At 45.7% G+C, this 72089-nt stretch overlaps 2 protein-coding genes across 17 annotated transcripts in view; both read right to left on the reverse strand.

The window, feature by feature from the left end:
* Positions 1-15347: 15347 nt before the first annotated feature.
* On the reverse strand, positions 15348-46285 carry LOC119466290 (ras-related protein Rab-2A). Its single transcript, XM_037726773.2, has 7 exons — positions 46140-46285; positions 45471-45542; positions 45324-45391; positions 34627-34709; positions 34462-34554; positions 29221-29401; positions 15348-16478 (listed from the first exon to the last, which is right to left on the reverse strand). The coding sequence occupies exons 1-7, from the start codon at positions 46183-46185 to the stop codon at positions 16383-16385; spliced, it is 639 nt and encodes a 212-aa protein (XP_037582701.1). The 5' UTR covers positions 46186-46285; the 3' UTR covers positions 15348-16382.
* A 2076-nt stretch (positions 46286-48361) lies between these two features.
* The window catches only part of LOC119466299 (chromodomain-helicase-DNA-binding protein 7-like), a 554757-nt gene continuing 531029 nt past the window's right edge, over positions 48362-72089 (reverse strand). For all 16 annotated transcript variants that reach the window (XM_049669824.1, XM_049669819.1, XM_049669863.1 and 13 more), the window contains 2 exons: positions 69025-69102; positions 48362-51708 (listed from right to left, as the gene is read on the reverse strand). In XM_049669824.1, the coding sequence (XP_049525781.1) occupies positions 50719-51708; positions 69025-69102 (1068 nt within the window). In that variant the 3' untranslated portion in view covers positions 48362-50718. The remainder of the gene's footprint in view (positions 51709-69024; positions 69103-72089) is intronic.

A 72089-nucleotide genomic window follows, 5' to 3' on the forward strand; every position in this document is an offset into this window, starting at 1 on the left:
TTTTCGTGACATTGCGCCGTGCATGGTCTTCGCGCCGACGACGAACGGCTGACAGCCGTGACAGAGTGTCATTCCACGCATCACCTTTCTCATGTGGAGTAGCATGTTAGGCGTGCCGCCATGACAAAAATCTCCAGCACCTATTAAAGAAAGTATTTCTCTCTGTTGTCTTCTTTCTTCCTCAAATGACCCCTGTGCTGATGTGGTGAGCGGCAACCACAAGATGGCCAGTAGAAATCATCGCCTCGAGGGCACAGACGGGAGTGTGCACTCTGATCATTAATTTATGGAAAAACTAAGCCATATCTCTGTGTGCACATAAAAAAAGTGTCTTGCGCACATAAAAAGTTTCCAGAAGAACAGACATATTTTGTATTAAATATCTACAAAAGAAATACGATACAGATTTCGTTCAAATCGGTGGTCGTAAAAAAAAAAAAAATCGCGTAGCTATCACCACATGCGTATTCTCACATAATGAATCACCTCTCACCAGGATTCATTTTTCGAATAGGTATGAAAAACTGAAATGCTCTGATCGCACAGCCACTCAACCGATTCTCATTGTATTTGTTTGCATTCAAGAGAAAAAGCTACACTTCACCGACTGTTGGAAACAATATTTTTTTATTACTAATTAGCTCTGGGAACCAGCCCGCAAGGTGGCAGAAAGGAAAATCCGTGTGGGTTTCCCCCTTCATATTTTTTTTTACGTTCTCAAAACTTGCAGAAAATATGTAAAAATTTCACGGTGACTGTCGATGGTAATGCGATTAGCATTCGAGCAATATATCGACACACCATATTTCTAAAGTCAAGTTTATTTAACCTCTGTAGTGGTGATTCTCACACTTCCGTTGTTTAGGATATACGCGATTTACTTAGGTATCGTCCCACTTGGCAATGGCACTCGCTTGCCGTTATTTAAAAGACACCGGACTCAGTGACAAATTGTGACTCCACACTGTGTGACGTAGGATCGGACGTAGACACTACGCAATACTAGAACGCCTTCGCAGACTGCGTGACAGTGCCCACAGCAAGAGTTCTGTTTTCTCTCTCTCTCTCTCTCTCTCTCTCTCTGTGTGTGTGTGTGTGTGTGTGTTTCTTTCCTTTCTTTAATTCTTTTTTTATCTCTCACCTATCGCATCCCTTTATCTCCGGTTGCCAGAGTAGCCAACCGGGGATATTCTCTTGGTTAACCTCCCTGTCTTTCCTTTGCCTTTCTCTCTCTCTCTTGCCAAAGTCGCCCATGAAAATGACTGCATGACGACGACTGTATGATGGTGAAGCAGTGACGATAGAATGACGAAGAAAGAATGACGTCGAAGAAACTTCAAAGGTGGTATGACGTCGACGATGGCATGACAACATTATTTCTAAATGATTGCAATGCTATAACAATCACAGCGTGACGACGACGACCTGAGGACAACGGGAAGACGAGTGTATAACGGCGATGGCGTCACGACGACTCTATGACGACGACATGGCATGACAACGGTATCAGGACAATGGAATGACGACGGGAATATGACGACAATGACGTGACTATCACGAAGCCTGTATGACGACGATGACAAAACGACTGCGGCATGACGAGATTCGAATCACGAAGCTGGAGTAACGACGATGGAACGACCATAACGGCATCACGTCCCTGAGCCATACGTTATGGCTCAAGCTATTGGACAAGTGAAGTTAACTGGGTCGGAATAGACGGCGTGACGACGATGGCATGACGAAGAGTCCGACCACGAAGCAGGAATGACGATGATGGAACGACCACAACGGTATCACGTCCCTGAGCCATACGTTATGGCTCAAGCTATTGGACAAGTGTAGTTAACTGGGTCGGCATAGACGGCGAGACGACGATGGCATGACGAAGCGTCCGACCACGAAGCTGGAATGACGATGATGGAACGACCACAACGGCATCACGTCCCTGAGCCATACGTTATGGCTCAAGCTATTGGACAAGTGTAGTTAACTGGGTCGGCATAGAAGGCGTGACGACGATGGCATGACGAAGAGTCCTACCACGAAGCTGGAATGACGATGATAGAACGACGACAACGGCATCACGTCCCTGAGTCATACGTTATGGCTCAAGCTATTGGACAAGTGTAGTTAACTGGGTCGGCATAGAAGGCGTGACGACGATGGCATGACGAAGAGTCCGACCACGAAGCTGGAATGACGATGATGGAACGACCACAACGGCATCACGTCCCTGAGCCATACGTTATGGCTCAAGCTATGGACAAGTGGAGTTAACTGGGTCGGCATAGACGGCGAGACGACGATGACATGACGAAGAGTCCGACCACGAAGCTGGAATGACGATGATGGAACGACCACAACGGTATCACGTCTCTGAGTCATACGTTATGGCTCAAGCTATTGGACAAGCGGAGTTAACTGGGTCGGCATAGAAGGCGTGACGACGGTGGCATGACGAAGAGTCCGACCACGAAGCTGGAATGACGATGATGGAACGACCACAACGGTATCACGTCCCTGAGTCATACGTTATAGCTCAAGCTATTGGACAAGCGGAGTTAACTGGGTCGGCATAGAAGGCGTGACGACGATGGCATGACGAAGAGTCCGACCACGAAGCTGGAATGACGATGATGGAACGACCACAACGGCATCACGTCCCTGAGCCATACGTTATGGCTCAAGCTATTGGACAAGTGGAGTTAACTGGGCCGGCATAGAAGGCGTGACGACGGTGGCATGACGAAGAGTCCGACCACGAAGCTGGAATGACGATGATGGAACGACCACAACGGTATCACGTCCCTGAGTCATACGTTATGGCTCAAGCTATTGGACAAGTGGAGTTAACTGGGTCGGCATAGAAGGCGTGACGACGATGGCATGACGAAGAGTCCGACCACGAAGCTGGAATGACGATGATGGAACGACCACAACGGCATCACGTCCCTGAGCCATACGTTATGGCTCAAGCTATTGGACAAGTGGAGTTAACTGGGTCGGCATAGAAGGCGTGACGACGGTGGCATGACGAAGAGTCCGACCACGAAGATGGAATGACGATGATGGAACGACCACAACTGTATCACGTCCCTGAGTCATACGTTGTGGCTCAAGCTATTGGACAAGTGGAGTTAACTGGGTCGGCATAGAAGGCGTGACGACGATGGCATGACGAAGAGTCCGACCACGAAGCTGGAATGACGATGATGGAACGACCACAACGGCATCACGTCCCTGAGCCATACGTTATGGCTCATGCTATTGGACAAGTGGAGTTAACTGGGTCGGCATAAACAGCGTGACGACGATGGCATGACGAAGAGTCAGACCACGAAGCTGGAATGACAATGATGGAACGACCACAACGGTATCACGTCCCTGAGCCATACGTTATGGCTCAAGCTATTGGACAAGTGGAGTTAACTGGGTCGGCATAGAAGGCGTGACGACGATGGCATGACGAAGAGTCCGACCACGAAGCTGGAATGACGATGATGGAACGACCACAACGGCATCACGTCCCTGAGCCATACGTTATGGCTCAAGCTATTGGACAAGTGGAGTTAACTGGGTCGGCATAGAAGGCGTGACGACGGTGGCATGACGAAGAGTCCGACCACGAAGCTGGAATGACGATGATGGAACGACCACAACGGTATCACGTCCCTGAGTCATACGTTATGGCTCAAGCTATTGGACAAGTGGAGTTAACTGGGTCGGCATAGAAGGCGTGACGACGATGGCATGACGAAGAGTCCGACCACGAAGCTGGAATGACGATGATGGAACGACCACAACGGCATCACGTCCCTGAGCCATACGTTATGGCTCAAGCTATTGGACAAGTGGAGTTAACTGGGTCGGCATAGAAGGCGTGACGACGGTGGCATGACGAAGAGTCCGACCACGAAGATGGAATGACGATGATGGAACGACCACAACTGTATCACGTCCCTGAGTCATACGTTATGGCTCAAGCTATTGGACAAGTGGAGTTAACTGGGTCGGCATAGAAGGCGTGACGACGATGGCATGACGAAGAGTCCGACCACGAAGCTGGAATGACGATGATGGAACGACCACAACGGCATCACGTCCCTGAGCCATACGTTATGGCTCATGCTATTGGACAAGTGGAGTTAACTGGGTCGGCATAAACAGCGTGACGACGATGGCATGACGAAGAGTCAGACCACGAAGCTGGAATGACGATGATGGAACGACCACAACGGTATCACGTCCCTGAGTCATACGTTATGGCTCAAGCTATTGGACAAGTGGAGTTAACTGGGTCGGCATAGAAGGCGTAACAACGATGGCATGACGAAGAGTCCGACCACGAAGCTGGAGTAACGACGATGGAACGACCACAACGGCATCACGTCCCTGAGCCATACGTTATGGCTCAAGCTATTGGACAAGTGGAGTTAACTGGGTCGGCATAAACAGCGTGACGACGATGGCATGACGAAGAGTCCGACCACGAAGCTGGAATGACGATGATGGAACGACCACAACGGCATCACGTCCCTGAGTCATGCGTTATGGCTCAAGCTATTGGACAAGTGCAGTTAACAGGGTCGGCATAGACAGCGTGACGACGATGGCATGACGAAGAGTCCGACCACGAAGCTGGAGTAACGACGATGGAACGACCACAACGGCATCACGTCCCTGAGCCATACGTTATGGCTCAAGCTATTGGAAAAGTGGAGTTAACTGGGTGGGCATAGAACGCGTGACGACGATGGCATGACGAAGAGTCCGACCACGAAGCTGGAATGACGATGATGGAACGACCACAACGGTATCACGTCCCTGAGTCATATGTTATGGCTCAAGCTATTGGACAAGTGGAGTTAACTGGGTGGACATAGAAGGCGTAACGACGATGGAACGACTACGACGACATCACGAGCACAAACGTCGCGGCTCAAGCTGGTAGACATCTTTGGCCGCTGGGCCAGCGTAAGAGGATAGACAGACTCAAAACGGTCGAAACAGGCAAGGAATGCTAATCGCATTAAAATACTTGAAGCAAGAACTCTGTAAACCTACTAAGAAAACACATCAAATTCTGTAAAATGCATATATTAGTACAAAAAAAGGATAAATACGTGTGCTTTTACCGCTTACGCGAAATCGTTAAAATATTTACGCAAGTTTTGCAGAAATGTCATTCACAAATGGTGCAATTCATAGCGGTGTATAATACAACTTTGATCCGCTTTCAATGTCGTACCGTATATATAAGCCGAGGAATATAGGCCGCGATGCCCCTTCTAGCTGCCCCCCCCCCCCCCCCCCCGCCCAGGTAGAACGATGGATGTATAGAGTTACGGATGCGAAAAAAAAATTGCGGTACAATTTTTAACTTGGCGGTTTTCGGCAATTTCTGTAACGACTATGATGCCATAAATCAAGATCTAACAGAGAATTTCGGCATTTTACATGTGTTTCAATAGAAAACATCATGAGCCATTCCATTCTGTGAAGGTGGATGACCAGCGAAGCTGTGTGGCACACGACACAGGGGTGACAGAGAATTTTGAACAAAGGTACGAGCACATTTATTGTCTTTCTCGGTGGTCGTTGTGACGATAGGTACGCACACACATTCTTGTATCATCTCTGTTGTTATATTAATTCCATCACATTCGCTTATAGTCCGGATACGCGAGGAGCAATCAACGCGCCTATGAAGAGCGACGGCAGGATCAGAGACGAGAATGCAACCGCCGCCCCGAGGAGCCGGAGGAAACTGGACACGCGTGAAGTTTCGACGGCACCGCCACCACCGAAGAAAAGGAAACTAGATACGCAAGCGCTTGGAACGCCGACAAGTAATATATCGAAGCCACAACTCTTCTCCTGGAGGAGTATATGCTTCTGCAGAAGAAGCGACCATTGAATGTGTAAGCACCTGGCACAATTTGTAGCGATAAAGAGGTTCATGACGGTGACGATCAAGTGGGTACTTGCCGTATGTTGAAGGCGGCGTCTGCTCCTGACCTGGATAGCGTGCAGCTTCTCAATTTAAACGAATTGTGTGAGCTAGAGAAAACAAAAATTGTTCATGAAGCTCCTGAGCCACAGGCGCTGGTGGATACGCTCTGTTAAAACATCATTGAAACTGGTGCGCCACATTGCTCCGCTGAGCTTCCAACACGCGGTAAAACAGGAAAGCGCCTATTTCGACGGCGCTTGCTGTTACGTCACGTTGCTCCGCCCACATCGCGCCGATCGCTGCGACTCAGCGACGGAAATTCCAACATGTTGGAATCCCGTCGCGGAGAGCCCGCGACGTCGCGGCGGTCGCTGAGCGACGGAATTCGCTGTGTCGCTGTGTGAAAATCGCGCCATGTGAAACGGCCTAAAGAGAGCGCGGTGCGAACGTAGACATGGCCGACGCGGGTCGGCGTTTTGGGCTAAGATCCAACAATATTCAACAAACACGAAACGAACACGCACCTTCATTCCTGCTCAAAAACTAACACCAAAAACTCTAGTGTCATTTATTAACAGCTCTTTTTGAAAAAAAATCTAAGCAACATTTTTCTGAAAACTTCTTACCCTTGTGCCTGGGACCAAGACCTTTGGGTCCCAGGTGTGACAAGGGTAATTCAATGGCGCGTTACAGGTCCCGGAGCCCACCACTCGGAGCCCACGGAGGTATGTTGCATTGCGCTTGGACCCTTTCTACAATATCACCAGGATCAGCCCACATTTTTGCCCTTACGCACATGACAAATCCACGGAACCCTAGCCACAAACAGCTTCGCTATAAAATCGGAGTTGGCCTCGAGCAATTGTAGTCCTCGCCCAAAAATCAGCATCTTCCATAATCTGGGGGGAGGGTATCTGGAGTGTCAAAACCATAATACGGCTCATTCAGTTTCCCGGATTTTTTTTTAACTCGCCTGTGTCAGATAGCATGAGTCTTGTCTTTCAGGTGGATTATTCGAAGAGGCACATATTACTAGCACGAAAAATCGAAACACATATTCAACTAATTAACTTAATTTCTCGGAATTCATGGAATAGAAGCAGGTTGGAATAGCTTTGCGTTGATTCGCGATGACGCTTCGGAACCCTCATCGCGAGGTAAGGGTTGCGCTCGAACGCGGCAGCACAAGCATTACAAAGCTTGGGCTTTGGAACTGGGCGAAGCTCCAGGTTTAACAGACTAGCGTAAATAAATACCGTAATATCGCGAGTCATCGCCCCCCCCCCCCCCCGCCACCTGAAATTCATAGAAAAAAGTTGGGTGGGCCACCGTCTCGGGTACCAAAGAAACAAAAAGAAAAAGAAAAAAATGTGGTTGATCCCTCTTATATAGGAATCGGTATAGAACACGAAAGTGAAACGTGTCTTCACAGAAGTAGTGTAATGTTTATTGCACATTGATATATAATGTCTATTGGTGTTTTGTGGCTAAAGCGCCCTTAGGCGTTGATGCACCCACGCTGACGCCTGGTGGCACGTCTCCTCCATCACGACTACCAACGTCGATGACCATGAGCAACCGTCGTGCATATGGAAGCTGCACTACGCTGCACACGCTAGCACAACGCGAAAGACGAAGCACGTAACTGACACACTAATACAACGCGCAAGACAAAGCACGTAACTGAATCGTCACCGAGTCAAATCAGCGCGTACAGCGCGTCGTAATTGCAGCCTCCGCGATCAACTTCAGAAACATTTTCAGAGCTAATTGCGGAGGCCACGCTCCGCTGTGCTGAGTACGGTGAACGCCACCTAGGTGGCGTTGGTAGTGCTTCTTGATGCCAGCGTCCCTTCGAATGCTGGCATCGAGGCGTCGTAGTGCTGAGACCACCGAAGCGTTCACTGTCGGTGCGCGTTAGTGTCATAATGCAGTACTTCTCTTTTCTGCTCGTAGGCGGCGGCACCGCCCCGAGCAAGAGCGCGGGTACACGGAGGAGTGTTAGATATATAAGGCGCGTCTGTGTAGCTCTCTGCAAATGCGTTTGTGGCGCAATGGGTTAAACGCTCGGCGATCTATCGTCGCGGACCGAGAGGTCGTGGGTTCGATTTCCAAATTTTGCATGTTTGTGGAACTTTTTCTTCTGGTTTCTTTCTTTGTATTATGTTCTATGACGTATTTCCGTGACGGAAATACGTCAGTGAAGTCTTGGTGGACCCCGGCATAAAACACTTTCGTGTTAAAATGAGCGCAGCTTGCACTAGTGGTGCAAGGCTGGAGCAAACAGCGGAGCTCGTGATCGACCAAGCTACAGCCAGGGTCACTATCCCGACGACGCTGGATACTCAAACGCAGACTCTCGCGTTCTCGAAACTCGGGATCTTCGACTCAACGACGCCTCTTGCTTCATCGGCACGGTATTCCCGATCGGCTCGCCGCCGACGCGCAGCTTCTCGCTTGGCCGCACGACGCGCTTCAAGACGCGGCCTGGCGAAGCGTTGACATGCCTAGGCGAAGCTAGGCACATGTGGTTGCTAGGCGACGCGAAGTGACGTCATGTCTAGAAGGAGCAGGTGCGCGGTCGTAGCAGCTCGGCGCGGCTGTATGCGGCGGTGCGGAGCGGCGGCGAAGCAAGGCGCAGCTGTGCTAAGTGGTTGCTAGGCAACGCGCGGTGAGGTCGTCGCCAGGCGCAGTTTCTGGTCTACGCTATACGGGCCAACCTCCTAACTCTTTCTGTACCGCGCCCATTGGGCATGGTTAGCCTTCTATCGATAGTTAGAAACTCCGCTTTCGAGACCTTCCGCCCCGCTCACGGAGACACTGCGCCATCGGACGTGAAAGAGGAGAAACTATAGTTTTGTTTTCTAAGCAGTTCCCTTTTTTCCCGCCAAGCGGTGATTTTTAAACGCGCTCCGAAGTTTCGCAATTGTCAAAGCAGAACGCAAAAATATCCGGCTCCGGAAGCGGCGCGCGCGCTTCGGGAGATCGCAGGTATCGCGACTCCGCTGCCCCCCCCCCCCCCCCCCGAGGCCGACCTAACCCCCCCCCCCCTTTTGTTTAACCCCTTCTCTTTCCTTGCGCATTTGAGTACTGCAACGAAGTTGTAAGACGCGCAATCATCTGCACACTCGCAATAAGCGCATTTTTTGACAATTTTCCGTGAAGAAATTGAAATTAGTGCTGTTTAGATGGTATTCAGTGATGCTACTGCGGACTTATGATTTGGAGCAATTTTTGGAGCATCAGAAATTTCATTTTGGAGCACTTTGGAGCAGGCAATTTGGCATTTTTGAGCAGCTTGGAGCAGCTGATTTTTCACATCCTGAAGTATTTCGAAAAAGCGAGTTACAATTTACATTCAATTACCTGAATAATTCTTATGTTCTCACGAGAAGCTTCGTAAACATTTCCATCTATTGCAGATCTCGTGGAGAAAAAAATGCACTTGTGTGCATGCGACACACACAGACACAAATTGATATCATTTCGTATATTGCTAGTTTTCCCAGATGTCATCGGTAATATCCAGAAACAGAAATGATGGACACATTGGCGGCACGCGGTTATTATAACCACGTCATGCTGCGCTTCAAACTAGCTGTGTTTCCGGAGCAGATAACGTCCGCCGATGAATCGCCAATTAACCTTGAAACCGCGAGCCTCGGCAGAAACCGCACTTTGCCGTCGAGCCGCCTTGCAAGGCAGACGCCACGTCGGCGCCGTGCGTGGCACTGCTGAAGTCACTGGAACCTGGAACTTGGAAAGTACCGCAACCGCCGGAGCGAGAGGCAACACTGCGCAGGCAACACTGCGCGGAAAAGACGAGCAGCTCTTCCTAGGGTTTTCTAGGCTTGCTACAGTGAAGAACAGCACGATGGCTGCCGCAGTGGGCCCTGTGAAATCCACAAACAAAACCGCATCTCGTTTGGCTAGATACGATGTAAATTACAAGTACAGTAGCCGACCGATTTTTCGGACTACAAAAATTCAGACTTACTGGATATTCCGGACTTCATAGATGTACCGGCAGGATTCCCATAGAGCTAATGCATTTTCGCGAGCGATTTTTCGGACAAATCTAGGTGCCAATGTTCGATTTTCCGGACTAAATCGCTCGCTCCGAGCCACGCTACTCGATCGCAACACTCCAATTGCTAGTAGATACAGCGTTCGACCGCTGGAGCCACGCTGTGCCGCTCGCGCGTACCGCGTTTCTAGATAGTTTCTTTCGCCGAGGGCGCTTGAACGCAATCATATGGTTCGCATGAATGCGCGCCTCGGAAGCATTGCTATATGGCCGAGTAGTTACTGCGCTCTCTTCGGGTTCATACGAATGCGGGTTCGAATCCCGTCCTGGCTAGAAATTTTTTTCTTAATATCACGCTTTTCCTTTTTTTCCTCTCTGTTTGCCAGCGCGGTCGTTTGAACCCCGATGCCGGGCGCCGACGCGAAGCGGCGGTCGTTGGGGTGTTGCGGAGCGCAGCGTAGCAACACCCCAAATAAAAAAAATACTGCTCCAGTCAGGTAGACTGCTCCCTCCCTGATAGTGAAATTATATTTGGATCATCAAAATCCTCCCCCGCTCGTGCCAGTGGAGCCCTGGACTAGGGGCCCCAACCACGGGACCTCAAATTTCATTTTATCCATTAATGTTTCTCTCTCTTGCAGTTAAATTTTTGTAGCGGAATACCGGTTAAATGAAAAATCTGCACTTTTTCGGAGAAAGCGCCTAATAGACGGAAATACATTTTGTATCTCATAATTTTAGTAACTTTTTTTTCTTATTAGATACCAAGCGTGTCTTTACAAGCTTTGTTCAATTTCATCGCACAATCTTCATTTTAACAATTTACATTTTTTATGACTTAAATCTCGTTAATAAATTCTTATTGCGTGAAAAGTGCATTCATTTTGCTTTCTGTTTGTGTATTACAATAAATATTGAGTGCAGTAGTACCTTCAGGAAAAAAAAAAAACGTGCTGTAACATACAAAAGAACACCTATTTTCCTCATGGTAGGGAAAGAGTTAAACAGCTCCGCTGTTTAAAAGGAAAAAGCTAGAATATATATATATATATATATATATATATATATATATTCTTTGCATCTAGCGTGGCTTTATAAGACTCGATAAACCTTTATCACGGGCCTCCCTTTGCTTCTTGACAGTGTAGCTGTTCCTTATCGCGTATAAAAGGAAAGCAACGCCACTGGCAGCGACAGAGATAGTGGGAATACGGACCGCAAAACTGGAGCTAAATAGACCCCTTTCGAAAGCAAGCACCACCTGTTGCGCACAAATACAACTACCTAGGGGCGTGAACAAAACGGTTTGATTCTATAATTTCCCGCAAATTGCGAAACCCGCGGTTTCCGTCAATTAGGGGTGGGCGATGACTCGGTGGTTTTGACATAATCGATTTTTGCGTAAGGGGGGGGGGGGGGGGGGCGATGACTCGGGATATTACGGTAAATTAAAAAGAGCGCCGCCATTACCGCTTGCTGGAAGTGGCTCTTCGACACGACTGCCGAGATTAGGCGGTGCCCGCGGATAAATCTCGGACACCATGTGCTGGGATTTGCATCAATCAGCTAATCACCAGGTGCACGTGTTGCCCTGCTTAGAAGCTATTGAAGCACTGCTAATGAGAAAACCAGCCCTGCAACTTTTATAACCAATTTAGCTAAGGTGAAATTTCGTTGCAGTTGGCCCTAAAGTCACAGGCTTCACGGGGTATGACCGACTGCATACACAGGTGTGTGCAGCGGCAACAATGGCAGTTAACGACTAGACAGTAAACCAAGGATATAGAGGACTTTCGCCAGGGGGCAGAAATCATAGTAGTGGGGGATTTTAAGGCCCATGTGGAGAACCTGGACAGCCGCACAGATGCTAATGGTAGGCTGCTCCTGGAGCTGGCGGACTCGGATCACTAGTTTGACGGAGAAGTGCTGTGGGGCAACGACCTGGTCCTCGCGAGATCGCCGGTACTGCATAGATTACTGCCTCATGACCGAACCAATGTACGAAGGCCTCAACAGGATGGTGGTAGATGAAGATGGAGCAAGCAATCTGGGAAGCGACCACAAACGGTTACGCCTGGCTTTCCAAACCGGTTTTCAGCGCAAGCGACAGCAACTCTCTGTGGCGGTAACTCGCCCAAATGAATAGGCCCTACTTGAGAGGGCAGCCAAGCTGGAAGCGAAAGCGGATATGCTGGAATCCTACGATCACCTGGTATTAGAAATGAAAGAGGCCATGGGGCAGTGGGCTCAGCAGGCACGAAGTCGGCACAGGCTTAAGCCATGGTGGAGCAGAGAAGTGGCAGAAGCTATACAGTGCAGGCAAGAAGCGAGCCGTGTCCACAGACAGCTGAGCAAATACGGGGATACAGAAGCGGTCCTGGTTGCCTGGGAGACCTACAGGAGGCTGAAACAGGATGCAGCTGTGCTGGTGCAGGGACGTGTTGGGGGCATGAACAGGAAGTTCATGGAGGATTTGAAGGAGGCAGGGAGGCAGGGCACCACAGTGCTTCTGGCGATACAAACAGAAGTCGAACCAGCAGATATTCCAAGTGACACTGCGGGGGTTGCCGGACGGGGAGGAAGTGATAGGGGAAGAGTGGCTCCGGCCACTGCAACGGCAAGATGCCCGGACACCCTGTCTGAAGACATGGCTGGCTCGTATGTGCTGCTTACACCTGAGGAACCAGCCGATGCCGACCTACGGTTGGCACCAACTGAGAGAGAATTTAAGAGCGCGGTGAGCAGAGTGGATGCAGGGACAGCAGTAGGGTGTGATGGGTTACCGATGAGCCTGATCAAGACGCTGGGGCCCAAAGCACAGGTGAGGGTCGAGGAGTTTGTGGCAAAGGCACTGGGATCGGCGGAGGTACCGGGGGATTGGAAGAGAAGCAAGCCGAGACCTCTGTACAAAGGCTCAGGTGATAAGCGAGACCTCACAAACTACAGACCGATCCCCACAACCCCGGTCCTGTATCAAGTGACCATGCAAGCGGTGAAGGCACGACTCCAATGGTGGGTGGAGGCCACGGGAATCCTTGGAGAGCTTTAGATGGGTTTCCGGCAGGGATGTCGCATAGAGGACAGCCTCTTTGTCATCACACAAAGCACTGAGCTGGCGGTCCAGGCCGGGGTCCCATCGTATGTGGCTTTCCTGGACATAGCTAAGGCCTATGATATTGTGGACCGAGAGATCCTCTGGAAGATACTGGCAGAGATGGGCCTGGCTGACGAGGATCGCGTACTGCTTCAGGCAATCTACAGTGATGTGGCGGCAAAGGTGGAGTGGGATGGCCATAAGACTGCACAGGTAGAAATGCCTCGAGGCCTCCGGCAGGGTTGTCCGCTGTCCCCACTCCTGTTTATGGTATATGTTGCAAGGGTGGTCCAACTTCTCGAGGACTTGGATTGTGGCTTTATTTTCAGGCATAGGGAGAGCGGGCAGCTGATGCAGAGACAGATCCCAGCGCTGGAGTATGCTGATGATTTTGCACTCCTTGCAGGCTCTCCAGAGGAGCTGCAGAAGTTGTTAAACTTACGTGGCAAGTAGGTGACGCGACTGCGTTTCAGCACCACAAAGTGCGTGGTGTTGGTTTGAGGGGAAAAGACGCCCGGCCCGACACAACACGGAGCCTACAGGGCAACGCAATCCTCAGGACCACCAGCACAAAGCATCTAGGCATCAGACTGACAACCAGCTCACTACCTCTTGGCATGAGAGAGAGATGAGAGGCAAAGCAGCCAGGCAAAAAGGAGTGCTGTGCCAGAGGTCCTTGTGGTTGTATAGTAGATACGAGGTGATGCGAGCGCTGTGGAAGATGGTAGCAGTGCCGGGGCTTACCTACGCTAAACGCCGTACTATGCCTCTCCTCAGGAGTGCGGGAATTCCTGGAGAGGCGTCAGAGAGAGGCAGGCTGGTGCTGGGAGTGCACAGGCACACACCCGTGGAGGCGATACAGGGGGAGATGGGATGGTCCTCCTTCACCGCAAGAGAGGCGGTGGCAAAGGCGACATATGAGAATCGGCTACTGAGGCTTCCGGAGGAGAATGTCGCACGACAGGTGATGGTTTACACCATTTTCGCCGACAAGTCGACGAAATGGACGAGAAGAACAGCTGCACTGCAGCGGCGTTTTGGGTTACCGACGATCTGTCTGGAGGAGGCGGTGCAGAAACCGAGGGACCCAATGGGCAGGGGAACACGGCTCCAGGTGCGACAGAAAGAGGCAGCTGCGTGGCGGAAAGCCAAAGAAGAAAAGTCGTCCCTCAAGTGGTATCGGAGTGAAAAGCTCGAAATCCACACCAAGTGCTGCTACGACAACTCGAAGGGAAGCGCACTGCTGGCGGAGGAAAGCGGGTGTGCTGCGCACACACATTTGGAGAGCGCGCTTCACCGAGGGGGTTTCCACAACGTGCGCCCTCTGTGGAAAGTCGGACGAGACACTGTGTCACGTGGTCCTGGAGTGTGGTGGCATCTTTCCACCAGCCCGCACACAGGCACTGCCCACCGCACTTGGTTTCAGGACGGAGGAGGTCGGGGCCGCGGAGGTTACCAAGAAATGCCTCGAGTTTTGGTGGCAGCATGGAGCGCTGCGCCGATGACTGTGCGAATTTATATTTTTTTTTCTGAAGTTCACGAAAAGATGTTTCCATGATTTTTTTTTCTTTTTTATGTGGTCACGCCGGTTTAGACAGGGCCAACTACGGCAACCCGATGCAAAGGGCAGGACCACCATCACCATCACGGGTACCAGGTGCATAATGTGCACGAGCAAGAAAATGCATTACGAAAACAAGTTTTCTCTTTGGGTACACAGGGATCACATGGATTACATACAGCTGAAACGGCCTGCCCCCGCGAAGGGCCACACCTTGTCAAGATCACAAGTGCAGAGTGCACGCGGCAAAATGATGCCTCCAACGTTGAGTCGGTAGAATTGAGCTTTCTCTCACAAAATGAACAAATTTCATTCAACTCAATTAATTCGTTGCCTACTAAGTTTGTTTCCGCATTTCACATGTATCCGAATAAGGGAATTGAAGTTGGCCCTAAGCTCGTAAATATACTCCCTGATCTCGTAATAGCGAGATACTGGTGTTAGTTATATGAAGCAGGATCTCAAGTCTTCCCCATAAAACGAAAGCACAAGCTTCATGATGCTGCACAAGAACACAGTGCACAGAAGTTTCCACAAATAATCCAAAATTTTAAAATTCCAGTACACAAATACAGGATATCACGCAACTCTTCAATTCCATTGCCATAATGTATTCCAGAAATTGCTGTCACATGTACTTCAAATGCCAAATGGTCATCAAGATTCTGAAGTGTAGGCTTGAATGGTAATACAACATAAACAGGTAAGGTCTTAGGTTAAAACCAATTTATTCCAAACAGACAAGTATGCCAGCTAACAGGGTTAAGCACAGGATAGAATGTCAGTACCGATACATCACTCACTTCTCATAAAAACTTGCTTTTCCAACTCACAGCCACAATCGCCCAAGCTACCTTGAAAGAGCTCACTTGTAGCACAGTCACACAAGCCTTTATCGAATTTTTTGCAAATGAAAAACAATATGTACACTTGGCAAGCATAAAGTATAAATAGCAAAGACAACAAATTTTTGTGCTTCAAACATCAGCTCACAAGAAGTTCATGGCCTGCACGCTGAACACTAAGCAGTTTTTGTCCCAATTCGATGCCACACAACAAACTAGTACAGAGTGGGGAATGTTTATGACTAGTACTGCATCACAAAAAAATAGTGACTCAGATCAAACAACACAGAAGTGTTTCAAGAGAAGGAAAAATAATGTCAGTGCGAGGCACTAGCAAGGCAGCATACGAGAAGAAAAGGCTGAGCATTTTCTATTAGGAAGCGCACCCTGGAAAAGCAAGGCATAAGTGTACACAGAATGAGCCATTTTGCACGTGCCCCTTTGAAACTTTGGCTTTTTTTTTGCAGCATTTCACATTTTTCTTGCAGACAAGAAAATGAGATACTCCAACTGCAGATACTTTTTTCGCAGAGACTGCACGTTCATACAGGAGCTCGCAGGTGACAATTTTCATAGAATAAAAGTAGGTGCAAAGTTAGAGCACAAACCAACCAGGCAAGAAAAAAGTGCTGGGAGCTGCAAGAAAAACAGAGAAAAACAAAACATTCTCCCCCCCCCCCCTACTTTTCACTTCCCTTTTCCAAGCTTCCCAATGTTTTCTTCAGCATGCTGTGTATACACCCATGGAGACTGAATAGTACATGTACATAGATATCTTTTGTGTATTTACACACACATGCACACATGTACTATTACATTATATATATGTACGTGTGTATCGGTGTTGCCAAATAAAAAACGCCCACTGTGAGGTGTTTTTCATTAATGGTGCATGCAGCTCAGCAGCAGCCACCACCGGCACTTGCTCCACCACCACTTGACGGCATGCTGGGACTGGTTGGCGAATGCTGGGGACCAATCTTGATGCCATTGGCCTGAAACACAAGGGAAAAGGCTATCTCCATACATCACCAATGCACTTGACAGCACTAAAACTGATGCAGAACTGCAGCTGGACAAAGTGACAGCATGGCATCCAACTAAATTTATTTACCGTTTGAGTATCTAGTTTTTTCCAATGTGCACAATTCAATTTTTAAGTAACACATTAGAAAGCTCTAATTTAAATTTTTAATTTGAAAACTCAAACAAAATTTAAGACATGCGAATTAATGTTAATTGAGATAATTAGTGTTCCTAAGGCAACATGGCCTTTTTATTGCTGTCATTGTCCCTTGAAGAAACCTCATAATTAATTTCAAAGCCCCCTGAATCAAAGTGCATTTTTTAAGAAATGCGTTGGCTTTTTACGCTAGTTTGCCACGCTGGAAAACAAATTATGCAAACAACACCAACAGTCAATAAATTTTGCAATGCTATCTGTCATGTAAAAACATAGCCAACCATAAAATTTTAAGTTTAACCAACTTCCGGAAGAGTAGATGACATAACAGGTCTACAGATGTTTCCGGTTATCAAATTATCTTGGGCATGACCAGGGGTGGGCATTAAGGCCCAACATTTTGGACGGATTTTCGGCGTCGGCCAGCGGCACACAGCGGCGACACTCAACGAGGTTTATTGACAACGCTTAATAACAAGATACTCTAGGTTTCGACGTATTTCAAGCGTGGCGCAATGCGGCCTGATCTTCCCTTCTTAATGGCCCCGAATTTAGCAGGCCAGTTTTCAAAAATGTTGCGCTAACAGAACAGTTTTTTACTTCATAAGGACTTCTTATAGCTTCATAAAAACTGTCTGTCACTCTCGCGCAAATATATACAGTATTTTGCTTGTTGCCTGTACTGAAACACGTGCACCAGTGACATAGCATCACCAGCAGCAACCGTGCTCACTAGTGTGCACTTCGGCATTCTTTGCATGTCCCTGTCTGGAAATGAGTACATCATTATCTATGGTACCGTACAAAGCTGCACCATTTGCCATGACCGGAGCACGTGCGAGCGATCGGGTGCTTCGGACGCGGACGTAGCACTTGCGGACGACGGCATTGCCAGAAGCTCGCTTTGTAAATGGCCTCCGAGCTCGCTCACATGACGCGGCGCGCAGTCTCGGAGGCCATAGTTTGTTGCTTCTTGCTTCTACCGCCACTTCCGCCGTTGGCGCTGCAGTCTGACATGCTTGGTCTTGGGGCGCTGAGCGAGCGTGAACTGGCGGCGCATTGTTCTCAATGCCGCCAGCCTTCGCTACATGGTGCCGACGCTGAAAATCTGTCACAGATTTCTTCCTTGCGGTTGAGCCTTTAGCTACTAGACGAGTATACTTGGGCACGGCACTTATACACCATAGATATAAGGTCCAAAAATGAAAAATGACACCCCTGAAAAATGAAATATCAGCAGCCACACGCCGATATGCGACATGAAAAAGTCTACATGCAAGAGTATCACTGTTAAACATTACGTTTAAAAACATTACCAAAACAGATTCAGATGGCAATTGTGATACAAAATGGACACGACAATCTGTGACCAACTCTAATGTGCCTTGGCTATTTCTCTGTGAATGGCACTTGCAAATGGTGCCACAAGCGCAATAGTGCCATATTCATGCCTAGGTCATCTCGGATCGTGTGTGCTTCCGATGTGCATGAGCGGCACTTATCAGTGCACTAGGTTGGCATCCAGTGCCTGCCTGTGCTTTAAACCTGCAGCACATTTTCTATTCCAGTTCCTGAAACTATGTCAACATTGATAGCCAGCAGACATGGGAACCAAGGGGTTGTAACCTCCTGAAGACATCACAAGTTCATTTCCCTCAAGCAATAAGGTGAGGGAATGCAACGAAGGTTATGTGTGGGCAAAGGAGCAAGTAGTGCATTGTGCTGCTGAGGCTATCTATGGTTGTGCGTTGCTGTAAATGGCAACATAGAAAATGCCCCAACTTGCCTTTATGGAACATCTGAGTAGAAGGATCAAAAAAGAGCACTAGTGCTCTCGTACATTTGTACTGCCATAAACAGGGAGTGTTTATTGGTAAAGTACCATGTTCTCGGCTATATAGTGCTGTACAAGGTCTTGCAAGTAGTATACCATTAACGCTTAACCGGAACATACATAGACCCTTTTCTTTACCTTGAAGTAAAAAAATCCCCAATAAACAATATGTGTTTAATATTACAAAAGCACTGTCACCGGTAGCAAGCAAGCACTAAGTCCGCAAGTGCATCCTCAAGCTGTGGATTAACAGTACAATGCCAACGAAATGAGATGTTTTACGTGGGTTGCGTGTCAACAGATTTCATTTTTGTGCCCGCCAATACCACACGCATTATTTCGGAAACTCCAACTGGCGTTGAGCCGCCATGTTGCCATTTGCTTCGGCAAAGTGAACAACTTTTATCATGAACGCCCCTGAAACCTGTCTCTTCGTGCAGCAACCCATCCCTCAGCAGATGAAAAAACAGGAAAAACAAATCACACATGAGGTCGATTGGAAGAGCGCACACAAGAAGACAACAACATTTGGATCTGGCTACGGCTTTGCTCGTGCATTTGCCAACATGCATGCGGTAGGCTGTCAGATGACCAACACACATTCTTCTAAAGACAGTCACTATACAGTTGACTCCCTTTAGGACGAACTCGAAGGGATGGTGAAAGCTTGTTCTGTCTTACCAGAAGTGCCCCCCCCCCCCGATAAAATGTAAAATTAAAAAATAATAATGTGGCAACATGTCACATACTGCACGGAGACTGCCAGAAAGTCCAAATAATCTGGAATATTGGATTTGCCAGAAAGTAAGTGATTTTCTTCCACAAGTGGCAAAAAAAAAAAGGTGTGCTGTATTCTCAGATTGTCATTGTAGGGATACCTTCAATTTAGCTTGACAAGTGCAAAATGCATCGACATCTACGAGCGACGACATTCTTGGCACAGCGATGGGCATGCTATCTTATCGCAGTGCGGAAGCACTGCCGCCTGTTGACGCGTCCAGGAATAGTCACGCCAAATATCATGAAAGTTAACGTATCTTCGAAAGTGATCGTCCAAGAATATGACCTAACTTTGCCAACATCGTGCTACACACACATGTATTCATTCGAATCAAGGCTGATAGTTTTTTTTTTTTTCAAATATTCATATACGAAACTCTAGGGTCGGCTTAGATTCGAGGATTTTAAAAAATGCACCAGCTTTTAGCTGAAACTGATAAATATGGTGCATAGTTAACGCCATCTAGAAAAGTCAGTATCGCAGCCGCTACTAGCCGCGCCAGCAGTCAACTGAAGTACACGGGGGACGTCGCCATTCTGACCCGTGTCGTATCGGTATGGTGTAGCATCGGCACGCGGCATGGCATTTTTGTAATTTTCGTAATGGCACCAAACAGGTGATGCCACTATAGTGTCGCTTTCTAACGAATACCCTATTTACTCGAATCTAACGCATACTTTTAACACGACCCTACATCTGCATTACTATATAGCTGACGGCCTTTCAAAATGGCCGCCCTGCACGCACTCGAGCCTAGCTACCGTAGCTTCCTCCGTTGTGCTGCAGTATACGTGCTTAGGCAATAGTCTACCGTTTGTCTTCACGTTCTTTGCGTCTGCTCTATCAGCATGAAGTACCGAGTTCATCACGATGCCGCATTTAAAAGTTATGTGTGCGGAGACAGACGGAAATCGGGCCGCATCACGGGCGTTCGGAGAATCCAAAACTTGCGTGCGGGACGGCGTAAACTTGAGGAGAGGATTTTCGCCAGCAAGGCAATGCGGAACGGTTTCAGTGGACCGAAGCCTGCGACGATCCACTACGGCGATACGATCGCCTTGGCACTATCTTTAAAGCAATCTGCGACGGGAAAAGTCCACGGCGCGCCGTGTTTTCGCCGCTTATAGGTTGCGTTGAAGCGAGAGGCATGCTAGCACGAAGGTCAATTTGCTTGCTGCGCTTCGTCACTCAAGCGTTTTGACAGTTCGTTTCCGGGGTCAACGAGCGAGATGTGTTCATGTTTGCTTGTGCGCGCGTGACACTGTGCTTGTTAATTTATTTAGTAAGCGAATGTTTGCAAGTTTATACGGCCGATAAAACTGCTATCCTTACTTCATATAGCGGTCTACTAATTTGCTATCACATTCAATGAAACTGCGACTTTTTTTATTCAACGCAACTTCAGTGCATCGGGAGGAAAGCTGTTTTTCCAAATGACAGTTGTTTTTCTGTTCGAAAGCATGAGGTGCGCGGTACTGTAAAGGATTTTTCTGTCATCACGGAAAACGGATGCACATTACAATCGAGAACGCATTAGAATCGAGTAAATATGGTAGTTGTGCGAGCCGTAGAGGCATCATCAAGCGTTCAAGCCGGGCGGGACTTCGACATCGATAAGAAAAATTTCCGTCGTTGGAGGGGGCCACGGGAGATGCTTTTTGCGTGCGCCGCAACGAGGATGGCAAACATTGATTGTGCGCTCCTTAAAAAAGTGCAGCATCTCTAATGCACTTGATGGTACTGAAAATAGTGCACTGTTTGAAGATGGAAGATAGCAACGAGGCTAGCAGCGATGGTGATGTAGAATGAGCTCGGCACGTTCATATTTAATAAATGCTGTTTCATTTTGCGAATGCTGTGCTCACTTTTTTGTTCGGCCTACATTCGAGGAAAGTTTTTTTTTTTTTTTTTTTTCGGGCTGCGAACTTTTAGGTGGTTGACTTAGAATCGGAGTCGGCCTAGATTCAACTAAATACGGTTTGCTTGTCTTTGTTCTAGACAGTCTGTGGCCACAATTTATGAGTGATGCCTTTATGTTATTCCTTTTCACGCTTTCTGCTCTACTTTTAGTTCTACTCCGATGGCGGCTGTGTATGGCACGGTCCCTATCTTGAAAGCAATCTGCGATGGGGACAGAGTCTGGGTGCGACGAGGGCTGATGGCTTCGTGTGCACTGTGTTCTCACTGCTGGTTTGCGTTGAAGCGAGAGGCAGCATGAGCGTAAATTTACTCACTGCTGCTGCCGCACTTTCTCACGCCAGTGTTTTGACAGCGAGTGTCCGTGGTCATCGAGCGAGATGTGTTCATGTTTGCCTGTGCGCACGTGACACCGCGCTTCTTTAGTTAGTAAGCGAATGTTTACAAGTTTATATGGCAGACAAAAATGCTATCCTTATTTTGTAAAGCTGTCTAATAACTTGCTATTGCAATCGATGTTCTGCCTCTTGGGAGAAATGTTATTAAATGCAAAAGTTAATAAGACTCTAAAACATGCATATTCGCTGCTAATTGTAGTGGTTTCGCTTGTCAACGCATCCGTGGCATTATGGTTTTAATATTGCGCTTCTGTTCTTACAGGTCTTGTGTTCAAATCCTACTGTTAGACAATTTTAATAATGTTTAATCCTTTATAACGCAGTACCTTCTTAAATATGATGACTTTGCAAAAACACGAAGCCGTTAAAAGCCAGAAGGAAGAAGTTTAGGCAAATCCACGTACTGCCCATCATTCCCATGCTGCTGAGCCAGCCTGCTTGCAGCTCCCGTAGACACTAGTGCCACAGTTCCCTCTAGTATTATTAACATGCTGCACAAGATGCACAATGAAAGAAAAAAAAGGACAGGACAGAGCTTGTGGGGATGCGAGACTGTCACGCGTCCCCAGATGTTGCCTTCCTCGCATGGCTCCCGTCTCCTGTAATCTGGCTTCGCCACGTGACTGTGGTCGGTGTGGTTGCGGAGTATTACGGGAGATGGTGGTGGTGTCTAGCATGGGGCAAACATATTCGCTCGCTATCCGGTCGCGGTGAGTCGGACTTCCTCGATTGGTCGCGCGCCCATCGGCTTAGTAATTCGGCTAGCGTGCATTAGTGTATGAAAGGTGCAATAAATGCCCTTTTGATTGTCTACACTACTGTGTTGTCATTCCTTTGTCCGAAGAGCACGTGTGAGAGTCCACAAGCTCTGTCCTCTTTCTTTTGACGCTCCGCCTACGTTATCAACGAAGTCAGCCGAACATGAATGGTGAATAGGAGCCCAACGGAACTCGTACGACAAATAGCTCAAACGCAGCCTTTACAGCTTAGTGGCTTGGCTTATCTCGCGGTTTAAGCGCGGCCAGTGAGTGCTACTGAATGACTAGTACTCGCTAGTTTCGATTTTGAATATTTTCCTCCGTGGCAAGCCTCGCCTTTGATGCCATCCAAGATGCCATCCAGCATCTTGGATGGCTGTACCTGGCATTAAAAAAAAGGCCTGCTTCATTTGCACTGAAAATGTTCGTAATCCTTGATAATGGAAATGATGGTCTCTTTCCAGGTGTCAAAGAATGCCGTGTTGACGCTTGCAGCCTCTCCTTTTACTGTTCGGCAGCATATCCCACGCCCGTTATTTAAAGCGGTCAATCCACTCGTGCGACACGCAAGACTGTGGCCCTCACCTGCTTAAACCATTTGAAAATGGCCTCATCAAGCTGCATGTGCTCCAAAAGCCGGGCTTGCTAGCATCTGACATCGAAGGTTGGAGAGTCTTCAATTTAGCTCCTTTTTTGACAATAAAATTCAGGCTAGAAGGCGTTAGTTCTAGTTCTTTCGCTATGCAAACCCTTTTCCGCATCAGGTTTTCTTATACTGTGCAGAAAGTACTCAACTTCTTTTGCAGCGAAAATGATTTCCGCTTTCTTGATACAGTCAAACCTCGTTAATACGTAGTCGGCCGGGAACAACGTTTAGGTACGCACTAAACGATGTACGGATTAATCGCCAATGTCAGTTTAGCAGCTACTGACCGACCGGAAAAGAACTACGTCACAATGCTCTCAAACACACACTCTCAGGCCCGCTTTATTTGCAGGTAGGCAGGAAAAAAATCGGTTATCTTCACTTTCCGCGAAGATGGCATCTTCGAACAGAACACGACAACAACACGACCGCAAGCACACTGTCGGAATGAAGAAAAAAAAAAAAAAAAAGAATGTCGCAGTTTCACCCCATAGGCAAAGCATCGATTGCGATTGCAAATTAGTAGACAACTATACGAACTAAGGATAGTAGTTTTATCGGTCATATGAAATTGTAAACATATGCTTACTAAGTTAACAAGCATGGTGTAAAGCGTGCACAAGTAAATATGAACACATCTCTCTCAATGACAGCGGAAACTCTATGTCACAACGCTGGAGTGAAGAGGTGCGGCAAGAGCAGCGAGTGAATTGACCTTCATGCCATCAACGCGAAGAACTAAACATCGAAAGCACAGTGCACATGAAGCTACCGGCACTAGTCGCAGTTTGTTCACATGGCAGATCACTTTGAAGTCGAGGCCCGCGCAGACGCGCACTTTCTCCACGTCGTAGATTGCTTTTAAGATAGGCGCCCGGGCAGCCGCCGCATAACACCCCCCACTTTCTCACTCCCCCGTCGTGCCTTGCGCGCGACAGAAGCACGCTTCCGCCCCGCCTTTCTCCCGCATGCGCGAGATTGGATTGGGCCGCAATTGTCGGCTGACCCTCGCAAGCTTTCACTCGCACATACAGCGTACGGCGCGCGGCGACAGTGTTACCGGGTTTAGACTTTATACGGAACCTCAAAGCGACGACCACGACCATGGCAGAAATGCGCCTGGAGCGTCCGTGAGGTTGCTATTACAATAAAATGTGTTTCTGCATGGTTACTACTTGAATTGGATTTGACGGCGACAGTGAATTCGCACCTCCTACCAGCACCTTCTTCGCGTTACCGGAAGCCAAATCTCGAAGGCCATGCTCTTGTGCGCTGCATTTGGCAACAGCTGTATGAGCAGGAAATGCATCACGGTGGCCATGTTTTAAGGTCCCTATCGCTGGCGGCTGTCGTCCGGGCGTCGCAACTCGAGAATCGAACGTCTCTGCACATGAGATTTTGTCGACTTTGGGCCTATGTGTGTATAACTAGAAAGAAAATAGTATGCACTAGCCATTTGGTGGCAAATGAGCGACTACAGCTTAAGCGGTCAAGCAATACATGGGGTTCAATGGGGGCTGGGTGGGGGAATCTTCGCCACTACGTTTAAACTGCAATTACATATTAAGCGGGTACGTATTGTATTAAAGAGGCTTGACTGTATAACCCTGGTAGAAGACTACGCTTCTATGTTACACAAAGCTGCCACACACTGGAGCCAACGAAAAAACAGGTTTCTGCATGTCCACGTGGCTTACACACTGTAAGGGATGATGGGCGATGAAGCAAGAAAGCTACAACACACAGTCAGCCGCAATGACATGCAAAAGCAGTTGGCACAGTGCCAGGAAGGCAACTTGATGCATTGGAGGTGTGAAAGGATGTTGAAGCGAAGGATGAAGCACACGCAGCAAGCTTGCACGACGAGTCAGCAGCACAAAGGCAGCGCGAGAAAACTGCAGAAAGCATGGACACCACCCACAATAAAGATGACAAGTCCATGCCACTGCAACGGCTCTCTGGGCAACAGAAACAGATATCGAAGGCTCTACTTTTGCTAACTGCGTGCACCGTAACCGGTTACAGGGCCAAAGCACGGCATAGACACCGTCTCTGGATAGCAAATACAGATCTCTCGAAGGACATGTTTTTGCTGGTGGGAGCCAGAAACACGTTATGGGTGTCGCCCCCACCATTTCGTGAGGCTAATCCTATAGTCAGGCCCGGTCAAGCTGCATGAAAAGTAAACATGGCTGTTGGCACTCTCCGCTCGGGCCGGCTCAGAGTGCCAGTACGCGACGTAACAGCGGGGTTCCCAATAGATTGAATCCTATGGGAGCTATGCCGGGAGTGGCCAAAAACAATGTAGCAGCCAGGAATGTAATGCAGTTAACACCTAGATATAACGAAATTGACAAATTTCTGAAAAACTTCATTATAAAGAGGATTTCGTTATATGCAGGTTTGGCACGAAAATTCGAAAAAGAAACGCTTACCGTATTTACTCGATTCTAACGTGCCCTCAATTGTAACGCGCACCTGTTTTCCGTTTTCGTCGAAGCACTCATCCTTGGAATGTCACACCAGGTACCGGATGCGTGGACGCGTGTCGTTTCGCACAAGCGCGAGGCATCGGAAACGAAGAGCGAGCGTCACGATGGCGTTGTAGCGTCGTATAGTGTTACAGTAGAACCCCGCTGTTACGTTCCCGGGGGCCGCGTTTTCCAGGCTGTTCGTTTTAGGCCGGTCCCGGCACAGCTCCCATAGAACCCAATGCATTGGTAACCCCGCTGTTGCGTCGCAAATGTGGGACCGTTCCCGCATCATACGTTGCGAACTGCCACCCCACGCCGGCCCGAGCGGCCATTTTGACTTTTCATGTCGCTTGGCTTGGTGGCTTGACGATGGCATTGGCCGCCCAAAGTGCCAGGGGCGACAACTATGACGTATTTTCGGTTTCCGCCAAAAAAAGTATGGCCCTTGAGATCCGTATTTGCTACATAAAGATGGTGTCTATGACGCGTTGTGGCCCTAAAATTGGTTTTGGCTTATAGATATCCCGTATAAACTCCCAAGGGCGATAACGCAGTCGCCGCGCGCCGTATGCTGTATGTGCGAGTGAAATCGTGCGAGGGGAGCCGACGACCGTGTCTAATCTCGCGCGCGCAAGAAAAGCAGGGAGGAAGCGCACCTTCTTCCGTTGCGCTCAAGGCACCAGCGAGCGAGCGAGGGGGGAGGGATAGCGGGGCGGCGTTGTACTGTACTCTGACATCAACTGCGTACTGCGTGGCGGCACGCGGGCCGTATCTTGAAAGCGATCTGCATTGGGGCAGAGTCTAGCAGTGTAGGTGCGTCGGCGGCTCGTAGCTTTGTGCGTGCTGTGTGTTCTCGGCGCTCAGTTTGCGTTGAAGCGATAGACAACAGCACGAAGGTCACTTCGTTCGCTTCTCCAGCGGCGCTTCCACACGCCGCCAGCGTTTGACAGCGCGTGCCCGCGCTCGAGTGTGATGTGTCACAGCGTGTACCAGCGCGTCGGCAACATCAACTGGAAAAGGAGAGAGTGCCGGCTTGGCGGGCTAGGCCAGCTGCATCAAGCGGCAGGATCAGGTTTGAATGAAGGGAGGGGGAAAGGTCACGCCCGCGGCGGCAAGATCACCAGGTCGAGGGATGCAGGCCCGCCACGCACACGTGCGCTCGCTTCGCATTCCGTCGCGGTGGACAAGGTGCTTCCGGTTGCCGCTCGAGCAAAAATGACAATATTTGGGGCGAAATCTCTAGGTTGTCGGAGGGGGAAATTAGTTATATCGAGATCTCCTGCTGCCACTTCGTTATGTAGAGGTCTCAATTACATGTGCTTCTATGGAGTAATGGCAGGGGAGTAATGGCAGGGAATAGAAAAACTTCGTTACATCCAGGAATTCGTTATAAGCAGGTTTAACTGGAGCGGGGTTCTACTGTAAAGACGCAACCGCATGCATGCGATTTTCAAGCGACAGCGACAGGTTGTGCCATCGCGGAGGGTGATCCGTCGCTGTCGCTGGTCGTGTCCGCCAAAAAATATCGCTTGTCGCCCGGAAGTCAGCGCGACGACATCCGCTAGGGACAGCGATTGCTCAACGCCACGGCAGCAATCAGTCTGGACGCTTCGATCTGAATTCGCTCTTGCAACTTGCTCTCTGCTGTGACAGCAAAAAATAAATAGTACAATCAGTCATCGCTTCGTCTCATCGCTAGCTAAGTATCGGCGCTCTCTTGTCGTTATTATTGAGATCGGTTGTTTGTTTTGACGCTGTTAGGCCTGAGACGCCACCATCAGCTGAGAAATTGTTTACTCAACAGTTTTACTCAACAGATGGCGCCACGGCATTTTACGCTGGCGGCATGGGACGGATTTCCACTGGGGATGATAGCATATTTTAGCTAGATCTAGATCTAGATAAAACGTTGCCCTTTTGATAAAATTGAGATTTCTTTACGCGCGCACGATAAAATTTATTCGCACAACAATGCAAATCCGTTGCTACTCTTTTTCGCGATGTCACGTCATGTGGTTGCTCCATGCCGCGACACGACAGCGCGACAGGGTGTGCCTCTCGCGTCGCTTGAATATCGCGCGCATGCGGTTGGGCATCTACAGGAAGCTTAATAGCACTTGCACTACATATGTAAACCAAGGCACCTATCAACGAAATGATGTTGTGGGACCCGACAGTTTGTCATTGGAAAAGCATGGCAGTTTTTGTGTTTCTGCCCCTCGACTTCCGTCAAAACTGATTTCTCACTTCGCTCTATGGTGGCTGACACGGCGGTAGTTTGGGAGTATTCCCACTTCTCATAGTTCATTGCAGCATGCTCACTTTCACTCTTCATAATCGGCATTCTTGCACGTGTAGTTTCAAGTTATGGGCATCGGGAAAAATGATTTCTATCGTGTTTCTTATCACTTGAAGTGTTCACTCGAAGTGTTACGGCAAGACGCTCACTGGAACAGCTTCTTTGCAGGCATGCAATTACTTCCTTTATCGGCAGGCGCTCGCAAACCATCGATACTGCCACATGTGCGTTTCCTTCTGCAAGACGTGCGAGAACTGATATAATCTCTTCTAGCCATTTATCAATTGATCACTGCAAGTTTCTCCTCTTCATTTTACTGACGGGTGTGCACCACTAAGATTGTTGGCGGGCGCTCACATGGCATGCCTTTCTTTTGCTTTCTTGATGCCATTCTGGTTGAAGACTACGCTTCCAAGGTAGACAAAGATGCTCCAGACTGGAGCCAAGGAAAAAAACTGGTTTCAGCTCGTCTGCGCAGCCCGCGCAATGAAGGAGATGACAGGAGATGAAGCAAGGAAGCCACAACACACCGTCAGCCACATTGACACGTAAAAGTGGTTGGCACAACACCAGACAGGCAACTTGGCACATTGGAGGTGTGAAAGGATGTCGAAGCGGGAAGCAAGGAAGAAGTGGATTGTTAGAGAATACGGCCATAGGAAATGCAGTTTCCTAGGGCAGTATTCTCCAACGATCCACTTCAGTTTATATTCTTATGACTGTGACCCTTCATGATTGCTTTGAATGCGGCTCAGAGGGCGCCAAACCGCCATCTTTACTGCAATCGCACCCTTGATGAAACATACGGTAAACGTCGAAAATGAACTGGATGGTTTCAAAATATGGGGTTAAGCTCATTACAAAAAATGTGTAATACCAAATGCAATGAGTAAAGTGGAGGAAGACCTGTCTAACAGTGACGACCAAGATCAGGTATGAATAAATTTACTATGAAGCTAAACTCCACAGGTTTAATCTTTTTCTGGTGGTGAAAGTCAGAAGCATGCTACTTTCTTATTCAAAATTAGATGCACATAAAAAATTGGATCAATATGGCAACTCAATACTGCAAACAATATGTTGTTGGTCACGTTCACCTATGACGTGGCACTTTTTTCGTGCAAGTTGTGGAGACATCAAGCGTGTTGTACCAGAGGACAGCAAAATCTCAATTTCTTTATAACTTCCACTTCCTCTGCAAGAGGGCACTTTTTTTGCACTTCAATATTAAATGCACTTAGCACATACACAGTTTACTTGTCATCACTACAGTAGCTGTCTCTGATTGAAATACCATTATTATGAGGCATTATACACAGTTAAGTGTTTAAAAATGTGCCAACATAAAAACTGCATGTTGCACCATTGATGTTTCCTTTGTCAACACATTCCTGTGCAAAGCGTTAGCAGTACCTGAAAATGGTGGCTGAACATAGCCTTACATTACCTCATTATTTATGTCAAAGACACCTTCCTGGATTTTTTCATAGATCTCCTTGGCTGTGTTGATGAAAGCCTCCTCTACGTTGGCTGCAGTCTTAGCTGAAGTCTCCATGAAGATAAGGCCATGCTCACGAGCAAAGGCCTCACCCTCTTCTTTCTTCACTTCCCTTCGAGTTTCCAAGTCACTGCATTTCATGCGACCACATCACATGCTATAGGCACTTTCACCATAATGCACAACACACACGTCCAAATATAATGGCCACTATTGACGACAGCAAACAAACATTTGCTTAAAATGAACATTGCAAAAGACCTGTGAAAGCCCATGCACATAAGACAGCATGTATACAGCTCAGCAACGGTAATTAAATACACGCAAAACTTATTCACTAAAACAAATATAGAATTCCCTGACCCCAGGAAAAAGCTGGAGAAATGACCATAAATCAGGCCTTTGACTTTCAACACACATTCCTAACTACTTCTTACATGTTTCCCCAAAGAGTAGATGGCCCTGTACTCTACATTTCCCAGCAGATACCTCTTTTCAGGACGAAGGACCACAGTGACCCAAGTGAGATGCAAGCCACTGAAGCTGGCAGTGCAATAAACAAATTTTTCCATGTATAACTAGCAGGCCAAAGCATATGCTGTATTTTGAATCCATCACTCCAAGGCAAGGTTCTCTGCTGACAAAGTTATAGACCTAGCATTGTGGAAGCCAGAAGTGCCCTGGGCTCAAGCAGTTGACTACAATGGGTCACAGCTTTTGGGTAACAAACTCAGAATGGGGTGATCTTTTCAATTTTTACCAGTTTAGAATTTACAATTACCAGATTTCCAACATGGACCAAAAAGAAGATCCAATTTGATCTAGCTTCACGATTCACATTGTAAGCCTGGTTCTCAAGACTGCATTGTCTAGGGTTTCATTCAATGTTTACATAATTATACTATCAATGAATATCTTTAATGTATAATAACTATCCAAGGAGAAAATGAAGCAAGACATTGGCAAGTTACAAATTTGCATAGCATGCGGTCTACACAATACTACTAGCCCCCGTTAAGTGCAAGATACACACCTGTGAATGATTGCGCCTCAGATGCAGCCCAAACAAGCTTTTCTTTTCTTTCTTTTTAGTGTCTAATAGTAACATTGGGTACAAGATATTGCAGTTACGAATTATTAAATAGAAAATATCACAGCTACCTCTTTAATGGGATTAATTTTAGCATGTTTAAGAGTCAACTACGTGACTGCCTTTGTGAAAATTAAGTTATTTTAAAGGAGTAGTGACACGAAAACTATGTGTCCCACTTTTCTTCCTTTCTTAGGTAGCGGTCGACTTCACAATTACTTCACAAAGCCTTAATTCCTAAATAGCGCTGCGCCACAAATGATTAATTACAGCACCTTTTATACGACCTTTTCAAAGTGTGCGTCAAGCACAGTAGGACTTCATACTTCACGTGAAAATGGAGACTTGTGAAAATGGATACTCGTCATGCAACTGAGAGCAGAGGATAAGAACCCGCCAGTCAGCCTGGTAGGGTGGTTCAAGGCCGTACAGTGATTTGGCCCTTCCAATTGTTCGCTTTTCTTGGAAACGCAGGGGGACACTCTCTCCCCTCTTGTCCTGTCAAGTGCTAAATGAACTCTGGTGGTTTTGTCAGGCCATGGGCATAAGCGTGCATATGTCAGTGGTATCTGGTACCAAGAGGTTTCGATGATATCCCGAGCTTTTTTTTTTTCGTTTTACATCAGAAGCCGCACTGCACTTGGCGCGCATTTTGAACAGGTCGCATTAAAAGGAAATGTAATTATTTGTTGCGCTCTCAGGGAATTGAGGATCCACAGTGTAATCACGGGGTTGATTGCTATCCAATAAAGAAATAAAATTGAGACAAACTTTATGTCAATACTCCGTTAATGCAAGCATTGAAAAATGCTAAATATGTTAAAATAAATGTTAATGTGTGCTGGCCCTTGTTCACCTGAATTTGGCTCTGCAGTCAAACGTTCATTCAGATGTTCTCGAAGAAGCAAGAATGTAATAATTTACATTCTTGGTTCTTCAGGAACATCTAAAAGTTTAAAATAAATGCTTATATGTGTTTAAATGCACTCTCTATTAGACTAAAATTTTGATTCTGCTTTTCTCAAGAATCAACTCAATCAAATCTGTGAAGCGCTATATGCATAAACTTCTTACTAGATAGGCCAAGTAAACATGGCTGACTGACCAAGTTGCAACTGTCAAGTCGTAAATCTGTAACACAGTGTGCCACTGCAAAGGTACAATTAGTTTGCCAACCAAGTGGGCCCACAAGCACTCACACTAATAGGCTGACAATGAGAAGTAATGAATGTAGTTATTTTTTAAAACTTTGAATACCTTTTCAGTTTCAAATCTTATAAAAAAAAAAGATCTACAAGGCCACAGGTGCCAACCACACCAAGGGAATTAAGCATTTTGTAATGATTATTTTTACTTTCCATTTCTTTTTGTCCATTATTGGCTGTCAGCAAGCCACCCCAGTTATTGCCAGGTTGGCCACTCAATGCAATGGATGGTCAGAAGTTTTTTGAGAAAAAAAATTGCAACCAATATACAGTCCCTTGCTTTCATTTCAGCATATGGCTGTGCTAGCTGAGCTGTCAAAAGTACACAGAAATCAACAATTCTGAAATATGGAATGTCCTTAAAGGGAAACTGAACAGGTTTAAAAAACAAAAATCAAGTTATAAGCAACATTTGATACTTTTGAACACCCTGAACACGAAAATCGACAAGAAATTTGACATGGCGCAACCAAAAACACGTTATTAGCAAAAAACTCTAAGCTGCGGCTGGGCGGCATGCGGCGAATCCGGCTCGCATCGATGATTGGTGGAGCGCACCGTGATGTCAATCCATGGGTCTACGAGAGCCCGCCGCAACGTGACAGCTTCTGACCAGGTACGGCGACTACCTCGCAGACGATTTCGCGCAGTTTAGTCGCTGCTATGGATAATTTTGATCACTTAGGGATGATTTGCGTGACACCATGCGCGTTTGAACCAGTGGCCCGACAACGAGAAACACCTATGCCAAGCGCGAGTGCGATAGCCAGCGCGGAAGTTGGAATGGAGCACGCCGGATCCGAGGACCTAATTGTGACATTTACCCGCGTTGGAAGTTTTTCTGAAGCTGTACCATTCTATATAGCCTAAGAAGTCGGAGTGAGATTGTATTATCTTCATACCAGGCGTCCTTATAACAAAGAACACGGAAAGAGAGACTCGTTTTGTACACAGTACATTCTACTGTTGCTGGTTTGCAAGTAATAAAGTGCAACTGCCGAAGTGCCCTGAAAGTACACATCACATGGAAATTATTGTATTTGCGATATAATTTAATTCAGTGTAGATATTAGGTACAAAGATGCCTTCTGCTGTGCTCTGAGCGCAACACACAATGCGTGCAATCATTGCGTTGTTCGGTCTTGCCACGAATGCAGAGACGCACTGTCAGCACAGTGAATTTTGCAGTTACGAAGTTACTAAGATAACAATACAAGGTGCAGAAGTGCCAGAAAAAGATACACCGCACAGAAGTGAATTTTTCTTATTTTTGCAGTATAGTTGTGTTGTTTTGTGACCCACGGTGCTAGAAGCAGCGTTCGACACCCCGACGGCGTGCTAGGGCTGCTTGCAATATCATGCGGGAATTTGACAAAAAAAAAAAAAAAATGTGCCACTGCACGTTGTTATGCATATCTATACGGTTTACTGTAGTTCTATTTTATGCTTTTTAGCCCTACATTTCCGGTTGTGTTGAAACGATCAGAGGTAAAAGCCCACTCCTGTCGCCTCACGCCTTTGAACAATCCACCGCTTTCCTTAAAGCAAGTGATGTAAGCAATCATTAGGCGCATGGGAACTTAGGTATTCGAGTGCGGCTGGATGCCTGGCGTGACATTGAAACTTCATTTTAGGTGTCTTTTCTAGCTGGCGTATATTTCTGCTGCGACAGGTGCAATGGAAATAGAAGAAGAATGTTTGTGCTGCCAGGTTCTTGCACACGGTCTTGCCTACGGAGGTGTCACACGACCACTTTTGATCGCGATCAAGCCCGATCTGGATTGAAATTCTCGACTGCAATTGGCTCCCTCGTCCAGTTTACGCTAAGAATCACAACCGAGAAATTCGACCCAGATCGGGCATGATCGAGATCAAAAGTAGGCCATGTGACGCCTGTATTATACTGGCAACGCCCATTCTGAGGCCATAGTCACAATTTTGGGTGACACATTCGCATGGCGAGTCCCGCGTCTGGGCCGCATTCACGAAACTTGTCTTAGGTGGTCCGTCACAGCCTTGGTTGTCGTCTCCACAACCTCAAATAGCATGCGACGAACCGCCGACCATTGAGGACACGTTCTTTATTATAGAAATCAGAGACGTTCCACAAAATACAGGCCCAGATTCGGAACTCTTCGGGGAAAGCATCGCCAACGACAGAAGCGAGAAACGGAGATTTAAGTGACAGAATGAGAAACAGATGGCGATTACCCAGAAAAACAACGTGCATTTTTTCTACATTCAGCATAAGCTCCTACATTCGACATCTCTGATGGTAATCGTACACTGTCCCGAAAATGTTTTGAACAGAGAAGAGTGGTTCTTGAAGGCTTGAAATTACTTCGTTTCACCGCTGCGATCCACTGAGCAGCTTGTTTTTTCTGCCGTGGGAAATTGTGAAAGATAACGTCGTCTCGGCCGCCGGTGCTCGTACAGCCGTAGGCAGCGTAAAAGGATGGCATGGTGACACTGTATGTTTCTTAGACGGAGTTCTCCTTGCGGTAACAGTCCTTTGAAGCGTAAGCCGGAAACATAGGGTGGAGATCTTGATCATTTGCGGTAAAGGCCATGGATACAACATGACTGACGCGCAAAACTTGCACACGATTTCTGCGCGGGCGCCCGGGACCCCTATATTGACGTCATTTCCGCTAGCTTTCTCCTTCCGCCGCCGCCGCCGCGACTCCGCGAGCCGCTGTGGGCAGAGCATAGCTACGAATTTAATTCTTAATTACGCCACCGCTACTTGTATGATCAAAAAACAAAACTTCGGGGATTTCAAGTGTCTGCGCTTCAGAAAAACGTCACTTTTTAGAAATCTAAAACCTGTTAAGTTTCCCTTTAATATAGTTAAATTTAAGTTACTACAGAAGCTATACAAGCACTGAAATTTACCTTTTGTTCCCAATGAGCATGATCACCATGTTGGAGTTTGAGTGCTGGCGAGCATCCTCCAACCAGGTTGTCAGATGGTTGAAGGTGTCCCTTCTAAGAATTGAAACGAGATATAAGTGCATGCACTGGTGAAACATACACTATGGGCAAGAAAGTGGGGCATACCGTGTGATGTCGTACACAAGGAGAGCTCCAGCTGCTCCCCTGTAGTAGGATCGAGTGATTGAACGGAATGCTTCTTGGCCAGCCTAAAACCAGCAAAAACCTGTCATTGGTCATCTAGGCAGCAAGTTGCAAAATTTCTAGTTAGGGGCACTGAATGCAAAATCCTTTAATGCTACACAAACAAGACATTTAGATATAACACCTCAAAAAGACTGGACATAAAGAAAATTTTAAAATATTGCTGTGAAAACACAATTAAAGGTTTGTAAAGGTTCTCCATAAACCAGCAGGTACAATGGGCTCAGACAAGCGAGGCCAAGTAAAAAAAATCTTTTCGGGCAGCTGCTCAGTGCTGCCACGGCTGTGGACTCCCCTCACCCGTCCCCCATTTTCTATTATTATGCGACTTGGTTTCAGCGTGTTCTTGAGAAGGAACAGCAATCCTAAAGAAAGTAAAAGGTTATAAAAACATTCCAGTATAAACAATCTTCAAAACGTTCATGAAAACATTGGAATGGCATAGCCATGACACTGATATGGAGAATCTCTACAAGTTGCTTTCATGCATACAATGGCTTTTCTTTTACAGACAACCTCCTCATTGAGTTTTGAAATATGGCAACTACAGTAGCCCTGCTTGCATAAAGTGCCCATTAGAGCACATGCAGTGTGGAGGCACTGCATGTGCGGGGCAAAGCCTGTGAAACACATCCTTTATGCATCCAGTAGTTGTACATCAAAACATGCCTCTAATTGGCAGCAGCCCCAGTGGTACACAAAACAAAGTGATGGAATTACCACATAGCATTGCCCGGGAGGTGCTAGAACTACAGATGTGTTTAGCGTCACAAATGAATAACTAAGCTACAAGAAGTGAAGTGAGGGAAGGAGACCACCTGGGGTTTTTAAAGGGGCTATGACAACCCATTTTCGAGGTTGAATTATGCATTTCATGTTAAACAGTACATATCTCACACCAAGCTGCCAAATGTTGAGCATATTAGGTGCAGTAGAAAATTTGTATTTGCATTTTTTATACTGCAGTTCAACCTTATAGCAGTCTGACAACACTAACTGGTGATGAAATGCCTTGCACCCTCAGCTATGGCTTCCTCGGAGTAAAAGCCAATCTTGAAGACCATGCTTATGCACACTGCAAACACCAGAAATGATTGTAGGAGCCAGAAATATGTCATGGCCATCATGTGTTATTTTATTTTCACATTTGCATCTCAGCAGTAAGCTTGAGACAGTTTATTCAGACGTCTGGTTTGTGCTGTACACAAATGTACACCCTTGCTATACATTTGAGTGCCAAACACGTAAAGCAAGACACCTAATGTGGTTTCAGACTGTTTCGAAGTAGTTGACACAGCGGTAGCTCCACAGTTCCTGACATCACACTACACATGCCAAAATGGTGGTTGCTGTTGGTGGGAGGGGCTTAAAGGCAGCGATTTCAATTTGAATTTTCCAGTTAAAATGTGTGCCCTTCAGCACATACACCCAGCAAATATTTCATTGTTATAAGCAAGAACGCGACATGGGAGCACTGTAGTAAGAAATTTATTTTACCACAGAACACACGCAAAAGTTAACCGTGCACTAGCTGCTCAAAGTTATATCTGATATATTGTTAAAACCAGTATCGTTATAAGTGTTGTTAAAACCAGTATCGTTATATCGTTATAAGCCTGTAGCAAACGAGAAGTCCCAGAAAGCGGCGGATTTCACCCTTATTCACAGGCGTCGAGTGAGGGGCAACAGTTGCCGTTTTCTCTGGGTCGGGTCGAACACCAGCGTTACAACATGGCCAAGAAGTTTGTTGTAGGCGAAATGGCATTTTTCAGGTTTAAGAAAGAGACCAGCTGTATGAAAGGCCTAAAGGATGGCATCAAGTCATTCATGGTGACACAAGGGGTGGGGCAGTGGTTGTGAGGGTCTGGCACTCATACTGCAACACCTTCTGCCGAAGCATTCATTAATTAAATTCTGGGGTTTTAAATGTCAAAACCACGATCTGGTGCGGTGCATGAAACCTTACACATCAAGTTCCGATGAGAGGTGAAGTCCCTTTGGAGGCTCTCTCTTGCCTCGTCTTAGGACATGATGCGAGATTATACCACATGTATTTTGTGTTTAGTATCTTAATTTTTACTGCAACCTACCACAAAGATGCTAATCAGATTTGATAAGCTCGACTTTTGGTTTGCATAAATGTGGTCACATACGCATACAAAATACACTAAGCTTAGCCGAAAGCAAAATTAAATGATTTTTAAGCACTCCATAAACCCAAGAACTTTCGAGGCCTTGGAAATCGTAGTTTCACATTCAAGAATTTTGAAGGACCACTATGGACCCCTGGACTCAAAATGCGACTGCTTTTGTTCTGACATGCAACATTGCAAAGTATCATTAAAAATGACCAAATGATCGTGACCGGTTGCAAATGGCTGTCGTAAACTGTAAACCACTGCTTTTGCCTACTGGCCTTACATGGCTGTGTTTAGCCTGCAACTTCTATTTGCTGAAACTATCCCTCTTAAACCTCTTGAATTCAAAATTAAGCACATATTTTAATTTGGTTTGTAATTATGTTGATGTTCCACTACATCAGTAGCAAGGAGCTTTTATTTTGCAACTTAGTTGCACAATTAAAAAATCTATTTCTTCTGGTGGACAGCATGCAACACACAGCAGGCACCTAGGTGGTGCCTGCTGTGTCAGATAAGAGGTCATGCTGAGAAGCTGTGCTGGTAGTAGACTTTCTTGGTTCTGCATCGTTTCGGACAAGCAGAAATAGCTTTCCTCGCTATGAGATCCTCACTATGCAATAACGAGAAGGGAAACCAAGAAGCCGATTTTCGTTAGCCACACCCATGTGAAGTCAATAGTTAATAAAGCCAAAGAAAGGATACAGGAAACTATTTGTAGTTTTTAATTGAATTGTAGAAATGATAAGGCAAAGAGAAATGAAAGTGGACAAAAAAATTCGTGCAGGAAACATCAATGATTATTATCAAAATATATGCGAATAGCCGAAAGCTTCTAGAAAGGCATTCACTTAATTAAACGAACAATGCGTTTGATGTATATTAATTAAAACAACGGACATTTACCGTATAAACCAGATTATAGGTCGAGTGGGAATATAGGTCGACCCTCAAGTTCATGTGAAAAAAAAAAAAGAAGAAAAAATGAAACAAACAAAAATCACCAACATGCATTTATTTTCGAAATGGCACCGCTCACCCACCACTGGGGCTGTAGTCTCATTCGTCAGAAGTAGCAGAACTTTTTTTAAGAAGGCGACCGCTTGTCCATGATACGATTATGAGGTCCGCCGTAGTGGGAGACTCCGGATTAATTTCAACCCGTGGGGTTCTTAACGTGCATCCAATGCACAGTACATGGGCATTTTCACATTTGCCCCCATTGAAATGCAGCCACTATGGCTGTGTTTTGAACCAGTGCACTCTCAAGCTTAGCAGTGCGACGCCCTAGCCACCACAGCAGGTGAAGCATTCATTTCATAGTAGTGGCCTTATGAAGGAACTCCTGTACTATAGCAGGTGGATTACCCACAAGGCTGGCACAGTTTCTCTTTGGCTCGGTGCATGAAGAGCCATACCTTCTTGTCCTTTGATATGGCTGGATCCTATTTGATGAAACACTCGAGAAATTTCTATGACAAACATAGCAACACTCTCGTTTGGTCTCTAGTTCACTGATGCAAGGACTTGCTCCCTCGCACTCTTTCCTTTCAATGCTGGTATAGTTGTTGTGAAGCTGTCACCGAAATTCTTTCAAGCTTAGAGATGCATGGTCTTCAAACATGGTTAATGTACATCGAGCCCTTGAGAGCAAGGTAGACATTCCTGATCTTCCAATTGTCATTCCAATCGTTGAAGGTGGCGACTCGTTGGAAGTAGTCCAACCGATCTTCAACATCTTTGAATGCATCAGTGTGGAAAGATGGTAGTGTGCAAGGCTTACAGACAATCCATGGTGGAGGAGCAGAGGAGAGTTTGTACCTCCTGCGTTCGCCCCTGCCAGAGTTGTGGACATTCTACTTGATAGGCTAGGCAGCAGATGGAACTTGGATGGCAGTCCTTGCATGCAACAGCTTCTTTGGGTGCCTTGGGCGTGTTCACAAAGATGGTGGTGTCTACAGTTCAAGTCCAGACTGTAGAGACCCAGCACCTCCACCAATAAGTCACAAGAGGAAAAGCCAGAGTCGACTGGCAGCGAACGTTACTTTACTGCAGCTGCACACTAACTCACTTAGTCTGTTACCCAATCATTTTCAAAACAGGTGCACATCACGATGATGCTGATTATTGGTCAAACATATGCAAATAATGAACATCGATACACGCGTGGCAATACGTTCTTCACAACAGAATCAGTGATTACCTATGTATACTGCAAAATCCCGCAACACCTATTCGAAACTTTGTGCCAGTACTCCTTTAGGATATGTAATGTGTACATTCATTAACAAACAGTACTGGTAAACATGGCGGCACTTGTGGCTCACACTTTAGTGAATTACCGTGATGACTGCACTCTTGCCATTGCTTGTCAGCAATAACTGGTGAAATAAACTTTAATTTCCTCTTAACTCATCTGAATCAACTTATAAGTGGCAAGCCCACCCAATTTGCAAGATGGTTTGACAATTCTGGCATCCATAAGCCTGATGAGGTGCATCAGTATAGAAATGACATGATGGGTGCTACTGGATTGTTTTGGCTTAGACAGGTTTGACATGAGTTACCAGAGTGCGTCGGCTTAAGTTTTACATTTGTGCTCCCATATGGTAAAGTTATTAATGGTACGTGTGCCCTTAGGTTTCACAAAGTGCTTGCGTTTAAAGGGCCCCTAAGCCCTTCTGAACTTGCACACTCGTCTTCGTTACCCTACCCAAGGGCACTTCTTGCCACATACTTCTCTAGAAAGCATGTGAACACCGCAGTACTAAATGACACACTGACGCTTTTTTATGGTTTGATGACACTGTCCACTTCAGTTTACCACGACTCTGTGCTACACGTAGTTGTCATTAGACATACAGTGCAAAACATGCTACACAAGGTGAAATCAACAGTCAAGTGAGACAATGAGAATAGTGGGCATGCAACTGCATGGAACAGGTGTGCTAGCCAGATGGACCAATTGACAGCTTTTATACTGGTGACATCACAAACTTGACACTGTTGGTGTCACTATGTGTGAAACAGCAACTGAAAAAGCCTGGAGAGGTGGCACACAACTGTTTTTTGAATTTGCAAGCTGGCTCCCCCACAGCACTGCCATATTTGCAAAAAATTAGCATTACAGCATTCAGTGTGCAATGCGAGTGTTTATTTAAAATGTGTCCTTCAATGTACCCAAGATCCCTCATACCTTATTCTAAAACTGTCTACAACCTCATCACTGATAGGGTAGTGGCACTACCCTGGTGGAAGGCCACAATACCACAGAACCGATACCAAAGCTTTGAGCAATGATGGACAGAGCACCACAGGCATCACTATTACATTGGCACAGTGCACAGCTTCCAGCGCAGTAAGACTGGCAGAGGCAGACAGGGAAGTGGTGTAGCTATGAAGACCTGGCACGGGCAACATTTGCTTGCTAGTAACTCAACTTATACATGAGCATTCAAAGCAATTTTGTTGGAGAAGGTTAGGGAGGTGATATCCTTTGATGTCGATATATTATGAACCTTTCTTAAAAGGTGTTGAAGTGCCTAAGAGGACACCTAAATATACACAAAACAGCATGTGCAAGCAGGCAGCTTATGATGCATGTGAAGAGTTTCACAAGTTAAATTGCAGGTTTTAACGACGCTGCTTGATTATACATTAATTTTGACCACCTGGTGTTCTTAATAAAATTGAAAGCAATCTTCGCTGCTTGATTCAACACTAAGCCTGACTGCCTGGGCAGCGCCCCAGCAAACTGGCAGACGTGCTGAAGGCAGGTGCACCTTGATATGTCCTCCAAGGTCACAAATGTGCCAGTCTATTATAGAAAGCAAAATTTCACAGGAATGTTTATCGTGTGATATATATATTCAGCATGTCCAGGAGATATTCAATAACTCCATGTCTGCACTTAGTTCTCTTAATCCAAAGGGCTCAGCTTAAGAATTTTCATTCACAAGTTGAACATGTCAGTTCCAGAATATAAATGGTGGTGCAGATAATTTCCTTTAATATTTGTTTACATATTTATATCTTTCATAAATGTGGTTGAACATATATCAAGAATAAGAAAAAACATTGCCTAAAAGAATAAAGCATTTTTCTTTGCGAGGACGGGCGAATGTCATGCGTCCCCTGATGTTTCCCCCACATGGCTCTCGCCATTTCCTGTAATCAGGCTTCTCTGAGTAGCAAAGCGTCAGTGGCAGTCGGTGTGGTTGCAGATTAGTATGAGAAATGGCGCGCTACTAACGCCTTCCAACGGCAGGGTTACTCAGGCGCAAAAGGGAGTAGGCTGTTTCTCTTTTGGCTTGGGGTCGGGCAGCTGCATGGACGCATCGCGCATTCGCCAGCCGTTTGCGGGACTGTCCTGCAAAAGGCTTAGGAGCAGGACATGGGAATGGATGAACACGATTGTTTGAATGGGCCACCATCAGCATGAACATACATGCCAACGATTAGGCATTGGTGTCCAGCATGGGGGCGAACATATTTGCTCACTATCCTGTCGCGGTGAGTCGAACTCCCTCGATTTGTAAGCACATGCTGGGATTTGTGTATAAAAGGTGCAATAAATGCCCTTGTGATTGTCTACACTACTATGTTGTCGTTCCTTTGTCCTAAGAGTACATTTGAGACCCCCCCCCCCCCCCATCTTATAGAACCAAACCATGCAAGTAAAATTTTATAAATGCAACTTATTTTGCACACGTAGAAATGCACAGTGACGCAACTGCACAGCATTTGTTAGCCAACTATAAATATGAAAGTTTCAATTGACATTAACAGCTTGTTTAAGGTAGCCCCCTGTGACAACTGGTAGGGTCATGCAAAAATGCAGCCCTCGTAACAGAAATTCCTATGTGCCATCCAGCTTGTCAATAGAAAATCTGAGCCACAAACAGTGACAATTTAGATGGTGCTATGTCAATAGTATCCTTTACAATAGAAATATAGAGGTAATCGACTTCAAATAAAGAACCAACAAAGCTGTTTCAGTTATTACTGAAGATAACATATACAATAGGGTTCAGCATCCAAGAGAAGCACCTGCCATGTGAGACGTGCTATGGTTGAGGACAGTGGATTAAAACCTAGAGACGCTTGTATGAAACAGTTTAGATAAACTATGCATAAGTAACAGTAAGCGGCTGCACACACTAAGTTGCTGAGACGCACAGTAATGATGCTTGTGTGGAGATTTTTAGCTGTGTGACTCGACAACTTACTGCGCGACAATAAAATGTCCCTTTCAAGAAGCTCTTCGCCAATGAATAAATTTAACCATAAGTAAAATGCACCAATCAAGTGGCCCCGATTCTCAAACATGCCGAGATCTCACAATATGGCCATTTATAGGCAATCTGTACCTCAACCTCAACAGCAACCTGGTCCTACTTTTTGTGATTAGTTTATATATTTAAAATTGTGGGGCTTAATGTCCTGGAATTGCACAGTGGGTTATGAGGAAAGTCTTAGTTAAAATAAACTGTGCGTTTTCCCTTTGCTGCTATGACTACTCAGCATGCATGGTAAAACAACTATCAATTGATGACTGAATACCAGTTAACTACTGATTAAGTATGAAGATATACCAAGCAATATAAGCCAAGTAGCAAAGCCTCCAAGCTACTTCTCTCATCTGACAATGTCAATTTGCTCCAAAAAAAGCCTTTCACTCAAAATTATGAAATAAGCTTTACACTCCCAAGCTTTTGCAGAAAGCAGCCCCGAGACCACACCAAATGCTACACCACCACAGCACAGCACCAATTGCAGTTGAGCATAGGCCACAGCTTTCACAAAACTTTTTCTTGCCTCAAGGAGTAACACACGAGTAAAACAACGGCAAAAAATGTCATACCACTGAGAAAAAGCTTTAATAAAATTCTAGGGTTTCTGATGGCAAAAGCCCAGTCTGATTATGAGGCATGCCATAGTGGTGTACACCGGATTAATTTTGGCTTGTCTAGGGGTACTGACATGATATTTTCAACTAACTTTTTTGCGTTCAATGAAGGTCCTACACCTTTAAACTCTCGAAAAATGAGTGACAAGCCTAAGAGCACCGTAAATAATTGAATATAATAGGTTTTTTTTACAGCCAGTATTGGTTTCGTTTCCCAGGAGGATACCGTGTCATTACATCACTACACAGTATGCAGGAGCAGAACATTGCGACACTTTGACACTCGCTCGGTCGCCTCGTACGCTGCTACTCGTAGCAAGGGCAGATGAGGCAGCATAGCGGACTGAGCCAGCCGAAGCAAGTGTCAAATAGTCACAATCTTCTGGACCATATACTGCGTCGTGACGTCCCATCACAGTATCTTCCTGGGAAACAGAACCACAACTGGGTGTAGAAATGCTATTTATGAAATTATTAACGGTACTCTGAGGCTTCTCGTTATCTTTTTTACTAGGGTTTCAAGGTCTAGGACCTGCATTTATTGCAAAAAATTAATAGTCCAAAATATTGTGTCCAGGCCTCTTTAATGTGAACCCAAGTCACGGTACACAAGTGGTTTTACATTCTGCCCCCATCAGAATGCAGCTGCTGGGGCCAGGATCGAACCTGCAACCTTGTGCTCAGCAACACAACGTCATAGCTACTAAGCCACCGCATGGAGTTGCTGAGAAAAAGTTGGGTAAGCTGGTTTAGATTCATGGCTAGGCACAATACAAAGGACAGGATCAAAGAAAGCAAGTTTAGGCTCTTAACAGCACTTTTTCTTCTGGGGGTACTACACGAAAACAGCATTCCAATAGATTTCCAATGCAACTAAAATACTTTATGTTTGCAGACCTTACTTGCCTAGGGACAGCTAGCTCCCATAATTTGTGCAAAACATATTTTGCAAATATAAAGCCGCTCACAGTTGAGTGGAGGTTGAAGTGCCCTTACATATTTGCATGCTACACGTAGCACGCACACGAAAACAAAACATATATGCCTGAGATTAAAATCAAGGTTTATACAGAACATTCGACTGAAAATCCAAAGGCAACTCAAGGATAGGGTAACAAACTTGTTTCATGAACATAATCTAACAAATATCAAATCTTCTTGGCTGCAATGTTTTGGTGCTAAGCAGCTGCTGAATTGGACACTAAAAGCTTCAAGCCCTTCAGGTGGTTCTTCAAAGCTGACTTGCCCATTGTAGTGATGCCAACCACCTTCAGACACATCTTACATTTTGCTCAATAAAAGTTGCCCATTTCCCACCGACTTGCCATTGTAGTGACGTCGATCCAGCTTCACCCAGTGATGATACTTGTCACATTCATGCATTTCAAAAGCACACGGCACAAAAACGGAGCTACAATGACCATGATGTGATGCAACAAGCAAAACAATAAAAATGGTGGTACAGCTTGGTCTGGCTTCGCCTAGCTCCACAAAGGCAATGGAGATGCAGCCACACCTTCTGAACAATTTAAACACGCCTGTCGTTGCTGGCTGTGGACACACCACACTGCAATGTCGCAGCGAAACTCTTGAAACAGAATACATTATGGTTTTCCCGATAAACCATGTCCATAGCATTGCATAGATGTAGTGTTCATTTAAATGTTTTGGTATGCAGAAGTCATTCCAATCCACAGTTTCCAAGAAGCACATTTACTTAAAGTTAAGTGCCCTAGAGTTTTCTTGTTTTCAAGTTCAAACGTTTTCCAAGAATTTCAAGGTGTATAAACCCTGTCAAATTCTGAAAGGCTGCTTGGCATTGTATTTCACTACTGTTGAAGATGCAGGTATTTTAAATCAACAAGCTGTGTACCTTTCCAGAGCCCCAAAGAGGGCCAGCAAGAAGGCTTGATCACCACCTTTGTGTCCAAAAAAAAAATCCAAGCTCGACACATGGAGCTGAAGGCTAAAACACCCAAGGAGCAAAATGATGCTGGATAGTAAATACTACATGGGCCGTATTCTGAAAAGTTCCCCCAGGCGAAATTTCTTTTTTTGCTTTCAGGCGTGCGCTGATTGGGTGGTTGAGCCCGACGTCATTCAATTTTGCTCAACCAGCCAATTGAGCCCGACGTCATTCAATTTTGCTCAACCAGCCAATCAGCGCGCACACCTGAAAGCGAAAAAAAATTTCGCCTAGGGAAACGTTTCAGAATACAGCCCCATTATCACCTATGATAACGGGACACAACAGCATACCTAATTTGACAATTTCAAGATTACAGTGGAGTTATTCACTCTCATTCAGTTTGTGCGACAATATTTAGTATCTTCCTGCAGTAGCCAAGGTTTGAAGATGTTCGACTTAAGAAATGTTTTCTGAACAACTCAGAAAGCACTTCTCACGTGCAAACAAGTAGCAACTTTGTCCCACAGTACCTATAGCCATCACCCTTTTAAGACGCTTATTACATAATAGAATGACAGAAAGTAAAAAAATAATAATAACACCCCAGTTGGCGCACTCATTTCAATCGCCGACATGCATTATATTATGCATAGAAGATATTTACCGTATCCCAAATTTGCAGCTTGATCTGCTTTCCATCAATTGTGATCATGCGGGCACCAAACTCAACCCCTACAAGATAGGAAGAAATCGTGTAAAAAAATACAACGTAAATGAACACCGCAGATCCATGAATCAGAACAAAACATACCAATCGTAAGGTCATGTACAGGCTGGAAGCGCTTATCTGTGAATTGCAGCAGAAGGCAGGATTTTCCCACTCCTGCGTAAAGGCGAAGCAAACATTAAACCACAACAACGCTCCTCAATACACTATCGGAAACGCACTAACACACCAACGTGATGCGCAACAGCTGTTACTGAAAAGGGAAAGCAGGAGTCGAATACACCCAGCATGCCCATTCAAACGGCTTGGAGCGCGTTCATTATCAATGCAAAAGCTGGAGCAATATACAAACGAGAAATGTAAAAAGCAAATCGCTACTCATAGACGATCACTACAAAGTATGTACATACACTAGGAGGTAAGGTGCACACAAGAAAAGCATAGCCCCTTGTCGGGTCTTTCGCACGCGATTGCTCGGCCGAACCTATCTCTGGCTTCCGTAAATCAGTGAAAAATCTAGACCAGTGATATCAACTAACGATCTGAACTATCGTGAGTCAGGCAAAGAGGCATTCTAAGTCTGGACACCCCCAATGGCAAAACAGAATAAAGAGGTGTTCAAAGTAATAGCGAGTCGCCATTTTGGCATTACGAACCTTGCATGTTACAAAACGCGTCACTCACTACCAAGGCACAACGGCCTGTAGGGAAGGCAATCATGTATGTAAATTTATAACATCACTCAGATCTTACCTGTATCTCCAATTATAATGTATTTGAATAGGTACGCGTATGACATCCTCAAAAATACTGCCGCTTCGCCAGACCACAACACAAGACACAGAACACTAGCTGTTCACTCAACGAGCGATTCTGGTACTGACGTCACACAATGCCACTACGCTATCCCTAGAGGGCACTACCAACGAGATGATCATGAACTCGTAGTTTTATAGTGTGAAACTATGCATGAACTATTGCTTTTTACGTAAGGCATCGTTACGATAGCGCTCTATCGCAATGTAGTTGCTTAATTTTTTAGATTTACATTCCGTGTGAACACACATCTGCTCAAGCCAAAAATTAACACCTTGTGCTCTTGCTTTTTAGCTCCCGGGCGCGTGTTTTTATTTGCGCCCAAGCCCAGTGCTCGACCGCTGGCGCCGCCGTGCGCCGCTCGGGCGTACCGCGTTTCTAGGTGGTTCTTCGCCGAGGGCGCTCGAACGCAATCATATCAATCACGTGAATGCAAGCTTTGTAAGCGTGGCTGTATGGCGCAGTGGTTACGACCCTCGCTTTAAGATCAGGCGTATGCGCGTTCGAATTTCTTTTTGGCTAAAAATTTTTTTTCTTAGCATCACGCTTTTTCTTTTTTTCCCTCTCCGTTTGCCAGCGCGGTCGGTTGAACCCCGGTGCCACGGCGGAAGCCGTGGTGCCGGGCGCCGACGCGAAGCGGCGGTCGTTGGGGTGTTGCTCCCCAAATAAAAAAAAAAAAAATACTGCTCTAGTCAGGCAGACTGCTCCCTCCCTGTTGGTGAGATTATATTTGGATCATCAAAACAGTGATGCATTTATTTAGGAATACCATCGATGCCCTAACAGCAGCCAGTCATGCCTAGTCACCAGCAGCCCGGCGTGTTCTCCGTCAACGCCTCCTCCGTTCCAACGGCGGCGGCTAGAAACATGGTACGCGCGAGCGGCGCACGGCGGCGCCAGCGGTCGAGCACTGGGCTTAGGCGCAAATAGAAATCCGCGGCCCGGCAAGGTAACTTAACGACCTCGTTATGCCATAAATAAAGTTGTTTCTCTCTCTCCCTTTTCACTACCACACCCTACCTCTCTCGGCAGTGAAGCGTGCGAAGGCCCGTAGCGATAGCGTCCTTAGCGCTAGCAGCAATTAACAGCAAGCTCTAATCCCTGGGGTCACACTAGTACTACAGTGTACTAGAATAGTGTACAATTCTAGTACACTGTACTAGTACTGACTAGTTTCGCAGTTCCAGCGATAGATGCGCTCACTTCAGCAATAGCGCACCGCAATGCAACGAGTCAGCGGTTACTGCGGTGCTAGAAATGCTAACCAACCCCGAGACCCACGTGAATTTTATTGTTTGCAGTCTACAAGACACATTTAAAGTTAAATATTAAATTCAGGATCGCCAGTCAACCGCTAGAGGCTGTAAAGGAGTGCGTTTATCAGTTACTCACAGGGAACCCTGATCACGAGGTACATACGGCAGGCATTCCCAAATCCCGACTGGGAGCTTACAAACCTGTCGTTGAAAAGAAAAGTGTACACTCATTGCATTCTGCCGGTGCTAACATATGGGGCAGAAACTTGGAGGTTAACAAAGAAGCTCGAGAACAAGTTAAGGACCGCACAAAGAGCGATGGAACGAAAAATCTTAGGACTAACGTTAAGAGACAGGAAGAAAGCGGCGTGGATCAGAGCAAACGGGGATAGCCGATATACTAGTTTGACATTAACAGGAAAAAAATTGAGCTGGGCAGGCCATGCAATGCGTAGGATGTATAACCGGTGGACCATTAGAGTGACAGAATGGATACCAAGGGAAGTGCAGTCGAGGACGGCAGAAAACTAGGTGGGTGAAGTAGGAAATCTGCAGGCGCAAGTTGGAATCAGCTAGCGCAAGACAGGGGTAATTGGAGATCGCAGGGAGAGGCCTTCGTCCAGCAGTAGACATAAATATAGGCCTGAAGATGATGTTAGAGCAACAGCAAAAAAATATGTATATATATATATATATATTGTAGATGCACAGAGGATGCAAAATATCCATCGTTGTTAGCCCATAGTGCCAGACAGGGATAGGTAGTCTCTATTGGCAGCTAACTAGCCAGTTTACTGCAACAAAACAAATACTTAGCCAATACGGTTACCTTGATATTAAACTTACCCATGAGCCATCACAATTTTGTGTTAAATATTCTTAAAGAAAACTCGCCACACACAATTGTTCTTTCACTTTCAAGATTTAATTTCATACACTTGTACAAACACTATATGAAAGGTTGCATCACTCATGCACTATGACATTGTTGGTGTCACAAAAAGTCCAACGTCGCTTATTTTAATTTTTTTTTTTTTTTTCCCCACCAACACTGCATGTACAGGGTTTCCTTTGTCGACACAGAAGGCACGACTCTTGTAGACTTCTCCGTGCCCGCCTTCTGAGATAGCTACCTCTAAGCTGACTAAAAAATGATGAGAAAATAAAAAGGACTGAAGGGCAAAGGGACACGCATTCTCAGCTCACACAACTACCTTACTCCAACGCTAATGAGGTGACCAGGTCGACTCACCTCAAGCTAACATCAACAAAACTGCAGAGCAAAGCAGCAAATAAATAAATTTTACACTGTGGTTAAAGAAATAAAGCAAAGGCAGGCATTGCATATAAGTTCTCTGTCAATAAATGACAACATAAAAACTCAGCTACAAAACAAGGACAGTGGTGCAAAGAAGGCACTATTATATTTATATATATATAAAAAAAAAGTTGGTGTATGCAACAGAAACTGAGTATGCAGAGAAAGCCACAGAACATAAAAGCAGTCAAAACTTAATGGAAAAATAGGAATAAAGCAGCACTACCACAGTGCCCTTTAAAAACAAGTAGAAACATACAATATTACTTGTTCGTAGAACTTTTACAATGGTTTCACAGCTATACACAAATGCTTCATCATGTCTGAACCGCTGACAAGACGACGCACACATTCAAGTAATCTTACACAAAATGGTCAATAAGAATGCCCCTGCCCTGCACCTGAAGGCAAAGTAAAAGATGTCTAGGAAAAAAAAAAAAAAATCTAAGGAGGAAATGCATGTGTAATGTATATAATTATATATATGTATGCGTGTGTGTACATTATATATATATATATATATAAGATGTCCAAAATAACCTTTTTTTTAGAACAGCTGTTCTGACAGAAGCAGGTCAAAATGTGTCGTCAGAATCCTTCAGTGCCTTTGTCAGTTCAATCAATGGCAGATAGCATTTTCCTATTTCATGACATGGATGTTTAGCAAAACAAGCTGCACGGGGCAAGAGGGCGGAGGACGATATCTGTACACAACCGCAAATTCTTTGTACAATGCCACCAGACATGACCCTAAGCACGTCTTAAAATCCTAACAATGCAGACGCTGGTCTCCGATGTGCACTAAAAGGGGCCACGAAGATGCACATTAGGAGCCCACTCCACGGCTTTCTGAATCTTGCTTACAATACCCAGTTAAAAACAAACTTTAAAAAGCAGGATTTTTCTTCGTCCTGCATTCAATTTCTGTAAAGTAGATTAGAAGAAAACAAAACACCTTGACAACAATGCTACCACAGTTCTGTTCATAAAGTGTGGCCTACACTCCCATGACCTTCAAATGAGTAAAAAATAAATACATTGTGAGATTTCAACGAGAGCCATTCATTCTAACCATGTATGCATGCACGCACGCACGCACACACACACACACACACACCCACACACACACACACATGCACACACACAATTATACTGTGGCAAAAGCATAAAAAGGAAACCAAAGTACCAAAGCACAGGTGTATATGAAGTTTGCAGAAAGGATACCATCTGGAGACAAAACGTGTCATTAACTGTGATGGTCTATTTCCCTAATTTCACCTGCAAATTCTTGTGCGAGCCACATGTTAAGGACAACTATTATTTACACATTCCTTAAAATGTTGCCGCAAAGGATAATTTCATGTTCCTCTCAGCTCACGTAATGCGACATTTACTTCGCCTTCTGTAAGTACGTGCTTTTTGAGAGGTACATAAAATATAAGCAGATGCAGAAAGAAAAGCAAGAAAAAGTATAAAGAAAGCTTCAGGAATGTCTCACCCGTAAGAAACATTTAAGTGATGGGACTTTAAATGGTCACACATGGCCAAGCAGTGAGGTGCCTGTTGCTTGCTTCACCAAATGAAAAAATTCATAATCAACCAGCATAAAGAGCAACACCAATACATGAATTTAGACAAATGAAATGTGCTATGCAAGAAGCCCATTGCTTCACGTGTTTGCACTGTAGAGAAACCCGTAGATGTATAAAAGGGAAGGAAAGGGAGGAGAAAAAATGAAAAAGCCTGTTCAAACCGATAAACTAAATACAACGAACAAGGCATCTAAATGGAGAACAAAGGTGCAGCATCCATACAGGACAGAGGTTTTTCAACCAAATGCGAGTCTTTCCAGTGACCAACCATAAATACAACAAACAGTACAAAAGAGAAACCCAGAGGTGCCTCCCAAGCCAGACCCCAAGTTAATGTCCGTGGAGGCCAGCTATGAAGCAACCTTGTCATGCGGTTCTGGCTTTTTGCTGGACCGCTCCTCACGTGGCCGCTTGTGGTCTGGTTCATCATCTAGCTCATCCGAGTTGTCGCGGTCATCGAGATCATCCAGGTCGTCCATGTCATTGCCCATGAGACTCTCATCATCAGAGTCAAGGGTTGGTGGGGGGATAGGTGCTGGCCGGCGAGCAGTAGTGGTGGATGGTGGAGGAGGAAGCACACTGCTGCGCAGGCCAGCCCCGAGGGCAGATGTGACCGAGGGTGCGGCAGGCCGCCTTGAGCTGGCCAGGGATGCTGAAGGGGCCTTGCCTGCCGCTGATGAGATGACACTACCCAGCCCCCCGAGGCCATTCACCAGGCCTGCCTGGGCCAGAGAGGCAAACGAGGCTGACATGTTGGTGGGTAGAGAGAAGCCACCCAGGCCCAAGGGATTGTAGAGCAGTCCTGAGGGGTACAGGAAAGGAAAAGATGTGGAGGCTAAGCTGGCTGACGAGGTGGGAAGGTTTGCGCTGCTGCTGGCGCTGCTGCTGGGGGTACCCTTGCTATGGCGCTCCTTGCTGGGGGCCCGCTCACCATCTTGGGCCTTGGTTTCCTTGGCCTCCTCAAAGGGTAGGCCTTGGAAGCCCAGGCCGGGGAAGCTGAACAGAGGATTGGCCAATCCCATGCCTGCCAGGCCGCCAAAGGGCAAAAAGAGAGGGGGCGTGGCCGATGACGTTGATGGGGATGTCACGGCTGCTGACGACTTGCCGGGCTCCATAAAGAATTTGAGCCCTGGAAAGTTTCCCAGCATGCTGCTGCTGAAGCTCAGAGGGTTCAGGGCGGAGGTAGAGGGAAACCCGAGGTTCGCCGCGCCACCAGAAGATGAGGAGGCTCCCCCGAGACCAGACTGATGCAGGCTCGACAAGAGGGACGCAGCCGTCCTCCTGCCGCGCTTGCTCTCGGGGACTGCCATGCGCTCCTTTGGCATATCCGGAAGATGACCCTGCAAAGGCAAACTTGCGTCACCCACACACAACCCATCTAAACACTAAAACAAGTGTTTCTGATGCTGATGTCATCCCTTTTTAACACGAAAGTGTTTTATGCCGGGGTCCACCAAGACTTCACTGACGTATTTCCGTCACGGAAATACGTCATAATACAAAGAAAGAAACCAGAAGAAAAAGTTCCACAAACATGCAAAATTTGGAAATCGAACCCACGACCTCTCGGTCCGCGACAATAGATCGCCGAGCGTTTAACCCATTGCGCCACAAACGCATTTGCAGAGAGCTACACAGACGCGCCTTATATATCTAACACTCCTCCGTGTACCCGCGCTCTTGCTCGGGGCGGTGCCTACGAGCAGAAAAGAGAAGTACTGCATTATGACACTAACGCGCACCGACAGTGAACGCTTCGGTGGTCTCAGCACTACGACGCCTCGATGCCAGCATTCGAAGGGACGCTGGCATCAAGAAGCACTACCAACGCCACTTAGGTGGCGTTCACCGTACTCAGCACAGCGGAGCGTGGCCTCCGCAATTAGCTCTGAAAATGTTTCTGAAGTTGATCGCGGAGGCTGCAATTACGACGCGCTGTACGCGCTGATTTGACTCGGTGACGATTCAGTTACGTGCTTTGTCTTGCGCGTTGTATTAGTGTGTCAGTTACGTGCTTCGTCTTTCGCGTTGTGCTAGCGTGTGCAGCGTAGTGCAGCTTCCATATGCACGACGGTTGCTCATGGTCATCGACGTTGGTAGTCGTGATGGAGGAGACGTGCCACCAGGCGTCAGCGTGGGTGCATCAACGCCTAAGGGCGCTTTAGCCACAAAACACCAATAGACATTATATATCAATGTGCAATAAACATTACACTACTTCTGTGAAGACACGTTTCACTTTCGTGTTCTATACCGATTCCTATATAAGAGGGATCAACCACATTTTTTATGATATGGGATACTCATTACATCAGCACCAATAAAACCTTACACATCAAGTTCCGATGAGATGTGAAGTCCCTTTGGAGGCTCTCTCGTACCTTGTCTTAGGACATGATGTGATACTATACCATATGTATTTTGTGTTTAGTATCTTAATTTTTACTGCAATCTACCACAAAGATGCTAATCAGATTTGATAAGCTCGAATTTTGGTTTGCATAAACGTCGTGGTCACATACGCATACAAAATACACTAAGCTTAGCCGAAAGCAAAATTAAATGATTTTTAAGCACTCCATAAACCCAAGAACTTTCGAGGCCTTGGAAATCATAGTTTCACATTCAAGAATTTTGAAGGACCACTATGGACCCCTGGACTCGAAAAGCCACTGCTTTTGTTCCGACATACAACATTGCAAAGTATCATTAAAAATCACTGAATGATCGTGACCAGTTGCAAATGGCTGTCATATTGTAAGCCACTGCTTTTTCCCACTGGCCTTACATGGCTGTGTTTAGCCTGCAACTTCTATTTGCTGAAACTATCCCTCTTAAACCTCTTGAATTCAAAATTAAGCACATATTTTAATTTGGTTTGTAATTATGTTGATGTTCCACTACATCAGTAGCAAGGAGCTTTTATTTTGCAACTTAGTTGCACAATTAAAAAATCTATTTCTTCTGGTGGACAGCATGCAACACACAGCAGGCACCACCTAATCAGATAAGAGGTCATGCTGAGAAGCTGTGCTGGTAGTAGACTTTCTTGGTTCTGCATCGTTTCGGACAAGCAGAAATAGCTTTCCTCGCTATGAGATCCTCACTATGCAATAACGAGAAGGGAAACCAAGAAGCCGATTTTCGTTAGCCACACCCATGTGAAGTCAATAGTTAATAAAGCCAAAGAAAGGATACAGGAAACTATTTGTAGTTTTGAAACGGCACCGCTCACCCACCACTGGGGCTGTAGTCTCATTCGTCAGAAGTAGCAGAACTTTTTTAAGAAGGCGACCGTTTGTCACTGGCCGCTTTGAGTACAGCTTCTCACGCGAGCTCCATGGCTTTGGAGCAAATTGCATGCATGGTCATTGGCCGCAAGCGAGCACAAGGTTCCCACACAAAGTCCGTGAGTGTGTCCTAAAGCTGCAGATAAACCGAACTACGCCCACGAAATAGTATTTTGCACGGGTTGCACTTCAGCGGCTTTCCTTTCTACGCTCTCCAATATCTCTATGCTTTTTTTCTGAAACACGTTGCCATTCATTCGATCACTTCAGCAAAGTTGTTACAGTTTGCCAGACGACGACTCCCATTCGGCTAAGACGAGGGGCGACTTTCGCTTGTTTTTTTTTGTTTTTTTTTCTGAAAAAATCTCGACTTATATTCCGGTTTACATGGGAGATGACACTTGTTTCATTGCGTGATTCGGTTGAGAATACAGCCGTTAACCAGCACATCTGTAGTCGTATCAGAAGGGGCTTTATATACAAGTCGATGGGACATATGCGTGTCTCCAGTGGCATGAGCATCAACGTGCATCGCAACTGCCATGCTCCTCTCCTGCCGGATCCCTCTACTGCAGCTGCCTCGTGGGGGGAGGGCAGCGGAAGAGGAGGACTGTCCTTGCCAAGTGCAAACCTTCAGATGCCACAAAGCTCATGTGCGACACCACGTGTGTCTCAAAGAACTAGTTGGCATTCAGCAACTAACATGCCCCACAATTCAGCTGCACAAAAGCATGCACCCTTTTCATTATGCCTTTGTATCGTAAGTCCAACCACCGACCGCCAACAACAAAAATGACAGAAGAAAGGCAAAGAAAGCTATTCCTTTAAAACAACTTGATGCCAATGGGAGCCAACTCGCACCCTCCACATTATGCGTGTGTTGCTCTACCAATTAAGCTACGGCAGTGGCTATTCCTACGTCCATGTTCTTGGGTATTTATGTATTAGTACAAGATCTAACGAGGCGAGTGTTAGCCAATGCCACTCAAGGCGATGGCGGCGGATGTCGAACGCCCTTCTGACCGATGGGGTCACATAGTAAATTCAACTTGAGGAGCACGCAGCTGACCAAAAAGAGAGAGAGAGAGAAAATATTTATGAAGTCATTATGAATCCTTGTATGCTACCTGAAGGCATCAAATCTGCCGGAGTCGAGACCCTCGTTATGCAATGAACGAGAAGGAGAACCAAGGACACAATTTTTGTTAGTCACAAACATATGAAGACAATAAAGCCAAGGAAAGCATAGGGGATGTTATTTGTAGTGAAATGAAGTGTAGAAATAACGTAAGAGAAAATGAAAGCAGACAAAAAAAAAAGAAAAAAAAAAAAAAAAACTTCCCGCCTTTGGAAGCCAAACCCACACCCTCGGCATAACGCATGCATTGCTCTACGCCGTCTATGGATTGAGATACAGCGGCAGCAGTTTCTATGCATGCTTTCCCATATACTCCTAAACAAAGTACTATCCGCACCAAATGAAGTAGGAACAGTGGAGCACACATGGCCGAAGCTTAACTGAGGGAATAGTGCGTGGCGTCCCGTCATCGCCATTGACAGGCGCGCACATCCAGTTTGACCCTACTGCGTGAAGATGTTCGCACTATACTGCAATATTTTAGTTTCTGCTCTGGTTTTCTTTGATGTGAAAGCGAGAAAATAAAAATTAAAGAAAAAGAAAATATTGCAGTAGGACAAGCCATCCTCGCCCCCTGCATGCAAACCAGATGAGCAAATCTATCTCTAATGATGACTGTACCAGGCGCACCATTGTTTCTGTTTATTTGACGTCAAAAGCATATCCAGTTTTCCAACGCTATGTGATAATACTCGCCCTATACTGTGAAATTTTAGCTTCTGTTTTCTGTGCTATTTTTCTTGCTTTCAAATAAAAGAGAACCAGAAAAGAAATGAAAATACCACAGTAAGGCGGAAGGAAGCATCATCACGCAGTGCGGTAAAAACGGATGTGTATGCCTGTCAATGGCGACTGGACAGCGTGCACTACACCCTCAGTTATGCCTCGGCTGTGCGCTCTGCTGTTTGTGTTTCATTTGACGCCGACAGTACAAATCTTCCAGTTCTGGCAATAAGAAAAAGATGAAAGCAGTAAACTTTACAGCAAACAGAAGGAAAATTTATTTACACTTAATCCCCATAGTCATTTCTTTTGGGAAGCATTTTACTGCTGGCTATATGAACCACAACGTGTCTTCTGTACAGTACATTGCACGTTTTATATTCTGCATTTATCAAACAACACCTAGACCAACCATTTCACTAATTCGTCCTGCAGCAAATGCTATTTTCTGGAACGCCCCAAAAAGTGGGATGCAAATCTTTTGAATGAGCTTTAATAAATGAAGACTGAAAGTGACGTGTCATCATCATGCTACAGAAGAAAACTTCGTCTGTCACTAACTTGTGATGGCAATAATGCTAGCTAGCCTGGCTCTGACGATAGGCTGTTGCAAACTGTAAACACGATTTTGGTTTCGTATCTGATTACACCGTACAAACAATTTGCAGACCAACTTTCCTTAAAAAAAATATATATATATATGCATGTTAGACTAGTGTAAATACAGTAGACTTCTGTTACTTCGACCCTGACAGGACTGACAAAATGGATTCAATTATCCGGTGAGTAAAACTACACAAGCATATATATATATATATATATATATATATACATTACTGGTTCATTTGGCAGTATTTGCACTATTCTAAGAAGCCCCCGAATCAAACGTACACTCACTTTCTATCTGTCCAAAGTAGAACACTAGCGGAGAAATCACGCGCTGTCCTGCGTCTCTGTCACGTCCCTGTCTTTTTTGAATTGCGCTAAAGCCTTTGCCAATATGAGAAAATCACATTAAAGCTTGTTGAAAAAAAAAAGTTCAAATCTAATGCACACCCGACCATTAGCAAGAATAACGGGCAAGGGTCTAATATGCGTTGCAAGATGACAGTGGTTTTCTAAAGTCAGCTTCGCAATACAACCGCGTTATGGAGTAAAGCATACGAATGCTGCAAAGGCAGTTTTAGTTTAGTGTCCGATTGAATGTGCAGGCTATCCTCGGACCATAATGAGACATTGAAGACCCTCCTAGGACAGGCCGAAAATGGGCACTTTCGACAGGAAATGACAACTGTTTAATGCATTCGGTGTCCCCCTAAGCTCCGTGGAGACATGCTAACAGCAGAGCATTGCACGGGCCGGTTTTTCAGGCCTGCGCTCGAGCCCAAAAGTACCATCCATTGGCCCGCCCGAGCCTAGCCGGATGATATTAAACCTGGCCCGTACGCGGACCAATTCTGTTCGACTCATTAGCCCTTGAGCCTATACGAAAAGCTAGGTCGAGTTCTCAGCGATTGTGAAGATACTGTCATGTGATCAATAGGCGCCGGGCGGTCTTCAAGCTGCATCAAAGCAGCTTTCTGCCCTGCGTCTCCTCTTGCTGGCTACTTTAATGAGAGAAATAAACATTTATTTTCACTGCTAGCCAAACAAACGATTATTTGAATATTTGGTATGAAAACACACATATACAATGGATAGTTAGGAAAATAGGGAGGCATCAGGCTAGCAACAGCCATCAGGAGTGGAAAGAACGCTTACATTTAGAGAGGAAGATACAAAAAAGCACATCAGTTGATCACCATGCATTGTGATATGAACGGCCATACTACGTTTTCTTAATAGCTGTGCGGCAATATAGTATAGAATAAGTGAACACTCCCATACACACTGCCAGCCATTTCATCTCACTTTTGAATCTCATATAATAATTGGGAAATACAGTGCTGGAATTCGAACCAAATGTAAGTTAAAATGCGCTGGTCTATTGGCTTTCAGTAATACCATATTAAACGGCCACTTGAAACTTTTCTCATTAAACCGAAATATCCCCAAGGCAAACGCTCATGTGCAATCATATTTTCACATGAAACATGCCATTTTTATAGCTTTATTCGGCTTCATTATAATGGTGTCAGTGTTTCAGTTAACAATTTAGGCATTCATGTTTCACAATAATGCAAATTTGGACTGTCTACTTTTGTTTCAGTACAGTGCATGTACACTTCCCGCATTTTTAGCTACATCGCGCGAGCGTCCATCACAAGTCATTTCCGCGACTTTAAGCGGCAATAATCAGCAAGACTGGCAGAAGTACTCTCAAGTGCACCAAGCACTCCCCTGTGCAAGGGCCGTCTAAAGCGATGTTCCCTTCAGGACAACATACGACCATATTATAGTGTTCTCGCACAATATAGCTAAAAATGCGGGAGACTGTACAACTTGGGCAACTTAGTTTTTCCCCCCCCATCAGATTGGAATATGATATGCTTGTTGCTTCAGGTAAATTCACAGGGAATCCACTTAGTGCTAGAAAAAGACGTACAAGGATGCGAAACTGAGGGTTGAGTCACTTAACATGTGAAAATAGCATACAAAAAAAAAAAAAAAGACACCTTTATTTAGAATTTGTAGTGGTCCTCCCAAGATTTCAAGGGCTTCGGCTGTATGTGACATACACTGTCTCTATGATCGACCCGCTGTGTAATGACCATTGCTCACTAAGGTTATCTCACGACCGTGGGATGAGGACCGTACGCCGAAGGCGCATGCAGTGACGACAATGTAATTACAAAGAAGGAATGTCGTCGATAGAATGACGAAGCCATTATGAGGATGACGGCATGACGAAGGGATGATTCTGAAGCGATGACAATAAATAACCATGATGCAATTACAATGCCACGACGACGACGATTGACGATACCACAATTATAATGGAATGAAGGAGAAATTATGTTGATGGAAGGAAGAAGGCAGTAAAATGACGGCGGTATTACAATTGCATGACATTTCTGACATGATGGCGACGATGCGACAACAGTGGTAGCCTGGCGACAATGGAACGACCACGACGTGTGGTTGGTATGACAACAAATGCATGACAATGACCATACGTTGATGACACAATGACGACTATAGCATGACAACCACGACATAATCACGATTGAATGACGGCAGCATGATTACGATAGAATGACGTCGATGGAACTGCGAAGAAGGCATGACGATGAGGGTATGACGACAATTTCACGATGTTTCTGAAATAATGACGACAGCATAACAGCATTACGAGAACGACATGACTAGAACGGGGCGATCATGACTGTATGCCATCGATGGAGCTACCATGACCTTGAGGATATATACGTAGTGGCTAAAGTTAGTAGTTAACAATTGGGTCACATGGTGTAGGATAGATAGATTAGAGACACTTAAATCTCGTTAAAGCAAAACGGTTTATAATGTAATAATGGATATAACGAAAGAATTTTCCCCTTGAAAGTCCCCATAGAAACCCATGTTTAAAATTTTTTCGTACTGATCAAGGGATATAACGAAAAATTTTCGTTCCAAAATGACAATAACCGCCTGCTTTGCACACAACATAACGATTTGTTAAAATGCACGGCGCTTTGCGTGCCTCTTAATGTGGCAGTTTAAGTCTCCCGCAGCTGCCCTGCACCAGCAACGCCCCAAGCCAAGCTGAGCAAGCTGGTCAAGCCTAACTTCTGTTAGCGTGCTGTGCGCCCTCGTTTGCAGTGTTTCGGAAGCGGGAGTAGGTCAGTCAGCCTGTTTGCTTTTTACGCCGTGTTGCCGGTTACATGAGAAAATGCAAGTGGCCAAAGACTTCGGCATCGTGCCGAGCTCACTTTCTACAATTCTCAGCAGCAAGGAAGTCATCACTGGCGCTGTTGTGAAAGAACCTGCGGTCTCCTGCCTTTGAAGCAGTGGAAGAGGTGCTGTTCAAGTGGTTTTTGGATGCAAGGGCTGCTAATTTTCCCGAGAGTGGGGCACTACTCCAGAGAAAAGCCAGAGACTTTGCTTGTATTATGGGCTGTGACAGCTTTGTTACAAGTGATGGCTGGGTCGTGGGTGAAAGCCAATGTTGGATCCCTCCTAAAGGTATGAAGAGAAAGATATGCTCAATGCTGATGAGGCAGGTCTCTTTTACCAAATGTTGCCGCAAACGACTTTATCATTAAAACGCGAGCTCTGTTGCAGCGGGAAACACCGCAAGGTCTGCGCTCCTTTGTACGAACATGGACTGGTCGGAGAAGCTTCCAGCTTTGGTGATAGGAAAAAGCACGTCGCCGCAATGCTTTAAAGGAAAGAGGAAAAGAGAAAAGAGTATGAAAAGTTAGAGGCAGAATCGTAGGATATGCCTTTTCTTAGATAACTGTGCTGCCCACCACACAACTGCAGTGCTTGAGAACATCAAACTTCGGTTCTTGCTCCCAAACTGCACAGCACTAATACAGCCTCTAGATCAAGGCGTGATAATGTCTTTTAAGACTGGATATCGAAAGCAGATAATAGACCGGCTAATGTTTAACATAAAGCTGAACCGCGACACGAAGATAGATTCACACATGGCATTGGAGATGCTTAACGCAGCTTGGACGAAGGTGACTGCCAGTGTCATCGCCAAGTGCTTTCCACATGCATCATTTGTGGCGGCTAACGAAAGCAGCCATGGCACCAACGACTTAACCAGTAGCAGCACCTGCTGATACCACCGCATCAGAAGAAGCTGCACTAGTGTCATGGAAAGTACTCAGTGATGCTGGTGTAATGGGTGAAGGTGAAACCTTCTGTGATTATGTAAGCATGGATGCCGATGTTGTGGCAACAGAGGAGCTAACCGACGACGACTTTGTTCGTGGTACTGCCTGGGCGCACAAAGGAAGCGATGACGAATGTGTCGTGGAAGACGACACTCCGCTGTGTGCGAACATGCCAACATACTCCCAAGCGCTGGGCGTGGTGGACCTGCTGTGCTGTTACTTTGGCGGGCACGGAGACGGTGAAGATGGTCTCGAGATAGCAGCTGCTGCTGAGAAGGCCGTCCTTCGGTTGAGGAAGATGCAGCAGCGAATCATCACAGACTTTTTCGTGCTATCTACATGAAAGGCCACGCGGCTTGCGTCGATCACAATAAAATCAGTTCTTGTGTTTTTGTGTTTCATCGCAGTTGTTCGATAAGTACTTTCCTGTGGACACAGCCACTCAGCTGCGACGGGAGCTAATACCTCCGCGATGACTTACCTGTAGTGAATACACAGTAAAAGTGCATACAATAATTAGCTGTATAATAATTAGTCAGTGGCTATAAAGAACTAATGGTTATAAGGAAAAAAATTTGGCGCCCGTTTGACTTGGTTATAGTGAGATTTAAGAATATATAGATAAAAAGTGCTTGAAGTAGGCAAAGAATGCTGATCACATTAAAAAGTGTGGCATACAGTGGGCGCAGTTGATCACTGGTACCATTTTCTCTACCACTGAAGAGCACCGCTAATGTACACGAATCTGTGCAGCGTACAGCTGCTGTGTTGTCACCTTCCTGCCTCGACTTTCTCTAAACCGACAGACACCAACGACCTAAAATTTGCATAGGGCTGAATTTTTTATAGGCTTCAGTTTTGTGGAGTTGCATATAGCATGTCCGGGCCTAATCCGGGCCCGACTGAGGCCCAGGCTCGACCCGAGGTCGAAGCTTCTAGGCCTGAGCCCGGCCAGCGGGTTGGGCCGGGCCCATGTAGTGCTCTAGAGTCTAGCTACTAGTAAAGGCGTCGTTATTGGGGGGTCACCATAGGTGTCAGCGGCGTGCATGCTGATTGGTCAAGTTCAAATTATCAGGCAAAGGCCAATTTTAGGATAAAAATAACGAAAGTTTGGGCCCATAGAAAAGCATGGGCACCAGGCAGGACTTTCGGTCATAATAGAGTTAGTTGAAAGATTGACTGTACTGTAATCATACATTGTGAGCTACTGGTCTCGCTTTAAAGCTTTCACCGGCTGGCCGAAAATAGGCGTTTTCGATGGGAGATGACCAATGCTGCCCTAATTTATTGATGCGTGTTGCTAAATTCACACAAAAAGTTGCTAACTTCCGCTAAATTTTGCTGCAATGGTACTAATATTGTCACTAAACTAGTAAATTTTAGGTAACATAGGCATTTTGAAACACAATAATATATGCTAAGGGTGTAAATCATTTACCGAAACGTCTCATGTTTGTGTAGGGCCCATGTGAACGAGGAATAGGCAGTGTTTTTACCAGCAGTGTGTGGTGGGCTTTTACATTACTATTATACTTACATAATGGACAAGGAAAGCTGAAATTCAGGGTTTAACCTCAAATTGTGAGGTTTCAAATGCAGCACAATTCAATAGAATGCAAACAGTCTGATCTTTCTAGAACATAAAGGCACTTAAGTCTACATTATCCCTGAAAATTTTCTAGTTCTCTGTGCTCACGAAAGACAGTAAAATTTTACAAGACGTACAAGGTCACATGTTAACACAGTGATAACAATCACGCAACCTTTATGCAGGGCAATACTGTGCTTCTTGGTCTACCTGAAGCTTCTTCGCAGTACTAACTTGTCAAAACCCATGCGATAAGGAAGCAGTATGTTCAGGCTCGTGTGAACGAGCCCATGCGCTCCCATGTATACGCCTTTATACAGTCAATCAATCTTACTGTTTACCAGCTGCATTCTAAATCTAACAATAAAATCCATAAATGTACACCGAACGAACATACTTAGTAAAAGTGCACAACAGTGAGCGTTAAGACCCATTCAAATTGGTTTCGTAAAAAAAAAAAAAAAAAAAAAAAAAAAAAAGAAAAACAAGTATTTTGTGAGCCCACTGAAAATCCTGTAAAGGCAACCACTGCTTGATCATCGTCAATGAGCCTAGGTGCTATATAGCCAAATTACTCAGCTCACATGTAACTTTCGAATAATGAAGTGCACTTAGAGAGCTATTTTCAAAGCCGCTTCCTTAAATTCCAAGTCGCTGAGATGTTGCTAATTGTTCTGTAAAGTCGCTGAACAGGCATGAAAGTCACTAAATCTAGCGACAAAGTAGCTAAAATCACAGCACTGGAGATAACCTGAGTTCCATGCATTTGCTGGCCCAATTGTCCATTGGTCACCATTGGTCAGGTGCATGCCTGCTGACCAGTCAAGTTCGAATTATCCAGCAAAGGTCAATTATAGGATAAATATAATGAAACTTTGGGCCCATAGAAATGCATGGGCGCTGACCCAGACTTTCAGTTAAGATTGAATTAACTGAAAAGTTTAATTACTCGATTCGAACTAACGAAAGTCTACTGTACTCGATTTTCAGCACAATATCTCGCACAGTAAAACACCAGCAAAGGAACACTTTTGAAGTGAGCAATGCTGCCAGCATTTGCTCTCAATTGCATCTCAATCACAACCGGGTGTGTTGTAGTGTTTAATGCAGCATCACCAATGTGGTGTTTACAGAAGCAGTTGACAATTTCTATGTGGTGTTCATCTCATAACGCAGAGCAAAATGACCACTGCAGGTAGAGATGCTAGTAAACTGAATACTCTATTATCATATTTTCCGGATTGTAAAGTCGCATTCCAGGATATGTGCTCCTTAACTGCCATTAATGCTGCGTTTGGTTTACTGCGTCCTAACAACCAAACACAGCTCATCAGATCTGCAAGATGAATAAGAGATACTGTCACTTATACTAGTGATTCTTGATGAATACATCGTACTTCTTATTTTATTGCACAATAGCTGCCTTGCTTTTTCTTGTCGCAGCTGCTGCATTATGATAAATATGCCAAGAATTCCTACTGTTTAACACAGCAGCAGTGCTCAGGGATGTCCCAAAGTCATTCTGGAGCAATTTTTGGAGCAAGCAAAGTTGGGTTTTGGAGCAGTTTGGCGCAGACAAAATTGCATTTTGGAGCAGGCCAATCTGAATTTTGGTGGAATAATGGAATATGGCAGCACACTTCAAAACCACAGTCAGAATAAACGAACACAAAGCGCATACCAGAAGCACGCTTTGTAGCTATAGCATAATAGAATATGGAAGAGTGGGTCGAGTAGTGGCACGGCGCATGTTTTCATGTAAAGCAGAAAACATCAGTTGGAACTACAATCGAACTATATATTTCCCGCGCCGACGCTCATGGCGATAGCGGAAAATGTTCTCAAATTATGTGTGCAATCGATGCGTTAACATAATTTCTGGGCCACGATATGTCACCGCAGACCCAGAGAGCCGCAATCAACCCTGGGCTGGTGTTACGTAAAACTATTCCAATCTGTCTTTATTGCAATAGCAATCATGGACACTCCAGACGCACCACTGCCGTTGTCGTCGCCGTGATGTTCCGTATGAAGTCCAGGGGCAATAACATGGTCGCTGCGCGCTGTATGCTGTATGTGCGAGTGAAATCGTATATGGGTGAGCCGACGATGGCGGCTCAATCTCGCGGCCGCAAGGGAGGAAAGCGGGAAGGACGCGCACATGTATTTGATCACGCGCAAAGCACTGCGTGGGGAATGGAGGGAGGGAGGTGGGCTGCTGCGTATGGCGCGGCAGCGCGGGCCCTATCATGAAAGCGGTCTGTGATGGGGACAGAGTGCGATTGCTCATAGCTTCGTGCGTGCTGTGTTTTCGCCGCTTAGTTAGCTCACTGCTGCTGCCGCGCTTCCTCACTCCAGCGTTTAGACAGTGAGTCTCCGTGGTCATCGACTGCGATGTGTTCATGTTTGCTTGTGCGCGCGTGACACCATGCATGTATATTTAATAGGGATGGGCGAATATTCAGTATTGTCGAATATTCGATCAAATTATTCTATATTCGTTATTCACTCCGATTCGAATTCAGGTATTCAATATTTTCGAATTATTCGGCGCTCCTGAATAGGCAGCCAGAAGCCATGGACTGTCGGTAGAAAAACACATCTCGGAGGCTATGCTTTAAGTCATGGCTGCCATACATGAACCATCAATCTCGAAGGCTATACGTTTTTGCTTTAAAGAGCCGGAAATGTGCGACGCAAAAGAGCAGAAACGGTGCTAGCATACAACCGAAACGAAGCGGCAGAGTACGCATCGCCAAAGCCATCAGCGGAAATCGTACGTGAATGACTGCAAGGACGGAACGCTTCGTGCCTATTTGTGCCTTTACTGTGTTTACCGCTGCGCATGACAACGCGTTGGCCGCGGGATTTCATAGTCGCCATCCATGATCGCGTTGATAGCGGGCGGGGTTTCTTCTGCAGCGGTTGCGGCAAAACAGTTTCGTTTTGACTCAATACACATGTCGGCCGCGTGCCTAAAAAGCTGCGTAGCCGCCATCCATGATCACATAGATAGGGACTGTGATTTCGTCTGCAGTTGTTGCAGCGAAAGGTAGTTTCGTTCTGACTCTGTGCGTGCATCGGCCACGTGCCTTAAGCACCGCAAAGTCACCGTTCATAATCGCGTCGATAGCGGGGACGGTTGTGACGAACTGTTGTTTCGGTTTGACTCGGTGCAAAGCTGTAGAGGATGAAGAACACTGGCTACATCGCGATGAACGTGCGATCTGTTGGCGATCAGCTTACTGGCGAAAAAATAATCGGGATGTGCACGCGGTAGTGCAAAGCGTGTTGCAACTCAAGGTGCCGCAGCCGTGCTGCAAAGGAAGTCTCGAAGCCTCGATCGCCGCTGCGAGAGCCAATCAGTCACGAGATGGCGAGAATTGCAGCTTCCGCACTGCTTTTGTACAAAATGGCAAATGGACTTGCTCATCCATTCCACTAATAAAATCGTGCTGATGTAGTAAGCATTTAACTATTGTTTTCTGTATACCCTTATAATTCGGCATTCAGTTAAATTAGGCATTTTTTTTCGGTCCCGTGAAATTCAATTGATTAGGTTTTACTGTAATAAGTGATATATACTATTTGAACTATTCAATTCGAAATTATTCGACCAAATCACTATTCGCTTCGAATTCGCTTCGGACCTCAAATTCACTATTCGCCCATCCACATTTAGTAAGCCAATGTTTACAAGTTTATACGCCCGATAAAACTACTATCCTTACTTCGTGTAGCTGTCTACTAATGTACTATCGCAATCGATGCTTCGCCTTTCGGGCGAAACTGCGACTTTTTATTCCAAATCCGCCATTAGCCCTTTGTGATGTGTCAAAATGGCTCAGGCCTCGCCCATGTGGGCTTAAAAACAGATTGGAATATTTTTACGGTAAACTGGCCCGGTGGGTGGAGACGCCCGCCCGCTGAACCTACTGCCCCTCCCTATAATATCTAGTTCGCTCGCAGTTCTCTCAGCTTACTATTCATTGTTTTGCGCCTCGGCTAGGGAGCGCCGCACGGCTCTGCCCAATCAACTGTATTCTAGTACACTCTACATACAGCAATACAGCCGCCCTGGCCGTTCTGACAGCAGTGAAAACAGCCGGGAGTGGCCACTTGCCGTAAGCACCGAAAAGTCCAATGTTATAAGCGCGAAAATCCCGAGAAACTGTGAGGGAGGCGCCGTCACGCGGCCTGCGGAATGTGATCGGCTGCACTCTTTTTCGGAGAACGAATCCGCTTGCTGTCCGCGGCCACTGCCGGAGCACACATGCCGAAGCCGTTCTGGCGCAGCGCAGTGAAATTTCGGTAAATTTTCTGTGTTTGGCACAGTTTGGCGCAGGAATCTGCATTTGTATCAAAATGGCACAACTGGCACAGGAGTCCCACCCCTGAGTGCTGTCATGTTCACAATAATTTCCATTTTGCATACAGTTCCTTGTTCGATCACTCTGTGGGCATAACTGCTTTTTTTCACATTCACATTCTTTTTGATTTGACTTTAACATATCGCATTTACTCGCATAGCGAATGCGCCCCCCTCATTGGCCATTGGTCGTGTTGACACGTGCATGGAGTCACTAGACTGCCAGCACGTGTCGCAATGGGTTGGTATAGAAGCTACGCTAACATAGCTTCAAGCTCAAAGCTGTTGAGTCTGCGTTAGAGAATGGCAACTGTTCATTGGGAAACACTTCGGCGTCAATGAAATATGCATTTGAGATGGCGACACAAAAAGCTGAAGGCTATCAGCAAGACACACCAGGCTTTCCACAGAATGAAGACAGGCCACTACCCAGAGGCCGAAGAAACAATATTTTACCACGTCATAAAACTCCCGACGCAATCGCCGTGCTGTATCGGATGAAACAATACAGAATGGGGCACGCCAACTTGCAAAAAAGCACGGCATCCCGGCTACAAACTTTAAGACAGGCAGCAGCTGGACAATGTGCTTCATGCGGCAGCACGGGCTTTCACTTCGGAGGACAACGTTGTGTCAGTGGCTGCCTTCCGCATATGAAGAAAAATTGTAGAGGTTTAATGATTCGCAATAAGAATACAGCAAGACAAGAACTTTGTGCTCTTGTAAATTGGGAGTGCGAATCAAATGCCACTGAACTCCGACATGCAGCAAAACAGTTCAGGAGAAAGGCGCACGGAGCGTGCTAGTAACAAAGGGCAACTGTTAAGGCGCAAAGGATAACCGTCATGCTCAAAAAATTACCTGTTACAGGATGACACTATTGGAGTTGAAGCAGCCAAAGCAACGGGCTCATGTGTGGATTCCTCGTGAACAGGTTCCGACTCAGAATACCGTATTTACTCGAATCTAATGGGCACTTTTTTTCCCATAAAACAGGTCCAAATATTGCGTGCGCATTAGAGTCTAGTACGACCCTAAATCTGCGTTACCATATAGCCGGCGGCATTTCAAAATGACCGCCTCGCACACGCGTCGAGCCTATCCACACTCTAGCCTAGCTACCGTAGCTTCCTCCATGTGCTGCAGTACACGTGCTTAGGCATTTGTCTACCGTCTTTGTTCCCGTTTTCTGCGTCTGCTCTATCAGCATGAAGTGCCGAGTTCATCCTGATGCCACATTTAAAAGGAAAGTGATCATGCGTGCGGAAACGGATGGAAATCGGGCTGCTTCACGGGCGTTCGGAGAATCCGAAACTTGCGTGTGGGACTGGCGAAAAAAGAAGGAGAGGATTTTCGCCAGCAAAGCAATGTGGAAGAGTTTCAGTGGACTGAAACAGGACATATTCTGTAACGATCCACTTTGACGTTACGATCGCGTTGGCCCTATCTTGAAAGCGATCTGCGACGGGGAAAGTCGGCTGCGCGCTGTGTTTGTTGAAGGAGAGGCATGCTAGCACGAAGGCCAATTTGCTTGCCGTGCTTCGTCACTCCAGCGTATTGACAGCTCGTTTCTGCGTTCAACGAGCGAGATGTGTTCATGTGTGTTTGTGCCCGCGTGACACCGTGCTTACTTATTTAGTAAGCGAATGTTTGCAAGTTTATACAGCCAATAAAACTGCTATCCTTACTTCGTATAGCGGTATACTAATTTGCTATCGCATTCGATGCTTCGCCTTTCGGGCGAAACCAACTTTATTTATTAATCGCAACTTCAGTGCATCAGGAGTAAATCTGTTTTTCCAAATGAGAGAAAGTTGTATTCCTGTGCGTGGTACTGTAAAGGAATTTTTTTTCTTTTTTGACCACGGAAAACGGGGTGTGCGTTACAATCGAGGGCACATTAGAATCGAGTAAATACGGTCTGTGCTTTCAAGGTGAGAAAAAAACGACTTGGGTCATTCCCATAACTTATGTCTATGTTTTATGCATTCGTGGCTGTTTTTGGATGCAATCTTTGTGCACCATAGATTAGGCTCAGTAGTAACCGCAAAAAAAAAATTGCTAGAATTTACCACACATAACGAACACGTGGTTGATGCTGAACACTTGGAGCACTTGGCATAACAAACACTTACCCCCCACCGGGGCTTTCTTAAATATTGAAATGCAATACACTTTTTAAATTATAATTTTTCCTGTAACTTACAATGCACAGCTAAACCTTCGATTGTTATATGAGCAGAAAAGCGGCAGAATGGCCTCCTAGAATGGGTGGCGGACACAGTAGCATCTCGGAGACCGAAGTGGTGCTGTGAGAACTTGCACCCACGGCTAAAAGAGGGCACCACATTGCCGCTAGCACTAGGATTTGCAGAAGTCACAGATGCAGCAACTTATTGCAGCAGCTTTTTATTTTCAGAAGTGGCTAAAAAGGACAAAATGTGAACGGTTAACAAAAGTTGCACTCACTCCCATGAAAGCCACCCACTAATTTGCAAGGTGTGCTGGCATTGCCCTCACTTTTTAAAGTGTTGCTGGCGTAAAGACTTCCCTGTTTTTTGGAGATTGCTCAGATCAAAATTTCCGTGCGCCTTTGGAAGTAACCAGCGCAGGTATAAAACACTTCCAAAGATTAGCTTTTCATTGCGTCAGAAAAATACTAGGTCCTTAAAAATCGGTTGTCAGTCCCTTTAAGATATGGTCCCTTGTATTTTCAAAGTCAAACGCCTAACAAAAAAGAAATAGAAAAAGCAGTACTTACACGTTTGCGCCTTGCAGATGTTGACTGAGACATCTGGTTTTTCGCATCTTCATTTTGTTTTGCCTGCTGCAACCACCTCTGCACAAGAAATTATTAAAAAAAAAATTGCTATGCTGGTCTGTGTACGCTTCACAGACAGAAAAGACAGTGTGTACAAGTAGAAGAAAAAAAAAAAAAAAGCAACGGAAAAAGACAGCAACGAAATCAGTACAGAAGTAACGAACCCTGCAAGGCAAAATAACTAAAACAATTCCTCTGAGAACGGACAAAAGTGCTGCAAAAGGCTACTATGAAATATACGAAGTGTTTCACAAAATGTGTTTGACTCTGTGAGGGTTTTTGCCGTACATGTACAGTGCCAATGTAATGTTTGATATTTTGTGCGTATTTGACACCACTGGTTGTTGATTGTGCCATCTCTATAGAGTTGCACAAGCTCATTTGAAATTGCATTTCCACTCGCCAGGATGTGCTACTAGACTTCTTTAACTCAGGGCACTCATTTACAGGGTCTAACGTGCATCGTCTGCTACCTCCAAGGCATCGTGTGGAAGCACATGTTCACATTTTTGTTCCCACATGGAATCTGGGGACTGGAAAATGTATCATAGGATCAGTGGTACTGAAAGGTCATGTTTTCGAGGAACATATGAACCAGTAAAAAAATAAAAAGCGTAACTGTATTGGGTTACAGTTTGTGTACTCAATCATGAACGTTGGGGCTGGGAAATCGTTAACCCTTTCAGGGTCAATACCGTACATGTACGGCCTCCGCGAACACCCTCAAAATGTTCATTGGCGTACATGTACGATATCGCTTGTACATTTAAAGAGCGCGCCTCTTTCGATCATTTCTTTCACTTATCATGTGCTGCCGCTTGACGGAAACACGTGGTATTTTTTACTTGCGCCAATGCCTCTCCGTTTTTTTGTTTTTGTTTATGGCTACGGCGCGTCGTCTATCGCTCGCTTATCTGAGTGTGCGTGCGCACTTGGCGGCAACAAGTGCGCGATTCTTTCTATCATTTCTTTCGCTTGGTACATGCTGCCACTTGACGGGAACATGTGGAATTTTTTACTTGCACCAATGCCTCTCCTTTTTTTATTTTATGGCAACGGTACGTCAGCTATCGCTCACGCATCCAGGAGCGCGCGCGCACGGCGGTGGCAAGTGCGCGCCTCTTTCGATCATTTCCTTTGCTTGGCATGTGGTGCCACTCAATGGGAACACGTGGAATTTTTTACTTACGCCAATGCCTCTCCGTTTTTTTGTTTTTTTTTTATGGCAACGGCGCGTCGACTACTATCGCCTGCGCATCCGGGCGCACGCGCGGCACTGGCGGCAAGTTACGGTTTTCTCTGGCGGCAGATCACGCTTGTTGCACGCGCTAAACTGATGGCTATCTGGTTTCAAATCTCTGAAAGGGTGACCGCTTGTTACTCGATCGTTTATCGCCCACCGCAGCGCGATTACACCTGTTCCCAGGCAGGCGCGTATATACACAAACGATGCTGCCGTTTTTGCGTTTCCTTTTTTGGAGATCGCAAAAGCTCTATTGCACCTTGTTGGCGATAAGACAAAGGCTTCTCACTTGTTTCGGTTTCCGGACGTGCACACAACCATTTTTCAGTGTGTTTATCTTCTTATTCATGAATAAACATTGTGTATTTTACAACACAAACAATTTTTTCCTCACTTTACTGTTAACTTTAAACAGATTACGACCCTATTTTTTCGAAATAGGTTCTTTCGAAGAATTTAAATCAGCAATAAAAAAAATCGACCCTGGGGGGTCGTATTTGGCGAACAAAATTCGACCTTCAAAGGGTTAAAAAACTGGATCGTGTGAACAAGGTTCTACTGCATACAGCGGAACCTTGTTATAAAGAAAATGCATCGGCCACGAAAATACCTTCGTTATTTCAGATATTCATTATAGGCATATACATGTAGATATTAGCAAGAAAACAGGTCTATGTAAAAGAAATGACACTGGGGTGCTTCTGACCGGCCAGCAAAGGGCCTCCTGCAAATTTTGATGACCCAGAAACATCTTGCTGTGCCTACACAAGGCACGGGAATAAATTACGTACATGTGCTCTGCACCACTCTGAATACGCAACAATGCGATCGGTGTTATCGTGCAGGATCCGCGTGTTGGCCTGCCAAGTGCAGCCCAATCAAGCCAACCTGCTGGCCAAAAGGTGCATGCCGCCAAGACATTTGGGACATGAAAGGGACTTGATGTGAATCTGTAATCCACTACTACAGCCGTCAGTCTACAGCTGGTGCATCTGATCTCATGCTTCATCGCCAATAAGGTCTACGAGTGCGAACATTCAAGCATCTTATCTGCCAGTCTGCCCTACCTCAGTCCACTCATTCCACCTAGCTCATTGGGTGTGGTGGTGTAATTGCCCTCTCCTGTGGACTAAGGTATGTCGGGCAGACTGGCAGAAGCCTGAATGTGAAATTATAGGAACACAGTCTCCAGGTGCAGAAAGGAAGAGAGGTGTTTTATGCTTTACATTGTAATCAATGTGGCTGAACTCCGTTTCTTGAAAAGACCGTAATAATAACTAGGCATGCAGGTGATAATACCAGAATGATCCTTAAAGCAGCGGCTATTGCTAAAGGCCATTGCATCAGTAAACCTTCAGTCACCTTGTCCAAAACTGAACTTTCTTACCTACAACATGCAAAAGATGGTGCACCGTCTTAATTTAATTGTTGCTTTGCAGATTTGCAACGTCTTTAAGTTCGGCAGTTTTAGGTTGTGGTCATGTGTGCTAGGGTTAAAATGTGTGCTTACGATAATAAAGTTCAGTTGGAAGTTGGCGCTTATTTCCATTGTTACTTTCCGTCCTTTGTCTGCTGTTGTGCTGAGCCAATCACCATAGGAAATTCTGGTTGTAAACTAACTTGTAAAACGCCATGCAGGGGGTGTTCCAGCACAAAAATTTTTGAATATCGCTCAGGAATAGCAGATATATAAGCAAATCAAATGTTGGAAAATGATGGTGCAAGAGGAGCTACCCTCGCCGAGAGACGAGGATAGACGTTG

Source organism: Dermacentor silvarum, chromosome 1 (genome assembly GCF_013339745.2).
Source record: "Dermacentor silvarum isolate Dsil-2018 chromosome 1, BIME_Dsil_1.4, whole genome shotgun sequence".
In the NCBI taxonomy this organism is placed as follows: domain Eukaryota; kingdom Metazoa; phylum Arthropoda; class Arachnida; order Ixodida; family Ixodidae; genus Dermacentor; species Dermacentor silvarum.

Coding starts and splice junctions, on each gene's coding strand:
- LOC119466290 (XM_037726773.2), bottom strand. CDS start 46,185: ATGTCATACGCGTACCTATTCAAATACATTATAATTGGAGATACAG. Junction 29,402..34,461: donor ATGCTCATTGGGAACAAAAG/GTAAATTTCAGT, acceptor CATGAAATGCAG/TGACTTGGAAACTCGAAGGG. Junction 16,479..29,220: donor TCTTTGACATAAATAATGAG/GTAATGTAAGGC, acceptor CTTGTGTTTCAG/GCCAATGGCATCAAGATTGG.